We start from the raw sequence: 72089 nt of genomic DNA on the forward strand, positions 1-72089 counted from the left end.
CAATCTCTGTCCCCTCACCTCCAGGCCTGCACGCCCAGCTCCACCTGCCCCTTGGCTGACCGACTCAGTACGTACTGACAGACGGAGCCTGGGAGTGGCAGAGCGCAAATGGAGAAAAGTTAAACTCCCAGAGGACCTTCCCAACTTCCAATCTCTTCTTTCCACTTTCTCCTCCTCCCTTTTTGCTGCTAAGGCTGCCTTCTATCGCTCTAAAATCCTATCCTCTGCCTCTAATCCTAAGAAACTCTTTGAAACCTTCTCTACACTTCTTCAACCCCCAACTCCTCCTCCTGCTTCCTCTCTTCTCCCCGATGACTTCACTAACTTCTTTGACAAGAAGGTAAATGACATCAGATCCTCCTTTTCTCACCACCTGGTTAGTGCTGCTTGCACTATCCCACCCTCTGCATCCTCCCCCACCTCTCCACGTCCCATCCTATCCCTCCTCGCTCCCCTCTCCCCCAATGAGGTTCTAAACCTCATCACATCCAGTCGCCCCACCACATGCTCCCTTGACCCGGTCCCCTCCCCTCTTCTTCAGTCTATAGCACCTGAACTCCTTCCCTATCTAACCCACGTCATCAACACCTCCCTCTAGGCAGGATGCTTTCTATCTGCCTTCAAGACTGCTAGAGTCACCCCCCTTCTCAATAAACCATCACTTAACCCCTCTGACATCAAAAACTACAGACCGGTTTCCCTTCTACCCTTTCTATCCAAAACTTTCGAACATTCTGTCTTTAGCCAACTTTCTTTGTACTTCCACCAAAACAACCTTATGGACCCCAACCAGTCTGGGTTCAGGGTGGATCACTCGACAGAGACGGCCCTCCTTGCAGTGACAGAATCGCTGCACTCTGCGACAGTAAACTCTCTCTCCTCTGTCCTGATACTCCTGGACCTGTCAGCTGCGTTCGACACAGTGAAACACCAAATCCTCCTCTCTATCCTCGAGGGCCTGGGTGTCACAGGCTCTGCACTCTCAATGTTTGCAAACTACCTGACGGGTCGCTCCTACCAGGTGACATGGAGGGGATTTATGTCTGAGCCTCGCAGACTGACTACAGGCGTTCCACAGGGTTCGGTTCTGGGTCCTCTCCTTTTCTCCCTGTACATGACATCCCTGGGTTCTGTTATTCGCTCGCATGACTTCTCTTACCATTGTTATGCCGATGACACCCAGCTGATCTTGTCCTTTCCTCCCTCTGACACACAAGTAGAGACACGTATTGCTGCGTGCTTGACTGACATCTCGGAGTGGATGGCGACACACCACCTGAAGTTCAATCTGGACAACACAGAGCAGATGTTCCTCCCGGGGAAAGGTTGCCCTCACCGAGACCTGGCCATCACCATTGACAACACCGTGGTGACGCAAACTCGGACTATGAGGAATCTGGGTGTGATCCTGGATGACCAACTGTCATTTGCTGAAAATGTTGCATCGGTTGCTCGCTCCTGCAGATTTCTCCTCTATAACATCAGGAAGATTCGCCCATTCCTCACCGACGAGACGGCACAGGTGCTCATCCAGGCTCTGGTCATCTCCTGGTAGGACTACGGCAACTCCCTCCTTGCCATCAGACCTCTGGAGCTTGTACAGAAAGCTGTAGCTCGTCTGGTCTTCAACCGCCCTAAGTTCTCCCACACAATTACCCTTCTCATGTCCCTACACTGGCTCCCAGTAGCTGCTCACATCCAGTTTAAGACTCTGGTGCTAGCCGACATGGCAGTGAAAGGAACTGCTCTTTCCTATCTCCAGGCCATGGTCAAGCCCTACACCCTCGCCCGACCACTTCGCTCTGTTGCCTCAGGACGCCTGGTTGCCCCATCGCTCAGAGGCCCTTGCTGCCGACCGACCCGGTCACGGCTCTTTTCTCTCCTGGCCCCACAGTGGTGGAATGAACTCCCCACTGATGTCAGGACAGCGGAGTCGCTGCCCATCTTTCGGCGCAGGTTGAAAACTCACCTCTTTAAGAACTACTACCCTGTTACTCGTTCTTAGCACTTATTGTATTCACTCATTTAAAAAAAAAATCATTCTTGCACTTTTACTTTAGCACTGGTTTTGCTCTTACGTAGATGCTTGTTTAGATGCACTGATGACTAGTAGTTCTCCTGACTGCCTACGTTAAATGCACTTATTTTAAGTCGCTTTGGATAAAAGCGTCGGCTAAATGACTGTAATGTAATGTAAAAAAAAACTACTAGCGCCCTCTACTGGGGACTGTGGAACACGTAAAACTAGACATTAATCCTTTCTAGGGCAGCTAAACATATAGGGGTTACATATATATACACACACACACACACACACACACACACATATATATATATATAGTACACACACATATATACACATGCGCGCGCGCGCGCACACACACACACACACACACACACACACACACACACACGTATTGGAGCCTATTCCGGCAGGCGGGGAGACACCCTGGACAGGCCGCTAGGCCATCACAGGGACCACACACTCCCATTCATTCCTAGGGACAATTTAGTATGGCCAATCCACCTAACTTTCATGTCTTTGGACTGTGGGAGGAAACCCACGCAGACACGGGAAGAACATGCAGACTCCACACAGAGGACGACACAGGATGACCCACCAAGGTTAAACTACCCCGGGGCTCGAACCCAGGACCTTCTTGCTGAGAGGCGACCGCGCTAACCACTGCGCCATATATATATAATATTAGTGATTTAGCAGCTGATGAGTGCGCGATGCACGAAACAAGCTTGTACTGCTATGTATTATTTTTTCATATATATATATATATATATATATATATATAATATAAAATCCAGTGAGTCAAGTAAATTCTGTATGACACAGTACTAGCCTGTTTCAGCAATCATGATTGCTTATGGCATGAAACAGGCTTGTACTGTACAAACAAGGAGCAAAATAATGCAGTGATTCAAGTAATTTATTTTTAATTAGACAATAGACAGTTTCATACTATATATACACTACCGTTCAAAAGTTTGGGATCACCCAAACAATTTTGTGTTTTCCATGAAAAGTCACACTTATTCACCACCATATGTTGTGAAATGAATAGAAAATAGAGTCAAGACATTGACAAGGTTAGAAATAATGATTTGTATTTGAAATAAGATTTTTTTTACATCAAACTTTGCTTTCGTCAAAGAATCCTCCATTTGCAGCAATTACAGCATTGCAGACCTTTGGCATTCTAGCTGTTAATTTGTTGAGGTAATCTGGAGAAATTGCACCCCACGCTTCCAGAAGCAGCTCCCACAAGTTGGATTGGTTGGATGGGCACTTCTTTGAGCAGATTGAGTTTCTGGAGCATCACATTTGTGGGGTCAATTAAACGCTCAAAATGGCCAGAAAAAGAGAACTTTCATCTGAAACTCGACAGTCTATTCTTGTTCTTAGAAATGAAGGCTATTCCATGCGAGAAATTGCTAAGAAATTGAAGATTTCCTACACCGGTGTGTACTACTCCCTTCAGAGGACAGCACAAACAGGCTCTAACCAGAGTAGAAAAAGAAGTGGGAGGCCGCGTTGCACAACTGAGCAAGAAGATAAGTACATTAGAGTCTCTAGTTTGAGAAACAGACGCCTCACAGGTCCCCAACTGGCATCTTCATTAAATAGTACCTGTTAGAGCCTGTTTGTGCTGTCCTCTGAAGGGAGTAGTACACACCGGTGTAGGAAATCTTCAATTTCTTAGCAATTTCTCGCATGGAATAGCCTTCATTTCTAAGAACAAGAATAAACTGTCGAGTTTCAGATGAAAGTTCTCTTTTTCTGACCATTTTGAGCGTTTAATTGACCCCACAAATGTGATGCTCCAGAAACTCAATCTGCTCAAAGAAGTGCCCATCCAACCAATCCAACTTGTGGGAGCTGCTTCTGGAAGCGTGGGGTGCAATTTCTCCAGATTACCTCAACAAATTAACAGCTAGAATGCCAAAGGTCTGCAATGCTGTAATTGCTGCAAATGGAGGATTCTTTGACGAAAGCAAAGTTTGATGTAAAAAAAATCTTATTTCAAATACAAATCATTATTTCTAACCTTGTCAATGTCTTGACTCTATTTTCTATCCATTTCACAACATATGGTGGTGAATAAGTGTGACTTTTCATGGAAAACACAAAATTGTTTGGGTGATCCCAAACTTTTGAACGGTAGTGTATATATATATATATATATATATATATATATATATATATATATATATATATATATATATATATATATATATATAGCATGAAACAAGTATTTTGTTCCTTGTTTGTTGAGCGCTTTCCCTACCGTTAAGGGTTTCATCTAAAAAAAATTTTAAATCAAGTGTGAGTTGTGTTTTTTTTCCCACTCTATCTGCGTGTCTTTTTTGAGATGGTCCCTCTCCGTCTCAAAAGATTTGGTTAGGTTTTAACGGTGATCGGTAAATGTCCGACATTATTCCGGGGAATACGCACACTCGGTCTTTTCTTTCGCCAGTGGCTCATATTCATCTGAGTCGTTTGGTTGCATTAAGGTGAAATCTCCGTCTGAAGTCCGGATGTCTAATATAATAACCGCTTTACCACAGAGCCCCTGGGATTGTGTAGACAAGTTTACAGTAGCGGAAATCCCGTATGAGCGGTGCTTAGTGTTAGCATTGGTGGAACGATAAATAATAAACACTCCTTCCGCCTGGTCTGCTACTTATTACAAAACGGGCTCCACCACAGACAAGTCAGGAAGTGTTGAAAACAAACGGAAACTGCGACAGCCAAGTAGAGCGTAGTGCAGCCATAGGAACGCTTAAAGGGGTTGTGGTTATTGTCGACAAGCGAGCCGTTTTTTAGACTGAGTTGTGTTATGAGCGATCTTTCTACGATTTTATTGATTTATATATTTATCAGCGATAAAAAGAGAATGGCCTTTTCTGTCCTGGCTGCCGCCGTCGTCCTGTTTCACTTCATTAACCGTGCGGACTGCCAAATCACCCCTCCTCGACCCAAACGTAAGAAACCTTCTCAAAGCAAAATGTATTTATGGAGCCGTATATACTATTTTGGATAAACTTTGTTTGTCATCCTGAGTTTCTAAGAAACAGTCTACATGTTTCTATGTTATCTGTGTTAACGCAACTTCCAAGGCAGCTGGTAAGTAAGGTGATAGTAAAGTTAGTTTATCTAAATGCGTCATGGCTGGACGTAAACGGGGGAGATCTAATGCTGCCGCAGCTAACCGAGTGTTTTATCGCCAAGTAAGCAGAGGTGGACACCCGGCTCCATAAAGGAAAGTCCTGCCACATATTTGTTCCACCGTGCACTGCACCAGCTGCATTTAATTAGCGCAACTCTTCAGCCAGGTAATCACCATGAAGTCACCTTGTTAAGGGGATGGCTAGAACAAATACATGGTAGGACTTTCACTTTCTGAAGCTGGGGTGTCCACCTCTGCAAATTAGGTTATGTCGTTTTTACAGTAAACCAACAACTCTTCGAAATCACAAAGTCTGTTTATATTTTTTCCAGCCTGCACTGCCCACTCAACGTGTGAAACATGTGTACGAAACGCCAAGGTAAGGCTGTGAGGAAGAGGTCTAATGTCGTCTGCCTCCGTGTCGGTCATGCAAAATATGTCGAATTTGCGTTTGGTTTTACTGCTCCTATTTGATCCAGAGGGCACTTGGACATTTTATTTTATTTATTTTTTTTTGTCTTTTTCCTGCAGTGCCTGTGGTGTTTAAGCAACGACTCTTGCACAGAGTACCCAGAGGTCTCTGTGCTTCCCTCGCCGTCAGTGTGCAAGTTGTCAGAGGCCCGTTGGGGACTGTGTTGGGGTGAGTCGCCAAGATGATGATTGCACTTTTAAACTTCACAAAGCATCATTCTAAATGTGCCCTGTCTGGTTAAGCACTATCTGGCCAGAGGTGAGCTGTGATAGTTATATGAGAAATACGATTTTTCATATTTTATTTAATCAAAACAAAGGCAATTTTTGGACAAAATGGGCACAAATAAAAGATTATAAAGTCAAATTGTGTGTGTGTGTTGCCAACTTTTTCACTCCCAAATAAGGGACAACAGGTGGCGTGCAGCGGCGGTGTAGTTTAGAGTTCTGTGAATATACAGTTTATTGTTTTAAGCCATTTGTCATAATGATAGCTAATCTCTTACAGTCAAATTAAAGAGCAATACACAACTCTCATGCCTTGGCAACATACGGTAGGTTTAATAACAGTTTGTTAATTTACAGGAGTCACCTTTAACACAGTCCTTTATTTGAACCATTACCTATTAGCTTTATTAGTCCAAGTCAGAACACTTTTGACTCTTGTACTGTCGGTTAGAAAAAGTTATCCCCTTCTTGTTAATCCTACAAGTGACAAATTAGAAGTAACAATAGCCTTTGTATGCTGTAGTTTTGCAGAGGAATCAAACAGCAGAGACTCACATAAGGTGTACCCTTTGTGTACACAAACAGTGCTGGGGAATGAATGCTTCATATTCTTCTTTACTAAAAGTATGTATAAGTTGGAAATCACAACTTAGACCCTCACAAAAAAAATTAAAAAAAATTGAATGCAAAAGAGGAAAAGAGGGGTATGCCTCTGCTCACCAAGTCTACTTTTTCCATGGATATTTTTTGCTGCTCTTGACTGATTCAAGCAGTATTTTGTCCTTTTGTGCAGTCAGAGAAAAGTCCTTACATGACAAGTCACAGTTAACAGATATTTGAAGTTCGTTTTTGATCAGCTCTGTGCTGTATCTGTTTCTTGAGTCTGACCATTTAATGGTCATCAGAGAGAAAATCTTCGTTTGAGCCTGGCACACTGAGGACAAATGAGACAATCCTGAACATGCTGATCAAGTTGGCTTTCCCTGTGTTTTGGAAAACTGCCACCCACTTCTCATTGGTGGATTTTGTGGTATCCTGTCTGGTTTTCTATGTTTCCTCCCTGCTAGCACAAAACTCTTCATAGAAGAGTTGGTCCAAACTGACTGTCTGTCATTTTGAGTGCAGCCACCACAACTCCAGGTCAGCAGGAGAAGGAGGAGAGCTCCTCATGTTGGCCGATCGGTTTCAGTTTTATCATTACATTTTCGGGTGATAAATCAAGCCACTTGCCAACATATGCAATGACAGAGTCATAGAACTTCAGAAAGTCATTTTGCTGCTTTGATCTTTGTGCTGACACTTGTTTGTCCATCAGCTGCTTGGTCTGGTATCCAGAAAAGCTGTCTTGTTTCCGCTGAAGCATCTTCACTTTAAATTTCCCTATCTCCTTGTAAACATCTGTGATGCAGAACGTTGTTTCCTCCAGCTTTCTAACAAGTGTGTCAAAAACACACCCCACATTGTGGAAAAAGCACAGCTAAATCTCAACAGCTCCAGTTTTTTCTTCATCTTCAAAAATCCTCTTCAGTGCCACAGGACGGGTCTCCCCAACGGACCTGAATTATGAGGTGAAAGCTGACCAGCTCTGCAGAGGACGATTAACAGCAGGATGAAGAGACAGCCATTGCGTGTAAACATGACGCAGAATTTCATGCCACTCAATGTCAACAAAGGCATAAAATGCTCACGGTTCCTCTCTTCTGGAAGCAGATGCTGAGAAGTGGCTGTAGATCTTTAAAATGAGTGACTCGGTATCCACTGACAGCTGATCACAGCCGTGCTTGCAAGTGTTATGAGCAATGTGAGCCAGGCAATTAGCTTTCAGAATGTGACTGTTGGCACTGCTCAATAACTGGTAAACGGCATGGTGTTTTCTAAAGTTGACAGTGGCATTATCTGCTGCATATGCAGTGATGTGTTTTATATCCAGTTCATACTTTTCCAGACAGTTCATCAGAGCTTGATGTATACCATTTGCAGTTTCATCAATGTCTTCATAAAAGTCAAGTAACTTGCACTGCACTCTATCAGATGCAGAAAAATATCTCATGCACAATGGAGACATTTTTCCCCTTGTTTGAGGCATCGGTGGCAACCGAGTAAAACACAGGCTCACCTTCAGTCGGGGACAGATCATCCAGAATATCCCGCACAGTCTTTGGTCCTAAAACATTAAATGTGATCATCTCAGCGTTCATTCTTCTCAAGTGCATCTTCTTCACAACAGTTGAGTCATGAAACAACGCACCGTTGAGCTTAACAAGACAGTCTGCTGGTGCTGTCGTAGCTGAGTCCATGTTTAACAGTATGATACACGTACGAGGCTTCACTTGCAATAATTTTGTCATTTTCCACAGTAAATGCCATGAAGAATGCATCGATATTGCTTGCACCTTTAGCTAGTGTGGCTTTCTTGTGCATTTCTGTGGAAGGATGCTGAGTCAGGTCATTCTCACCTCCATGGCCAACTGAAAATTCCTTGCAACATAAAGTACAGAAGGCTTTCGATGAGTCACCGCTGACGGGCTTAACCCACGTCTTTTTTACTTCCCATTGCTTATTGTAGCTGAACAGTCTTTTCTTTTTGCAGGTTTATCCATATTTGCAGGTTAGTCCTTATTTCCACATGCCAAACTGACTGAACAGAACCAGACATTGCCCGAACTTTTTCTGTTTTTGAAGGAACTGGCGCATTTACTGGACATGTACAACTGATGTGCATGAGGGGGCTGTGATTGGATGATGACAGGTGATCGTTCTCACCCGTCGTGATCAGCACTGCTGCTACTGCTGTTCTATCTGATTTGATACAACTGTGAGAGTGCCCTCTAGTGGTTAGAGTAGCAGTCAATAAACGGGACAAGGGAGGTCACGTATGGGACAAATACATTTGGCCCAATAAAAGGGACGTCCCACTAATACGGTACAGTTGGCAACCCGGGTGTGTGTGTGTGTGTGTGTGGTGTGTGTGTGTGTGTATACATACACACAGAGTGTTGTGATGCGTCTAGTGCAGCAGTGTGTAGTTGGAGGGAAGGTGCACGTGTTCTTCCAACCCGCTTGTGTCCTTCCTGCCCTTAGCTTGCTGCCGCTGGCTAGCCTCTGTGGCGAATAGGGAAGCATCCTAGCGTGTAACCCTTCCCTTGCCAGTACATAGCCTCTCCTTCACCAAGACTCCTGCCAGGCCTCCCTGTGGCCACACATGGTAACTGGGGTCTTGCGGCCCCAGGCTAACTTGGCAGGGGATCTCGGAGCAGCAGTGGGCCCCAGAGATATGGTGTGCAGGCCCACCCTGGTGGACACACCCTGGCACCTATCAACCACTGCCCCGCTGCCTTGTGGGTGAGTCTGGAAGACATAAGGCTAAGGGAGCTTACCCCAACAGAAAAGCAAGCTGTGGCGGCACGCTTCGAGGCGGTTTCCGAAAAACTGGATTTCCGGCAGCCCCCTGCAGTTGTGTGGAGGTGCCGGTCGTCTAGGGATCCCCCTTGCCATCGGAACCATCTCCTCTACAATCAAGTCATGTGGCTTTGGGAGAAGCGCACCCCCCATGCCACTTTAAAAACCATCTCTGCGCAGGTATCTTCTGCTATCTGAGTCCTCAAAGGACCCACAAATAGAAGAAGATGGTCATCATCGGGCACGATGGACAACCAGCAAGTGTGTGTGTGGTGATTCGACATTTGCATTTTTCGCAAATAGTTGATTAGTTTTCTGTGACGATCAATTATAGATGTGTATTAAATCTACTCTGGGAAACCTGAATGACTTATGATTTCACTGTACTTTATTTACTATTCTGAATGTTTTGAGTCATACATTCCATGTCAAAACTACATAATGAGGTCATTATCAATTTTGTTTAACAGTAACGTATCAAAAGTAACAGTAGTGCTTACTGTAGAATTTTATGTTGTCTTCTTATGATGCATAAAATCGAAGGGTAATCTTCAGTACAGTTAAATTAAAGTGGCCAGCTTCTTTTTCATGTTGAAATATTGTATAGTCTGTTTAGGAAGAAAGTTGATCTTTTCCCCTAAATGGGAAAGTTGGTGGAAGTAGTTGTTCATGTTGTTCATCAACAGTGTTTGTGAAAATATTTGTGTCCTTGCCTTTCTTACCTTATTATTAAAATAGCTTGCATGACTGGCTGTCTGTCCAGCCCACGACCCTCAAAAGTAAACTGGAGTGAACGACACTGGCTGAGTTTGCTTGGCCTCTGGTTGCTGCACACTAAGCCACAAATGCAGCGGTGTCAGCTGTTCTCAAGTTGTATAAAAGTTTAAACACACAATCTCTGAAGTATGAGCTATAGGCTGGAAGTGCTGACATGTGATTTCCTAATTTATGGCATCATTTGTAGTTTTCCTAAATTGTCAGCAGGTGGCAATATTGACAAATAAGATGGAGGAACATGCTTAAGACTTTGAGGGCGGGTGTTGGTCTGCAATAAGAACAAAAAAATGAAACTATGTATTTTTGTTGTCGTTATTAAGATTGCTTTGGCTCAAAGATGAGGTTCTTAAAAAGGTTAAATAACATCAGTGTGTCTTCTAAATGTATTTCTCATCTTGATGCATCTGTCATTTTAGTGCCATATTTTCTAGAGATGAATAATGTGTAATCATTGTAGCAGATGGTAATTTCTGCTCTCTTTTTTATTCCAGTGAATTTTGAGGCCCTACTTATTGCTATGGCGGTCTTAGCTGGGACCATTATCCTCAGCATAACTGTATGTTGCTGCTGCTGCTGTTGCTGCAAGCGTCGTCGCTCAGGGTAAGATTAACAATGCAGATAACCTCCTGGTGTAACTGCCGCACTGAAACGAAAAGAGCGCTAGATCACGCTTAATGGCCATGTTCCCATTGTAAAAATGAATCTTATTACAATTACTATATATACACGTACACTCACTGGCCACTTTATTAGGTACACCTTGCTAGTACCGGGTTGGACCCCCTTTTGCCTTCAGAACTGCCTTAATCCTTCGTTGCATAGATTCAACAAGGTACTGGAAACATTCCTCAGAGAGTTTGGTCCATATTGACATGATAGCATCACGCAGTTGCTGCAGATTTGTCGGCTGCACATCCATGATGCGAATCTCCCGGTCCACCACATCCCAAAGGTGCTCTATTGCAGTGGTTCTCAACCTTTTTGGGATCCTGGACCCCCTGCGTATTTTTGATCTACCCTGAGGACCCCTCCACCTGATCTTGGGGGAGGGGGGTTGCAATTTGATAGAAACAGTAGAAACTGCATTTTAAATTGCATTATAGCATTTATTCACTCTTTGGGGCAAAAATAAGAGCTTTCAGTTGTAACTTAGATATAGTTAACAAAACAGAATTCTTATGCAGTAACTTTCAGATATATGTAACAAAACAGAATATGTATTCAGTAACTTTCAGATATATGTAACAACATAATTTTTATGCAGTAACTTTTAACAATGCAAACGGGAGCGAGATCTCTTATTAAAATACAATAAATTACGCTTGTGAAACCGATTTAATTAGAGAAAAAAGTCCTGTTACCCCTTATAGTTTAGGTAGATAAAGGTCTCAGTCACATTTGAGTAAAATAATCCTATTTCTATAAATGTCATAGGATCTTTTTTTTTAAAAGATATTTTATTTTGCAATTACACCACGGACCACTAGGGGTCCGCGGACCCCCGGTTGAGAAACACTGCTCTATTGGATTGAGATCTGGTGACTGTGGAGGCCATTTGAGTACAGTGAACTCATTGTCATGTTCAAGAAACCAGTCTGAGATGATTCGAGCTTTATGACATGGCGCGTTATCCTGTTGGAAGTAGCCATCAGAAGATGGGAACACTGTGGTCATAAAGGCATGGACATGGTCAGCAACAATACTCAGGTAGGCTGTGGCGTTGACACGATGCTCAATTGGTACTAGGGGGCCCAAAGTGTGCCAAGAAAATATCCCCCACACCATTACACCACCACCACCAGCCTGAACCGTTGATACAAGGCAGGATGGATCCATGCTTTCATGTTGTTGACGCCAAATTCTGACCCTACCATCCGAATGTCGCAGCAGAAATCGAGACTCATCAGACCAGGCAACGTTTTTCCAATCTTCTATTGTCCAATTTTGGTGAGCCTGTGCGAATTGTAGCCTCGGTTTCCTGTTCTTAGCTGACAGGAGTGGCACCCGGTGTGGTCTTCTGCTGCTGTAGCCCATCTGCCTCAAGGTTCGACGTGTTGTGCGTTCAGAGATGCTCTTCTGCATACCTCGGTTGTAATGAGTGGTTATTTGAGATACTGTTGCCTTTCTATCAGCTCGAACCAGTCTGGCCATTCTCCTCTGACCTCCGGCATCAACAAGGCATTATCGCCCACAGAACTGCCGCTCACCGGATATTTTCTCTTTTTCGGACCATTCTCTGTAAACCCTAGAGATGGTTGTGCGTGAAAATGCCAGTAGATCAGCAGTTTCTGAAATACTCAGACCAGCCCGTCTGGCACCAACAACCATGTCACGTTCAAAGTCACTTAATCACCTTTCTTCCCCATTCTGATGCTCGGTTTGAACTGCAGCAGATCGTCTTGACCATGTCTACATGCCTAAATGCATTGAGTTGCTGCCATGTGATTGGCTGATTAGAAATTTGCGTTAACGAGCAGTTGGACAGGTGTGCCTAATAAAGTGGCTGGTGAGTGTATGTATATATATATATCTATATATATAGAGAGAGATATATCTATATATAGATATATATAGATATAGATATATATACATATATAGATATATATCGAGAGAGAGAGACGTATAGATACAGGAAAAAAACTAATGAATTTCAGTACAAGCTTGTTTCATGCATCACACTCATCAGCTGCCAATGATGTATATAATATATCATTATTTGTATATAATATACAATTAATTTGTATATAATATATAATTTATATATATATATATATAAAATCTTTTTACAATTACCGTATTATTTACTTTTCAAAATGTGCAGCCTACAATATATGCAGACTCTTAATTACATACAATCCACGTTGCTACCTTAAACCAGTTGCAGACAGTAACCTCACTGTTTGTCTTTCTTTTTGAAATCATGGTGGCCCTTTTGCTGAAGCCAACATCTCAATATTTTAAAATCAGTTCCTGGTGATTATTTGAGGGGGAAAACGACATATTTGTCTGAAATTCTATTAACAAACAAGATTTTCAGGACCAAATAGTTGCATATTTTGTTGTTGTTGTTTGTCCAACCGATTTAAGATTATTTTATTTTATTACCTGTTGTTTGTGCAGCTTTAATCCAATTGAATTGTCAAGGTTCTCATTTCTGTAGAACAGCCTGTCACCATACTTTAAGGCTGTGACACACTAGGCCGACGGTCAGCCGTTGGTCAATGTCAGGCTGTCGGTGAGCGTCTGTGGCCCTAGTTTTTGCGGTGTGTCCCGCACCATTGTCAGCTTTTCGGCCGATTCAGCATGTTGAATCAGCGGCAGAGCCCGTCAGTGAGAGAGATCACTCTGATTGGCTTTTCAGCTTAGCGAATCAGTGCACGAGAAGAGATATGTAAGTTACGAAAGCAAACAACCGACGAAGTCAAGAGGCACACAAAGAAGGCTCTTCTCATTGTTCATCTTACTTGAACATTCAAGAAGCTAATATTTTCACAATTACATGGCAATCTGGAATGAAGAAACTGAAGACCAACTGATCTGTATGATTCAGGAGAGGCCAGCTCTGTACGACATTACAGAAAAACTGGATCCTGGGTCTTCCAGTTTAAAAATTTGAATGATGAATGCAGACTACCGCCACCTGCTGGTATAGAGAGTTATTTCCTCTTACGCAAGCGCAGAACGCACATGCTAGTTGGCTGTAGTCTCTGCGGTGTGCTCAAGTGCTACTTTCTGGCCCAGACGCAGGCAACGTGAGGCGATGCGACAGTCAGACTTCGTCGCCGCTAATTCTCTGATGTTGCTTTAGTGTGTCTAGGCCCTTAGAACATCAATTTCCTCTTATGTACTTTTGGCTAAACTTGGTGAGAAACATTTTTTGAGTCAGTTACAAGTCATGTGTTTATTAAATACTGATTTGAATTGCATTATTTTTAATACTACTTTCAGAACTTTATTAGTTAATGTTTTGTTAGAAGATATTCCCTCTTAAAGTGTGGCACGTAGCGGTTCACTGTGATCTTGTTTCTAAGCCTTTTTGTGTAGTGGTTATTTTACATATGTTTCAGACATATATAATGTGGAGGTTTCTCTGTGCTCCCATGTTATCATACCACTCTGTGCATGGCTCTTTGTGTCACTAGGCCGGACAGAGATGAGGAAACATTAGCGAGGAAGCGAGAAGAGATCAGCCAGAATGCTGAAGAAAGGTAATAACTTTAAACACCCTCGCCTCACTTTGACTTCAGCAGCTGGAAAGATGATGCAACATTTTCATATTGCATTTCATATTCCTGTAACACATTGGGTGGTTGCTGGGATTGAGTATGGAGTACTGGTTTTGACTTTGAACCAGTCCCCAATTTTGGAGAACTAGGCAACCTTAAAGAAATGTGAATTTCAAAGCCTGTTATAGAACCCAGAGAGCTGAGTTTCAGTCACTGTAGCAAAATGAAATGCATTGAGCATTAATTAGTCTATAAAAAGTTTTAGTTAACTGACATAGCATCTTCATAAGTTTTACTTAATGTGTCAAATCAGAATGTAGGTTGTTTATGACATCGCTGACCAAAGCCAATGCTCTAAGGTTTGGGAAGATTTCACTACATTGCAGTAAGGTAATTTCATACAAGGAGTCAGGTACTACCAATATGTCAAGGTGTTGACTGCTGCATGGTTTAAACCTGAATTTTTTTTACAATTTTTCATGTTTCTCCTTGTCCCAGTCACCATAACACCCCAGATTCAGCAAGTGCCAGTACTGTTGTTTTGCACACGAGTACAAGAACACATGAAGAGCAGACATGTAGGGTCCGCGGTGGCGTAGCGGTCTAAGCATCGGCTTGGTGTCGATGCAGTTGCCCACTGGGGACTGGGGTTCGCGCCCCGGTCTCGTCAGATCCGACTATGGCCGGACTCGATGAAGCAGCAATCATTGGCAACGCTGTCTTCGGGAGGGGGGCGGAGTCGGCTTGTGTTCGTCATGTGAATGCGTCTCTGTGTGTGTCGGAAAAACAGTGGTTCGGCTTGGATTCGCCTTGTCACGAAAGTGGGGAGGCGCTTTCCTTCGAGACTGCCGGCCGGAGAGATGCAGTTGGCGAACGCATGCAATACGAGGGTGGGTGTTTGAATTAAAATAGGGATCAATTGGCCACTAAATTGGGAGAAAAAAGGGAAAAATCAGAAATAAAATTAAAAAAAAAAAAAAGAAGAGCAGACATGTAGATATTAGTCCACAGGGTAATATTAGTCCTCCTCATGCTGATCCTCAGAGAGCGCCTGGTAAGGAGACTCATCTACCATGGCATTGAAGGGGCTGATGAGCAAAGAGAGTGAATGAAGGTGAATAAGTGGTGACATGAAGGCGATAAGTCTCCTTCATTTAGATTTGTAGTACACATGCTGCTATGGGATAATCATTTATATCCTGCTATTCATGTTAAAATTGACCATGTATAGTTGGTGTATTTAATAATAGTGAAATTAGAATTCTACAGAAAGTAGATACCATGGTGTAGTAATGTGTGTAATATTGCAGGGAGATGACTGTAGTCCAAAACTACAAATACTATGTAGAGGGAATAGCTTTTGCTTTTGAAACGATTTGGTTTCTAATCCAGTGATTACAAGAATCAGAACTGGGATTCAACAAGAACTGGATTCAATGAGTGGAAACAAAACATTTTTTTATCTTTATGCATGCTCAATATTTCAGGTAAGAAAATCAAAGCAAGTTGAATCAGTTCATCTGGACACAATGTTTATTGACCGATACGTTTCATCACTCATCTAAGTGACCTCTTCCGTCTCAACTGACTAAAGGTATCCCCACCCTTATAAACGATACAGTGGCATAACGACCGACACCAGTGATCAGTTTCGTATGCAAATTACCTTGACCATTAACTAGAGTTACAAAGGCCATGTGTACTATTCACAGAGGACTGGGGAATAGTTGCAATCACAGCATTGTAAAATGGCAACAGTTGTTGTATTAAACCAGACAGACTATCATGAGAAAGGTAGGACGTTGCTCAGCGACATACATACTTATGAGCTCCTGAAACGAGATACAGGCAGTGGTCACAAGAAAAAGGTGATTGTTTGTCTGAAGCTGTTAGAACAGGAAAATGCTTTTGACAGAATTTTCTATCACAGAATATCCCCAGGGGACGCTACACCTATGGTTTACCTAAGATACATAAACAGGATGTGCCATTACGGCCTATTCTGGCATCTATTCTTAACCCATTGGTAGGCAGTAATGAACATCACATTCAGAACACTGGATTATGTGGATAAAGTGAGGGACGTCATTATGGATAGGGATGAAACAATGGTATTTTATGATGTTAAGAGTCTCTTCGCGTGTGTTCCTTTTCATGAGGCAGTCCATATGAAATCGCAAAACAATCCCACCCTCAGCAATAGGACCACCCTTAACACTGACCAAGTGTGTCTGCTCCTGAAGCTGTGTCTTCAGTCCATGTACTTCACATACAGGTGACAATACTATAGGCAGGAGCATGAGTGTACTATGGGTTCCCCAGTCTCACCTGTAGTGCCCAACTTGTGGAAGGAGGAAGTGGAAAAGAGGGCTCTGATGTCTTATCCAGGGACACTACCTAGCCATTGGTTCAGATTTGTGGGCGACACCTGGGTTAAAATTAAATCTCAGGACATACCACATTTCACTGACCACATTAACTCTGTGGACAACCACATCAAGTTCACCAGGGAGGATGTGAAAATTGACAGCCTTCTTACACTGTGAAATTGCTATTGGTGATGGGGGACATTTGATTTTTGATGTTTACCGTAAACCAACACATACTCATCAGTACTTAAAGTTTGACTCTCATCATCCACTGGAGCACAAACTAGGAGTCATCAGGACGCTGTACCAACGAGCTGACAACGTCCCCACTGACACAGCGGCCGGGGAAAGGGAGAAATCCCACATTAAACTGGTCCTGGTTACGTGTGGTTATCCTAACTGGGCGTTTGTCAAAACCAGGAAGATGCCCAAACAGTGCACCAACCAATTGAAGAGAAAAGGAGAACAGCTGCCGAAGCATAAACCAGTAGTGATTCTGTATGTGGTGGGAGTGTCGGAACAGTTGAGACGCATATTTTCCAAACACCCCATTTCAGTTGCTTTCAAACCCCAAAATGCCAGAAATTGGCCCACCCCAAGGACCGGGTCCCCCCAGCACAAACAGTAATATACTGTACGCTGTTAAGTGCCAGGAGGATTGCTGTGACTTGTACATCAGAGACGCCAAACAGATGCTGGCCAAGAGGATGGCACAACACAGAAGAGCTAGTGCGTCAGGCCAGGACTCCACAGTCAACACCCATCTAAGGCCAGTGACCACTCTTTCAAGGATGAGGATGTGTCCACATCCTTGATAGGGAGGAACGTTGGTTTGAATGGGGAGTCAAAGACACCATCTATGTGAAGTGGGAACGACCATCCTTGAACTGGGGGGGGGGGGGCTAAGAGTACATCTGTCACCATCTTACAATGCTGTGATTGCAACTATTCCCCAGTCCTCTGTGAATAGTACACATGGCCATTGAAACTCTAGTTAATGCTCACAGTAATTTGCATATGAAGCCAATTGTTTTCAGTCGTTATGCCACTGTATTATTTATAAGGGTGGGGATACCTGCAGTCAGTTTAGACTGAAGAGGTCACTTAGATGAGTGAGGAAACGTTTCTCTCTCAATAAACATTGTGTCCTGATGAACTGATTCAACTTGCTTTGAAAATATTTTTTGAAATGATACCCAACCCCTGTGGTTGCTTCCCTTAAAGTTCATCATGCTCAACAGAGGTGTCGTTTGTCATATGTTTGGGATTCAAGCATGTGGTGCACTGTGCTGCACTTGCAGCTCCAAGAGATTTATTCCTAATGAGAGTAATTCAGTGTTCCACAGCTCATCTTCCTAAACACCAACCACATTGCTAGGCACAGAACCTGACCTTTGGTAATGAGGTTAAAAATGGAGAAGGCAACTTCATGTAGTGAACTAGTCACTGTCTAAGAAATGCCACCCACAGATTGCTGGCAGACAAGAGAATCATACTGCAATGTATATTGTTCTGTACATATACAGGAACTCTTCCTGCCCCGCATAAAAGTTCAGGCTCTTCATCGTGTCTTGTGACTGCTCCCAGGCCCTTCACCCTACAAGCAGAGCTTGGTGACATGTTGATAAATGTGGGCAGTCATACAGAAATATTGGGGGTTGCTTTTGCTTATCCACTTCAGGAATCAGGAACACTGTATTTGTAGTTTCACTTCATGTACTTCCATAAATGAAATGAAATGAAACATCATTTCCCCCAGCCCACAGCATTGTAACATAAAGACAAAAACACATATCCGAAAACTACAAGAACGCATATATCCAAACTAGAACACACATATCCAAACTAAGAACACTTATCCAAACCAAGAACACATATATCCAAACTAGAACACATATATCCAAACTAGAACACACATATCCAAACTAAGAACACATATCCAAACTAAGAACGCATATATCTAAACTAAACACATATATATCCAAACTAAGAACACTTGTATCCAAACTAGAACACGTATATCCACACCACTACTCCTATTACTTTCGGCTGCTCCCGTTAGGGGTCGCCACAGCAGATCATCCGTTTCCATCTCTTCCTGTCCTCTGCATCTTCCTCTGTTACACCAGCCCACCTGCATATCCTCCCTCACCACATCCATAAACCTCCTCTTTGGCCTTCTTCTTTTCCTCTTCCCTGGCAGCTCCATATTCAGCATCCTTCTCCCAATATACCAAGCATCTCTCCTCCACACATACATCCAAACTAAGAACACATATATATCCAAACTAAACACATATCCAAACTAAGCAACAAAACAATCACTAACTAATTTCATGAGACTTCATGTAACTTCATGAGAGAGAAATAATGAACCATGTTCCATGAGCCTTCCCCTCATGTGCAAGTGAATATAGCCTGGGCTCCAGTGCTGCACGTAATCAGCCACTGTAGTCATGGTCAGTGCAGTGACCTAAATAGAGGCAGTTTGTATTCCAAACAAGACATCTAAATGACTAAAGTAGGATCTAGGGTCTACAGTTGGAAATGGTTGTTCTACATGCTAGTGCTTGGTTGTTCTACATGCTACAATGGTTGTTCTACATGCTGGGTGCCTGTATGTAGTCTTGGAGACTATGTTCTGAGCACCCAGCCTCTACTGAGCCCCAGCTGGGGAGCAGTCTGGAAGAAACATCAACAGTTAACCACTTTTCTCTGCTCCAATGCAGTCGACCAGCCCCCTTCCTGTCTTTCACTTTAAGTTGGTTGCTAGCAAGATATCCCCACTGTCCCAGAAAAAAACGAGTACTCATGTTTGTTCTCTGCTTGATTCATGAAGTGGGTTGAGAGTCTGAATGAGAATTAGGGGAGGACAGTGAGCACCTACCTGGTGTCTCAGGGATTGGACTCAATGAGTCCCGAGTCCCTGAAACATCTCTCTGAAGACGCTCTTTCATTTCATGTTACCCAGCTATATCTAACCTGTCGCTACAGGTAAGCCCAGAAAAGACTTCATCTATCCTCTTCTTTGTCACTTGTTGAATTTATCCATGGCTATGCAGAACAGGACTGAGTCTGTTAATTTTTCATTTGCATTTGAGGAGGAAGTGGTCAAAAGGACAGATGGCACATTCCCCCAGCTACCTTGATTGCTGATAGATAACTTTCTGGCAATAAAATGCAGACAGATTTACATGACCTCTTTGTGTGGTGATGAAGGTTATTCATGGTGCTAGAGATATAACATACAGAAAAGGCCCAGCAGTCCTCCAAAGACTTTGTGAAGGGCTGATTGCAGGACTGCTGTTCTACTTTCATTTCACCACCTGAAATGAAAGGCTGTCTAGTGTTGTTTTTCATTAGCAACTGTCCTGGCTAAAGAGAAGTAAACAATGATGTATAACGCTCTTTTGAAAATAAGCCGTCAAAGTTTTTGCATCCTGGGATGTGAGAGTAGCCCTCAAAAGTCACATTTTTCATTGCTGAAAGTCCATCAAAGCTAATACAGAACCGCTCTGTGTTGCCAGAAGTGGAATCTTACTGATTCAGCTTCTGGCATCACTGGTGAGAGGGGCAAGGTGCAAAGTATAAAACACGTACAAACCAAGTTCAGCCATTTGACCCAACAATGGGATAAAAGTTGTTTCCTGTCACAATGTTCATTCTTTATTTATTCCTACAACTTAATTTGAATGTCACTACACTCGTTTGATTGACATCCTCTCTCCCTACAGGAAAGTGAAGAGCAAGGCTAAGCACGATGAGATTCGCAGAAAGTATGGTATGTCTGAACTTATCGTAACTAAATCTCTTTTCCATAACAGTATTTATTGCATTAATAGCGATCTATTCCGTTGCCTGCCAGCACGGGGATCGGCGGTTTGAGTCCCCGTGTTACCTCCGGCTTGACATCCCTACAGACACAGTTGGCCGTGTCTGCGGGTGGGAAGCCGGATTTGGGTATCTGTCCTGGTGGCTGCACTAGCACCTCCTCTGGTCAGTCGGGACGCCTGTTCAGGGGGAGGGGAAACTGGGGGGAATTGCGTGATCCTCCCATGTGCTACGTCCCCCTGGCCAGAGCCCTAGAAAGAGAGAGCTGCGTCAATGAGGGGTCAGAACGCGAGGGTCACGTGGTTCATGTGGCTGCCGAATAGTTCCAAACGAAGCTTGGCGGGTCATTTAAATGAACTGCTTAGCCGCGATTTCTGCTAAGTACTAACCAGTATTTTCAGATTTTTTCATTTATATATAGATATAGATATAGATAACCCTTAAAACTCTCCACGGCCCCTGGCAAGTATAAAGGGGGTTGTGAGGGAGGGAGGCCATAATTTGACATCTGTTTCTGAAGAGCTGTGTGGGAGATCTGCATATGTTTAAAGAGAAGGTGATTGGTTTAATCACCCCTGGTGAACCATGGCAAGGGGGAAAGTAGAATTGTATGAGTGAGGAATCATTCCTAATTCATTAACTGCATGTGAATCCCCTGTGTGTTAGCATGTCCACTAGTAAGAGTCTGGTTAAGTGCTTTTTGTTCTATATGGACAAAATGACAGACTGATGGGTGACTGTCTGCCTGTCAAGCTTCCTGCTCACAGCAGTCTACACATCCACTGGTTCCTGGCACTGAGCTGAGCCTTAGATTAGACTTTACTTTTTTTCTTTTCAAGCCTATTGCATCAAACAAAATCCTCTGACTTTCGCAAAATTTCCATCTATACAATTTATGTGGAACTAAACTGATGTATTCTTGTTAGGGCTAAGTTGAACCACTGCACAACATATCATTAGTCCTCATTTGTTAATCAAGGCTCCACTTGATTATTTTTTCCTGCTTTCTCCACATCCTCTGACTCCCGTCTCTTCTCTCCAGGTTTGATTGTTGATTCTGATCACCCATACAGCAAGTTTGAGAATGATTAAATGAAATTTCTGCTGAAGGAGTTCTCCAGGTAGTGTGCACTGCTCTGTTGCTGGCCTTATGTTTCCCATTTTATGAACCTGCAGATGTAAGGACTAAATTAAAAAAAAAAACATTGTCATTGATTTGAATCATAAAATTCAGAGGTTTACGTTTTACTTTTTCTAATTGATAAAAAAATTATTCTCTATGTCTTGATTCTGATGGAGCCTATGAAGTATTTTTATGGAGTACTAAAACTGAATGCAACTTGTTTATAGACTTAATTCACATTTCCTTTGTGTTGTAAAAATTTTGATTTTATGATACTTCCTTTTGTAATGAGTTTTCATGTTTACGATGTATAAATTGAATACAAATTAAGGCAAGATAATTCATGTATTCTGAAAAAAATCTCAATAAAATTATTCTTTAAAGATGTGGGTTTCACCGTTAACTTCAAAATATGATTAAACATGTAAGTCGAAACACTGGAGTGTTTTTCAGCAACTTGTTTGATTATGGAATAATTTTGGGGGCATTTGACAAGTCAGGAAAGTGAGGGTTTTTTCTTAGCTTTTCATGTCTTGGTCTTGAAAGTGCAGAAACCATTAGCTGTAATGCAGCTGATCAATAGAAGTATTCCTGTGTTTGGTATTACTGTGTTGGAGGCAGTATGACACCTGTACCCAAAGGATTGGTCTGAAGAAACTGAACAGTTAATCACTTTCTTTCCTCACTTCGTCAGGTCTCTAGATAAGTGGACTTATTAATGCCTTATGCTTTATTTATCCCGTGTTCATTGACAATTCTATGGAAATTTTGATTATTGTAAGAGAAGATGTACTTTATTAATCCCTGCGGGGAGATTCATCCTTTGCAGTTTACCCATCCCAAAACACACTGGAAACAATGGGCAGCTGTGCAGCCAGGAGCAGTGAGCAGCTGCTGTGCAGCGCCCGGGGACCAACTCCAGTTCTTCTTGCCATGCCTAGGTCAGGGGCACAGACAGGAGTATTAACCAAACATGCATGTCTTTGATGATGGGAGGAAACCCACGCAGACACAAGGAGAACATTTAAAATTCACACGGAAAGGACTTGGGGCAGCCTGGGATTCGAACCCAGCACCTTCTTGCTTTGAGAGCAGTGCTAACCACTGGGCCGTTGTGCTGCCCGCGAATGTCTGTCATGTCAGAGTCGCTGAGTGAACAACTTACATGATTGGGCCCAGGCCCGGCTCTAAGGGGCGCTGTTGTGAGGCATAGCCCCCCCCCCCAATTATTTTAAGATGTTTAAATCCTCTAAATAAATCAAAATCGTTATTGCATTATTTCATGTTGGTGCATTATTTACCAAATTATAATTTGTAATTCAGTTTGGGAAATATTTTTTTATGTTAGCCGGCTATCCAGTCCAAATCAATCTGTTTTGCACGTTTCCGTCACGTGTTGCGTCAGCAGGTATCTCGCGAGTTTCAGTAGGCAAGGTGTGCTCAGTCGATACACTGTTTTTGCTGCGCGCGAATTGACCAAAAGTCGAAATGAATATAAGGTTTTTCAAATTTCACAGAAGCAAATTACTAACTCAAAATGATCGAATCGAAAACGGAGGAGAGGGAACCGCACCTGAACCGAGGCTAGTCCACGGAGCGAGGAGCAACAGGGAATCGCTTCCGAAGTAGCAGAGGTATGGAACGGAGAGCAACAGCCATCATTAGCCATAGCTAACAGTGAGGAAAGTGGCAGCGTTCCCTCAAATAATCCTCATGGTAGCTCTCCAACTGGAAGCTTTGCAGCGGACGATTTGAGAGTTGATATTGCCTGCTCAGCCCACCTTTAGCATATTCCCAGTCCGTTTATTTAAGGGTCAGAAACGTTCTTTCGTAAGCCAGTGTTATAACCGCAGTGAGTGGTTGGAATACAGCGTCAAAGCTGACGCAGCATTTTGTTTCGCTTGCCGAAAGTTCGGAGTTGACTCTGTGTCACCAAAATGGGATTCTCTCACTGGAAGCATGCGATCGAGAGAGACAGAGGCCTGAACAAACACGCTGCATCAAAAGAACAGAGAATATGACAAGATGGAAAGAGGGAGAGACGAGCAAACACCGACAAAGAGGTATCGACAATGGTCAACAAAGAGCAGTTTGCGAGAAATCGTTATTATCTCTCTGCTATCATTGATATTGTTGAAATGATCATGCAGATACGTGGGTTTATGAAGCTTTACTTATAACTGGGACATAGTACAGAACATTGGACGTTGGCGCAATCATTCTACTTCTCCTGTCTAGTAGTTCACAGTAGTGTAAGATTAACACTGTTGCCACCTAAAGGCCAACTCTCGTAACATCTCCCTTCACATAAATCAAAGTGATTCTCTCAGAGATATAAAACTTAAACAGTGAGTTCTTGGAGTGGCTACTGAATAAACAATTAACAGTAACTCAGATGATAAACATTACCTTATCAAACTTTTTAGTCCTTGCAGTGTCTACTCAATAAACAATGAACAGTAAATCAGATGATAAACATTACATTCTCATGCCTCTGTTTTTTTTTGTTGTTGTTGTTTTTTTCTTTTATAAGTCCATGTTCAAGTCACATAGTCTTTGGTGTACCTCTCTGGAGGCCTGATGTTTTTCCTTTTCCTGGTTCGACGGAGACCTTGAGGCGCAGGGTCTGCAGCCTGGACTGTTTTCAGCCACTGCTGGATCATGACCCTCTGGATCGTCAGCCACTACAGCTCCACCCCAACTCCCCCAGTCATCATCCTCTTCAGGGTTTCCAGGCGGTGAAGGTCTGAGTGTTTCGTCCACTGGGCGGATGTGTTTCCTGTTTCTTCAGTATGTTTTACCATGTACCAGCACCTCATATGATCTGTCACTCTTCTGGTGAGTGTAGATTCCAAGGGACCATGCACTGTTGGGCACGTTGGGTTGTAGCAAGACTCGGACTGTCTCCCCTTGAATGATCACTGGCATGTCGTGGGCATGTGCATCATAGTGGTGCTTGGAAATAAGCCTCTTTCTGTGCTTCCTCGTGACCACATTTTGCTCTACCCGAGGTTGAAGCAGAAGATCTTTGGAGGGCAGGTGTGTGCGTGTGCATCTGGACATGAGCCGCTGAGCCGGGGAGCTGTCAAGTCCCTCCATTGGAGTGTTGCTCCATGCTAACACTGCCTTCCATGGGTCCTGTCCTGCCAGTGCCGCCTTTTTCAGTATTGTTTTAGCTATATTGACAGCTGACTATGCCTTGCCATTGCTTTGGCTGTGGTATGGTGATGTTGTTACGTGTCGGAAGTCCCAGTCATTTGAGAAGGTCTGAAAGTCAAGTCCAGAGAAGGGGGGGGGGCGTTGTCTGAGATGACAGTGTGAGGGACGCCATATCAGCTGAAGTGCTGTTTGCAGCGATCGATGATGGTAGATGCTGTGGTGTCCTCCAATTCATCCAGCTCCCAGTGGTCCGAGTAGTAGTCAACCGTTGTGAGGTAGTGTGATTGGTTCACAGTGAACAGGTCCATGCCTACCTTAGACCATAGGAGTTTGGGGAGATGATGGGGATTGAGTGATTCCTTCTGCTGTCATCCCTGAAGGTTGTTGCACGTGCTACATCTGCTCACATACTTCTTCACCTGCTCCATTATTCCTGGCCAGAATACTGTGTTCCATGCCTTCCTCAGACTGCCTTCAATGCCGGAGTGCCCTCAGTGAATCTTTGATAGGAAGTCATCGCGTAGTAGCTCTGGGATGAAAACTCTGTCACCTTTGAATATCAGTCCATTGTTAGTGGCTAGCTCCTCCTTGAATGTCCAAAACGGTCTCAGTGTTTGTTCTACTGCTCGTTTAGAGATGGGCCAGCCTTCAGAGATTTGGGCACACAGAGCCTGACATAAGGGATCTTTGAACATGGCAGCTCTGATGGACTCCAGTGTTTTTGTGGAGGTGTTGGTACAGCTGCTGTGATCCACACCTTCGAGGGCCTCTGTGGTCAGGCCCATGGCGTACACTGTGGCTGGTGTTTGCATTTGTGTGTGTGTCATAATTGGTTGAGCTGTTCTGGAGAGAAAATCCGCTACATGCAGCAGTTTGCCCGGTTTGTATTGTACCTGCAGCTGATAGTGTTGGAGCCGTAGTAGTATTCTCTGTAGCCTCTTGGGGGCCGTGAGGAGGGACTTTTTGAAGATCACCTCCAGTGGCTTGTGGTCGCTGTGCACTGTAATGCTCTCCCTGCCATGAATGTATTGATCAAACTTGTCACATGCAAAGACAATGGCTAGGCATTCCTTCTCGATTTGAGCATACCTCTGTTCAGTGGGAGTTAGAGTTCTGGAGGCAAATGCAACAGGTTGTCCATTTTGCATGAGAGCCGCACCAACGCCTGTTTCACTGGCATCACATTGAAGTGTCACCTCCTCCTTCATGTTGTAGTACTTGAGCACTGGGTGATGCGTGACCAGACCCTTCACAGTGTTGAGGGCTGTTTTGTGTTGCGGTAGCCACGCCCATTGGATGTCCTTGTCCGTCAGCCGCCTGAGTGGTTCGCACACATCAGATAGGTGGGGAAGGAATTTTACTAAGTAATTCACAAACTCTAGAAGTCTCTGTAGCGCTTTGACATCAGTAGGCGTCTGCATGTTTTGCACCGCTGTTATCTTCTCTGGGTCCGGGAGCAGGCCCTCTGTGGTGAGAAGATGACCTATGTATGGCAAGCTGGATTGCTTCAGCTTGAGTTTCTTGTTGATTAACTTCAGGTTGACCTCTCTCGCCCTTTGCAATAGGGCTGCAAGGTTTTTGTCATGGTCTGCCAATGCCATCCCCTGTGTGTCTCCACAGCCATATAGAGAAGAATGTCATCTGCTATGACACTAACACCAGTCTGTCCCTGTAGTTCTTCATGCTGTCTGTATTGGTATTCTTCAGCTGCTGGCTTGATCCCAAATGGCATTCTTAACCACCTGTATCTTCCCAGAGGTGTCCAAAATGTGGTGAGATGGCTGCTTTCTTCATCTAGTTTCTCCTGCCAGTATCCGTCCTTCGCATCTAGCACTGAGAATACCTTGGCATTCGTTATGTCTGGCAGTATCTCCTCTATGGTGGGCATCTGATAGTGAGACCTCAGCAGAGCCTTGTTGAGCACGCTCGGGTCAATGCAGGTGCCCTGGCTTCTCGATAACGACCATGTTGCTGATCCATTGTGTGGGCTCAGTGACTTTAGCAATGATTCCTTGCTTCTCCATCGACAGTATTGCTTCTGTGACTTTTTTCTTTAGCGGTATAGGAACCTGCCGCGGTAGTTGTTGTACTGGCCGTATGTCAGTGTTGACATTCAGGTGTAGCTCACCAGGTAGGCAGCCAAGCCCCTCAAACAAATCTTCATATTTGGACAGTATCTCCTCTGTCGTGAGCGCTGTGTGCGCTTCAGTAGGTGTTTGTGAAGTGTCCCCATGATGAATGACATGTCTCTGATTTACCTTGAGTAAATTCAGCTTCTGGCATCTGTCGGCTGATAGCAGAGGGATCTGAGATGATTCTGTGACCTGGAACTTGAGCTTGTGTGTCTGTCCATCATGTTCCACTTTGAGTTTGATTTCTCCTATTGGTTTTATCAGTGATCCATCATATAGCTTGAGAGTGGCTTTGCTGGGATGGAGAGCTGGGTTGCCGTCCTGTGTTATGTGTTGTACGTCTCAGTAGCTCAGTACATTGACAGTTGAGCCTGTGTCCAATTGACATTTCACTGTGTGGCTGGGGTCATATGTCACTTTTCCATGAATTGGCGGGGTCAGCTTCAGACTGACAAACAGCTTATGAGCCTTGCCTTGTATAGAGTTTACATGTGAGATGTACCACATTTCATCTGTTGATTCATCATCTGGCTCACTGTCTTCCTGCATTAGATTAACATGAGGTTTGTGATGTGCTTGTTTGCATACTTTGGCAAAATGGTTCTTCTTACCACAGGCTTTGCAGATGGCTCCGTATGCCGGGCATTTCAGTCTCTCATGTGTGGTCCCACAGTAGTGGCATGTGCCTTCTGGCTTTCTTTCTCTGTTTGCAGCGCCCGTGGATTCTGTAGGCTTGTGACGGCGAGCAGAGCTTTGCCCCTCTGAACGTCTTTCACGTGATGCATAGTTCACGGTCTCCTGCTCTCCTCTGCTCATTCTCTTGTTTTGGATCTATACTTGGTCGGTTGCCCTGCAAGTGTCTATGGCTTTCGCTAGCGTGAGGTCGGATTCCCTCAGCATGCGTGTGCGAGCGCCAACATCTTTTGTCCCGATGACAAGCCTGTCACGTATCATTTCCTCATTCAAAGCGGCAAAATCACAGGTGTGCGCTAACTTCCTCAAGTTTGCAACATATTGGTCTACTGACTCACACTGGCTCTGTTGAGTGGTATGGAATATATAGCGCTCATAAATCACATTCCTGGATGGTTCGAAGTGCTTTTCAAGTGCATCTAGAATCTTATCAGGTTTGCGTCTGTCTACATCGGTCATGTGAAGGTGCCTTTGCAGCATATGGCATTCCTTACCCATCACGGTTAGCAGAGTAGCCATCCGGATTTTGTCATCCTTTTCATTCAGTCCAGTTGCAATCATGTAGTTTTCCCATTGTGCTCTAAAAAATGTCCAGTTGTTGAATATGTCTCCTTTCATGTCCATCCGTTCCGGCACTGGAATCACCGAGAAATTAGCTTTTGCTTCTGCCATTGTAGCTAGCGCGGTCCTTCTCAGCAGCAACGTTGGCCAGTTAGCTGTCTCAATGTGGAAGTTTTCCACCCTCAAATTTATTATTTTCTTCTTCTGTTGGTTGCCGCTGAGTCCAGTTCTGACATCATGTTGAAATGATCATGCAGATATGTGGGTGTATGAAGCTTTACTTATAACTCTGGGACATAGTACAGAACATGCCTTGTCCGTTGGTGCAATCATTCTACTTCGCCTGTCTAGTAGATCACAGATGCGTAAGATGAACACACTGTTGCCACCTACAGGCCAACTCTCATAACAGATATTATAGAATTTCTAGCGTCTAACCAGTTAGCTTTTCGGGGGAGCAAAGATGTGTGTCAGTCACGAGAGGAGGACAGTTGTGGCCTGTTTCTCTCTTTGTTTGAATACACTCTAAGGAAAGATCCAGAATTACAGAAAATATTGATGCTGATATCTGAAAATGCATGATATACTTCACACACAATACCAAACGAGCTGATTCGCGTAATGAGTGATATACTGACGGAGAAAATTGTTGATGAAATTGGTGAGTCTTGGTATATTATTAAAGCAGACGGCACACGGAACCCAACTGGGGTTGAGAATATTTCTATTGTTCTGCGATTTGTAGCAGATAATTATGAGGTGAAGGAACGGCTGTTGACCATAGCCCGTGCAGATACTGGTGATGGACAGACGCTAGCAAACACGATCCTGTCTGAGTTACAGAGAGTTGAACTCGATCCATCTAAGTTACTTAGCCAAGTCTATGACGGCATGTCGGTGATGTCAGGAAAGCACGGTGGTGTGCAGCAGGTTCTGCAGGACAAATTGGACAGAGATACCAGACAGCCACTGTTACAACCACCAGCTACATTTAGTAGACACCAGCGCTATATCACATGAAAAAGAAATCGAACATTTTCTGGCAGTGTGTGGCACACTGTACAGGTTTCTTAAGAAACCCACTGTAGCGGTTCACTTCAAAGTTGAAAAACTGAAGCGATTTCTAGAACAGCGTTGGACAGGACATTTGACCACTATAACCGTTGTGCTCTGATCCTATGAGTAAATTTGTTCCTTATTGACTGAAATTGACAGCAGCTACAAACATGATTTGCGCATTAAGGCAGCGGGTTTAATTAAGGCCATTACTGACCACAGCTTTGATTTCACTGCACGAATGCTGCAAAAAATCCTTTTGTTGCTTGATCCTCCCAACAAATTCTTACAAGCACAGAACACTGATCTTCTCTCTGGTCTTGGACTCATTCGAAGTGCTGCAGAATGTGTAGCAAAACTTCGCTGTGAGAGTGAGTTCACCACCATTCTGGAACAGCGCCACGCACGCAATGCTGAAGGCCACAAAAACAGAAACGAATGCAGAACAAAAATCTACAGAGCTTCGTGGCTGAGGAAGGAGTTGGACAGAGAGGAAGTGATGATGAAGAGGGTCAAGATAGTGAACTGAAGAGGTTGTTTTTCAGCACTGTCGATATTGTATTAAAAGAAATAGACAAAAAGATCAGTGTGAGGAACATTGAACCGATCAAAGCTGTATGCACTTGACCCATGTAGTGAACATTTTCTGGATGTCATGCAGGTACAGCCAATCTTGGCTTTATCTAGAACTGATGCTCTAGTCTAGAATCTATTCGGATTCTGGAGCATCAGAGCATCACTTGCGAGCAACCTCATACTCGTGAGGTTACTTGCCAGTTTCTAAGAGGAAACATCTGCATTGATGATAACTGGACCATCTCCTGGATTCTCCGAACCTACCACACTGCTATGGAGGCAATGCCAAGTGTTGTTGTGGCATTCAAACATACAATCACTTTTGGCGTATCAACCGCCATGTGTGAAAACTCATTCTCAGCATTGAAAAACTTCTTTTTTTGGTGGAATGAGGAAGTACAGCAAAGTATACAGAGGAGAGGTTCGCAAAGAAGTGGGATGACATCGATTACTGCCGTGAGAAAAGATAATCTTGTCTCCCCGCTGGTTCTTCCAAAATGTAGTTTCCTCTTCAAATGAATGAGTCTCTTGCAAAAATATGCAGTGTGCTTTAAGACCTTTACAAAAGAAAACAAAAAAGTAGCCTTGCGTTTTACATTATGCTTAAGTCCTCTTGCATTAAACAACAGAAAAGAAATCTCTGACTTTAGAGAAAACATATAGAATAAAAAAGATATGTACAAGTTTAACCTCATAACACTTTGTTAGGAACAATGAAAAGAACCAACCTCTTTAAATGTGTCCCCCACTCAGAAGTTCCTCTGAAAAAAAAAATCCATCCCCTTCCATCGTTTGTTTAATGTCTTTGGAGGTAGTAACATTCAAAAATGATAAGGATGGTCATTGGATTGTTGTGGTTGTAAATTTAGAGGGGTCATTGCAATTTAATTCTATGGATATAATAATATTGGATTCACTCTGTTCAGTAGATCCGTTGCCCATCGATGAATCCAAAGGGTCCGCGATAGTATGCTTTCTCCCGGTCTTTCTCGCTTCTTGTATCCGAGGCCATAGCACTTCCCTAGCCTGTTTATCTGCCAGGGTTAAGTCTTAAGTAAAGCGAACTCCCGCTTTCCTGCATATTTCCAGCTCCTTCGTCATTCTCCAAATCCCATCTCTGTGTTGGCGTTTGACAAATTGGATAATGACCTCACGTGCTCTCTTCTCCTCCATTCTCCCCACCCAATGAACAGTGTCTACTATCTCATCCATCTTCTGTGCCCATTGCGGTGCAACCTTCTTGAGTAGGTTAATTACCTCGTCCTTTTTGTTTTCATGTACCGTATCTTTCATGCCTTTATTCTCAGATTCCACCGCCCGCTGTACCTTTCATGCTCGTCCAATCTTTAAGACTGTTGTTTTCTTTTTCCAGAGCTGCCACTTTCTCTTCTAAAGATGTTACTTCAATTTGGCATTCTTTGCGTTCCGCCGCAATTAAATCCAATGTTGTAGCCAGGCTGCCAATCATTGTACTATTCTCCTATTGATATTGTAACCCACTCTTGGGATGGGCAATGCTTTAGGTTCGGGAGGAGCTAAGGGCAGAGTGTAATAACCACACACACACAAATTAATCTGAACTGCACCTTTAGTGTATTGGAAAATACAAATACAATGTACAATTCAATGAAAATAATAAACTGGGCCCTTAAAATAAAGAAATAGTCCTGAAGTGTGATTGTCTACACTTCAATGAGTCAATGACTAGTCACAGTTAATTGTCAGAGTTAATTGTCAGCGTGCACTCTGGGGTTTTGTTCAAAGGATACCAGTCTGGGTGACTGGCACAGCTTGCCACACTGGATGGTAAGTAGAGTTGTACTGCAGAGGTTCAGATCCACTTCTTACTGCTACTCTGGTGGGTCGCCATCTATCAGCTCTCAAATGACTTCTCAGGATTCCGATCACAACAAAAAAACCTGACCTGTACATATAACACAGGTTCAGTTTCTTAAATTTATCTTATCTATGCTGTACAACATTCAACAATCAACATTCAAAATAATACTGAGTGTATTACATTGGTGAAAAAATAGATTCTAAAATATATTCTAAATTAATCCCAAATACTGGAATTATTTAGTTCTACAGCATGTATTTAATATACATGAGCAATTTACAAACATTTCACATCAGGATGTATAACATTCACATGTTAACAACACAATGCTACATTAACAGCCTTATTGCTAGTGTACGGCGATTAGCCAAATAGCCCGATAGGCTAGGTGCACAAGCGGTCGTCATTGAAACTTCTGGGCGTCCTGGAGTGCATAGCCATTTCCGGTCAGATTTGTTGTGAGGAGAACGGATAGCTAGCTAGCTGTATCTTTCAAGATGAGTGTCTTTGGGGCAAAGAGGAGGCGACTGGTTACTCATCAGCGACAACAGACAGCGACAACTAGTTACCACTGTTGTGTACCTAAGTGTGCTAACTCATCTCGGTATAATTCGACGATTAGCTTTCATAGATTTCCAGCTAACCCTGAGCTACGAGCCCAGTGGCTAGCTAAGATCCGTAGAGACGAGTTCACTCCTTCCGAGACTACTCGTGTCTATAGTCGGCATTTCAAGACAGGCGCCGTAGTTATGACTGGGAGAAAGAAAGTACTCAACAAAGGTAGTGTACCATCTCTTTTTGCTTGGAACGAATATTCTACTCCAGCCCCAAGACTCAATGTTTGGCAACGCCGCCCGAGATGCCCTTCCCCGGACATAGCGTTACCAGTATCTGACTCCAACTCTGACATGGAAGCACGGGTACACGATCACGACTACTGCATTACACCGGCGACCACTGTAAGGGCTGATCAGTTGGCTGAGGAAAACGAAATGTTGAAAAGGAAAGTACTGGAGCTGCAAAACTGTCTGGAAAGATTGCAGCTACAGTCCCATTTTGGTCTGCAACGTCTCGCAGGATCAGACGAGGACATTCGTTTTTACACAAGGTAAATGAACCATTTTCTGGAATATAAAATAAATTATGTGTCTACCGGTATGTACACTGCCGTGTGTTTACCGTAATAGAAAGAAGGTCTAATGTGCTTAATTTTTATTCTTAGATTTGCATCATATAAGCATTTCTTGACCTTTTGGCAACTGATAGAGCCAGCCGTAAAGACTAAGATGATAAGGGTCACCAGTGCTGCCTCTGTCAACTCCACTCAATACAAAGCAACAGTAAGTTATGTTGTGAGAATCAAATCCAGTGAAGAGAAATGATGGTTATTGTTGTATCCAATGTTGACGTAACGCATGTATGTGCATGTACTGCATGTTGAGAATGGTTTGTGGTTACACACTCATGTGGGCAATAGGCACTATATACAATATACAATAGGGCATACGCTACTGGGGCCAAAGACTGCCTCAGTGTGATCATGGGTGAATAGGCAACATCTCTCTAGTGGCACTTTTTGGTGGTTTAATTGCTTTTACTCTCATGCTATTGCTGTTGTGATTTAACTGGTCTCTGCATGATAAAAACACAAAGCCCTTTTCATTTGTTTTCACAGAAACTGGCACCTATTGACGAACTGCTGCTATCTGATGTACTTGTCTGTTCGCCTGCCTCTCAGAGATCTTGCCAAACGCTTTGACATTCACCGCACCACAGCCAGCAGGATCATTACAACATGGACAAACTTTCTTTACTTTGTCCTTGGCTCCATCCGCCTGTGGATACCACAAGATGAAGTGAAAGCTCTTTTGCCACCAGAGTTTGAGTCCTACCCTGACACACAGGTGATCCTTGACTGTACAGAGATCTACTGCCAAACTCCCTCCTCTCTCCTTCTGCAGAGTGAGGTCTTGTCAACATACAAATCTCTCACAACATTCAAGGCCTTGATAGGAATTGCCCCCCACGGCCCCATAACGTTTATCTCTGCATTGTATGCTGGCTCTATCAGCGACCGAGAGATCTTCAAGATATCCGGCATTACAAACCTCCTCACAGCAGACACAGCCATTATGGTGTACAAAGGTTTTGTGGATGAACTCTCTCATTCCCTGCAAGGTCTACCGACCCGCCTTTCTGTCGAAGAATGCCCAAAAGTGTAGGGAGGATGTCCAGCAGACGCAGTCCATTGCCCGCTTGAGAGTCCACATTGAGAGGTGATTTTGTTTTGAATACGTGTATTTATATCAATTCTATTTTACATGGGTAAATATTTGATGATGATGTGCTGTATCTCATGAATTAAATATTCTGCTCATTTCTCTTACAAGAAATGTATATTGTATATCTTATGGGTATCCTTATGTTGTTCATTTTTACTTTTTGTTCTTTGTTTCAAACCTGGACAGGTGTATCCAGAGTGTCAAAGAAAACAAGCTGTTCAGCCAGGTCATACCGCTGTCTGTGTGTGGAAGTATCGATCAGCTGTTCAATGTAGCTTGCATCCTGGTGAACTACCAGAATGGACCACTGGTGAAGGCCCGGGCAGGTAAATGTGTAACTAGTAGTTGCAGTTACTACTTATAAATTGATGGAATAATGGCACATTTGCAGACATTAGCGGGGTTAAGGTTATAATCTTAGTAATAAAGCAAATTTGACATTAAATAATTATGCATTTAATTCCAAAAGGGGAGAGACACCCTCAGGAGCGAACCCACGCTGACCTCACAAGTATCCAGGACCAGGAGTACCATCAGCCCACAGCCAGCCACACAGACCTCTGTCACCAGGACCAGGAGGACCCACAGCCACACAGACCTGTCACCAGTAGTACGTTGACCATCAGCCCACAGCCACACAGACCTCTGTCACCAGAGGTCAAAATCACATACATGTGAGCTACTGCTCCATTTATCTAATCAGATGTCAGCATATTGTCCCAGTGAACCAATTCTCCATTCAAACATATCATATCTCACCTGTATTGTATTTGTTGTATCCATTGTCCATCCATTGTATATAGTGCCCATACTCAAGTGCCTTATCCTGTTGTATAATATTGTCTATCCATAGTACGCAGCTCATAATACATAGTCCATAGTACATACTAGCCATATGCTTCACAAGCTTTTTGTCACATGGCATCTTGCCATACTCCATGTTGTCTGCCACTCTTGTTCCTGTTATTAAGGACAAAGCAGGCAAAGTAGGGAGTTTAGATAATTATCAACCGATTGCTCTCGCCAGTGTGGTATCTAAAGTGATGGAGAAATTTTTATTTGACAGATTAAGTTCTTATTGTATAACTACTTACAACCAATTGTTGTTCATCTATGCTTGCTTGTTTATTCTGTAAAGCACTTTGTGAAAAGCGCTTTATAAATAAAATTGACTTGTCCTACATCATATCTATCTATTTATTATTTCATTTTTACAAGTACATCGAAATTGGGGTGCTACTAATAGTAGTAAAAAAACACACAGAATAAGAATAATAAGAATAATAAGATAAATATAAAGATAAAATGAGACAGTTTAAAAGTGATTTCAGTGCATGTGCAGGGGTGTAGCCTCACACTATGCTGTACTCTGTATAGCTACTATAAATACATACATACATACATACATACATACATACATACATACATACATACATAGCGATCGCAGATGTAGCTGCTCTTGAAAACTACTCTGATACTGGCAACTGGTGGGTGCCAGCCTATAATTATCCAATGGTAGAGGTGGTAGTGGAGGGGCATCTGGGTGGATCAGAATCACACGGCTCACAGGCACCGGGTGTTGGTAAGAGATTGGACTCCCCTCCTGAACATCACCAAATTCTGAGCTGACCAGTGGGACTTCAGCACTAATTGACATGGTGGTGATCAGTGATGCGATGTCAGCTGGAAAGTCCTTATAAGCCTCTGCTACTATAAGGACGTTGGGATCAGTCAGCTCCCCCCGCACTGCTTTATAAAGCATGCTCCTGTGTTGAATATAATTTGGGCATTGGAATTAGAAATAATAACTTCACACTGGAAGTAAATCGATGTGTTGCATTCCAGTTTATAATGAAACATAAATACCTGACACCATTGCCAACAGTACTCTGCTTCGGCTTGGTTGATAGCACCACCATATCGCTGACCCGACCTGGCTTCACGCCCTAATAATATGAACATGTTAGTTAGTTAAATTATTTATTTAGTTAAATTATGTATGTATGTATGTATGTATGTATGTATGTATGTATGTATGTATGTACTTAAACCATTGGATGGTGCAGGTGCGCTCACAGACTCCCCATCGTCCGTGGCTTGTGCCAGCGCTGTTCCATCTCTGTACAGCTCAACACTGGAGGAACAGCTGTGAGGTTTAATTGAGAGCAGTGTGCAGTCTGAAACAGCAGTGCAACATTATGATTGCAGAGTGCTGTTCCAGCCACACATGAACACTCAGCCTCAACCATTTGGACTGGGGTAGAATCGGCAAGCACAATCTATAAACAAAAGAAAGATAATCAAGTTGAGCAGTCAGGGTAGCCTATGGTCTAAGATGGTCTAGTTCTGTTGTTTATGAAACAATAATGAGTCATCGTAACATCAATGCCTTAACTGTCTCAATCCTACAGTCAATAATTATTTTGCGCAATGAATACTGAACAGCATGACAAATAAAACCTCAAACAGCTATATACAACAACCAGTTACTGGGGTTTTCATGAAGGATAATAGAACATTCCTGTCAGTGCACCTCGCAAAAAGTTGGTCTGTCAGTGAGGAGTTTCGCCCCACAGCCATAATAACGGCATTGCACAGCCAATACAATAGCAAGACAACTTAATTATGAATGCCTGATTTCACGTTGAATTTCAACTTCTTCAAGATACAATGATATATTTGCACATATCCTAGCCACATAAAATCCCCAGAATTGACAGATAACTGAACTATCTTGCGCTCTACTCTCATAGCCTGGTCTGAGGTTGTGAGGTCTTTCATGCTTCCTCATTGATCTGTGGCAGACTGCTCAGACACTCACTCTCCCTGTCTGCTGATCTTTACTTGAAACTGGGGGGGAGACGGGCATGTTATTCCTATAATCAAATCATCAAACGTTAGATGGTTAGAAGACTGATAGTAACGTACTATAAGTGCAAGCGACCTGAATTTTCTCTTGACATTTACGTTAGCATCAGCTAGCTAGCTTCTGAGGTAACGCTAACTTACCTTCATAATTATCAATGTAGCTCGAAATATACATCTTGAACCTTTTCTCCTGCTTACTCCCCGTTGTTGCCGAGGAGGCTTGAACGATCCGGTGAACATCACTGACTGTGATTTTTGGTAAATCCCGAAGACACCTTGTGTAAAATGCCATCGCATCTCGCTGCTTCTCGCATCAAGACCGGAAATGGAAATGCACTCCGGAAATGGGAAGCGGAAGTGGTAGAATGTCGCTACGCAACTAGCCTATTGCTAGGCTAGCTTACCAAGACACGTGGGATGTGATAACCTCGTTTAAACGGCACTCTTCACAGCCCATGGCTCGTGCTGTAAAACCGATTCAGTCAATTACCCACTTGAAAAGTGTTATGTTTTTATCTCTCAATTTTTCTTTTTATTCTTACCAAGCTCACACACGTTGCGAAGCAATTATCGCTTGATAAGCTTCTCGCAGCGTCCACGCTCTGGTCTCATGTGTCACTGCCCCTCCCTTCTCTATTCACACAGACACTCTCTATCCTAGACTCGATCAATCGAGGCAGGTAAGAATGGAGCCGATAGAGGTAATCGATTTTAACGAAGTAATAAATCATAACTATAATATGAAATAAAATAAAACATGAACTTAAAACAAATTAATGTTTATAACTTATATAGTTTTTAAACAAGTTTCTTTTTCTTTAACCCATTATTTCTGGCTGGGTTACACCCTCCCCCTCTTAACTAGCATGAGTCCCTTCATGCTCTTTCTTCAAAAGACTGTTTACTCTCAAATGTATCAACTAAAACTTTATCAAATCCCTTTAGGATAGTCTGTGCAAAAGAAATGAGAGGGTTCCCTAGCTGAGGGTAGGTGAACTTTCCTGGGGGTCTTCGCTGACGTTCTGACCTGCATAGAGTGTCTTTAATTTGCTCGTTAACACCACTATCTGTCCCTTTCTCAGCAACAGGGCATGTGCTTGTAGCCGACTGGTTGTCTTTCTGAGAAACATCTGTCAAATCAGATGAATTTGGCAAAGGATTATGGGTTTCTCCTTCTTCAGTTTGAGCACTTTGCAATTCTTGCTCATCTTCTGCAACATTGGTCTGCTCTTGAGAAGAGTTAATGTCAACAGATATTAACTGTTCTTGTTCTCTCCCAGGCAGTTTTTCCTCTCTTTCTGATGAGGACAATTCAGGTGAGTTTGTTTTAGCTTTTGTTGTTTGTTGACGTTCAGCTGTTTGATTTTGTGTTTCTAGCTGATCAGTGTCTCTTTGATTTTCAACACAAAGGGTTTTTTCAGGTTCGTGTTCCATTTGATGTTTTTCCGCAGGTTCAGAGTTATCCGGGACAAAATCCGGTAAGTTCTCGATCAGGTCTGTGTTTTCTCCCTCCACAGGTGAGCTTGTTACATCAATTTCAGAAGGATCAGGTAAGTTCACTCTTAAGTTTGCTAGTTCCGGGGGGGCGCTGGTGAGCAGTAACATGTGAGGACGTCTTTAGATTGAGCTCCTGATCAGGGCGAACTTTTCATTAATATTTTAACTTTTCAGATCAAACACAGATAAATTAGGTTTAACACACACGATACTTAACCGCTAGCACACCGGACTCACAACCCTGTACTTGCATATTGATCATCTAGAAGACGCGATGGGCAAAAACAAATCCAGCAGTGACCAGGCCGCTAAAGCCTCGGGCTCTGTGAAAGCCCCGGACGAGGAGTCTACAGACCTATCTGGGGTGATGGCTGCCATCGCGAGCAGTGAGAGCAAGATCTTGGCACGGATCGATTCATTCACAGAGGATCTGAATGCAAAAATAGACGCTATAAAGGCCGGCATGGCGAAACAAGAGACCCGTCTGAAAGACGTGGAGGACGGCCTGAACACATACTCAGACAAGACCACGAATATGGAGGAGGACATCGGCCAGCTAAAATCTGAAGTCGCTATGCTACGCCAGAAGGTAGACGGTATGGAGGGGCGACAATGCCGGTGTAATGCACGCATTGTCGGGATAAAGGAGGGATTCGAGACCAGCGGAGGCCAGCAGCCTGCTATTAGCATCGCTAAACTACTGCAGGAGTTACTAGGCCTCAGCTTCACCCCGACCCTAGACTGGGCTCACCGCGGCCTGCGGCACTCGACCAACAAAGGAGAACCCTCCAGGATCATCGTGGTGAAGTTTCACTATTTCTCAGAGAGGGAGGAGGTTTTCCGCAAAGCTGCCCGTTCAGCTCCGTTGAGCCTGCACGGCAAGAGAGTGAGCATCTTCCCGGATTACACCGCGGCAGTGGCGAAGAAGAGAGCGGCCTTCTCCGAAGCTAAGCGGCTCCTCCGGGGCTGCCAGGGCGTCAAGTTCGGGATCCTGTTCCCGGCGATGCTTCGTATCACTTCATCGTCCGGCCAAGAAAAGCGGTTCGAAGACCCATCTAAGGCGATGGGTTATATCAGGGAGAATCTAAAGCCTCAGGACAATGTACAGTAAGATGTTGATAAATTCCAATATATTTGTGGCTAACTGGTATTGGCGGCAAATTGATATTAGCTGCTAAGTGCCAACAGCTAGCGGAAGTAACTAGCTAAGACACCAAGACAACAGGGTAACGTTATGGTTTAACTTTATCTATTTACTTTAACTTTTGTAATTTGAGACTCACAGATAATGTTACATTTTTCATTTAATAAGAATGTCTCATACCTGCTGCCCATTTAAAAAAGCTATTTTTCTGTTTTATTATTATCGTGTGTGTGCATGTATATGTGTGTATGGATGCTAATTATTATGAGACCCGTAACAGTGCTTTGGTGACGACTGCTAGGGCGACACCCAGGTCAGTGTCACTTACCTACAAAGGAACTGTATTATAACTGCTGTTATATGGGTGTAGATATATTTTCCTTCCTTTTCTTTTTTTTAATTTTAATTTTTACATTTTTTTCTTAATGTGGGTGTTGATATATAGTTCTTAGGTATATAAATACTTTTTGGATTTAATATAATCTTAACAAGACCACTGTTCGCCCTGGTTGGGGCTTGTTAGAGGGTTTCTATATGGTTATTTGCCAGGTTATACTAGAAATGGGGGATGCGATCTCTAGGGAATTAGTAGATCAGCATGGGTTCTCAAGGCTCTGTTTTTGTTTTGTAGCTAGTAGGCAGGGACTTTTTCTTTTCTTTTCTCTTTTCATTTTTAGAAAAAATGTTTGACACTCAGAATACAGGTTATCTTCGTTTTTTGAGCTGGAATATAAAGGGAATTCACAATCCAGTAAAGCGTAGTAGGGTTTTTGTACATTTAAAATCTTTGAGAGCTGATGTCATGTTCTTACAGGAAACCCACCTTCGGTCAAGTGAACACACAAAACTAAAAAAAGCTTGGATAGGACAAATTTTCTGTTCCAGGAATGAGAACAGAACGCGGGGCATGGCCATCTTGATCAGGAAGGGTATCCCATTCGTTCCACTACTGACTATTTCTGACCCCAGGGGAAGGTATGTGATAGTGACGGGTAACCTGTATGGTACACTTGTGGCACTGGCAAATGTATATGGACCAAACTGGGATGACCCACTTTTTTTCTCTAGTTTCATAGCAGCCCTCCCAGACTTAAATAATTACCGATTAATATTGGGGGGAGATTTTAATTGTGTATTACATCCATATTTGGACAGATCAAACCCAAGACCTAATAGTAAAGTTTCGAAGGCAGGTGCTGTTATCCATTCATTTATGGAATCCTACTCTCTTTTTGATCCCTGGAGAAGAAACAACCCAACTACTAAACAATACTCCTTTTTTTCCTCAGTGCACCATTCTTACTCAAGGATTGATTTTTTTCTCCTGGATAGTAGGGTCCTTCCTATGGTTAGGGGGAGCCAATATAATAGTATTGTTATTTAGGATCATAGTCCTGTACATCTAGATATAGGTTTCATAGACTGCCCTAAACCCCAACGCACCTGGCGATTTGATCCTCTATTACTGTCCAGGGACTCCTTTAAAATGTTTCTCTCCCAGCAGATAGATATCTTTATGGAATTCAACCATACTCCAGATATGCCACTAACTATTGTTTGGGAGGCTCTCAAAGCCTACCTTAGAGGCCAAATAATCTCATACACAGCACATGAGAGAAAGAAACATAAACAACGTCTAACAGAACTGCCCCATAGTATAGCGGAAGTGGACCGTTCATATGCCGATTCCCCAACACCTGAACTTTATAAGAAAAAAATATTATTAAAAACAGAATTCGACAATCTCTCCATTAAACAAACAGAACAAGTATTCTTTAAATCAAAACAGACATTTTATGAGCATGGAGAGAAAGCTGGAAAACTATTAGCCCATCAGGTTAGACAGTCCATAGCCGCTAACACTATTTCTGAAATTTGCACAGCAGCTGGGGTAAAGACTGCAGACCCTGACACCATCAATAACCAGTTTAAACAATTTTGTATTACCCTATATACACTACCGTTCAAAAGTTTGGGATCACCCAAACAATTGTGTGTTTTCCATGAAAAGTCACACTTATTCACCACCATATGTTGTGAAATGAATAGAAAATAGAGTCAAGACATTGACAAGGTTAGAAATAATGATTTGTATTTGAAATAAGATTTTTTTACATCAAACTTTGCTTTCGTCAAAGAATCCTCCATTTGCAGCAATTACAGCATTGCAGACCTTTGGCATTCTAGCTGTTAATTTGTTGAGGTAATCTGGAGAAATTGCACCCCACGCTTCCAGAAGCAGCTCCCACAAGTTGGATTGGTTGGATGGGCACTTCTTTGAGCAGATTGAGTTTCTGGAGCATCACATTTGTGGGGTCAATTAAACGCTCAAAATGGCCAGAAAAAGAGAACTTTCATCTGAAACTCGACAGTCTATTCTTGTTCTTAGAAATGAAGGCTATTCCATGCGAGAAATTGCTAAGAAATTGAAGATTTCCTACACCGGTGTGTACTACTCCCTTCAGAGGACAGCACAAACAGGCTCTAACCAGAGTAGAAAAAGAAGTGGGAGGCTGCGTTGCACAACTGAGCAAGAAGATAAGTACATTAGAGTCTCTAGTTTGAGAAACAGACGCCTCACAGGTCCCCAACTGGCATCTTCATTAAATAGTACCTGTTAGAGCCTGTTTGTGCTGTCCTCTGAAGGGAGTAGTACACACCGGTGTAGGAAATCTTCAATTTCTTAGCAATTTCTCGCATGGAATAGCCTTCATTTCTAAGAACAAGAATAGACTGTCGAGTTTCAGATGAAAGTTCTCTTTTTCTGGCCATTTTGAGCGTTTAATTGACCCCACAAATGTGATGCTCCAGAAACTCAATCTGCTCAAAGAAGTGCCCATCCAACCAATCCAACTTGTGGGAGCTGCTTCTGGAAGCGTGGGGTGCAATTTCTCCAGATTACCTCAACAAATTAACAGCTAGAATGCCAAAGGTCTGCAATGCTGTAATTGCTGCAAATGGAGGATTCTTTAACGAAAGCAAAGTTTGATGTAAAAAAAATCTTATTTCAAATAAAAATCATTATTTCTAACCTTGTCAATGTCTTGACTCTATTTTCTATTCATTTCACAACATATGGTGGTGAATAAGTGTGACTTTTCATGGAAAACACGAAATTGTTTGGGTGATCCCAAACTTTTGAACGGTAGTGTAGTTCAAAACTGCCCAGCGACTTGTTGCATATTTCAACTTTTTTAGACGGTCTGACCACACCAAAAATTGCCCTTGAAGACAGAGCACAGATAGACAGAGAGATATCAACAGAGGAAGTGATACAAGCAATTAAATCCATGCAGAGCAACAAAGCACCAGGTCCGGATGGTTTCACAATTGAAATGTATAAAGAATTTGCTACCAAGCTGGCACCAATACTTAACCTGATGTATCAGGAAATTTTTAACCAACAGAAATTGCCCCAAACTATGACGCAGGCAATCATATCAGTGTTACTTAAAAAAGAAAAAGATCCCCTAATGTGTGGCTCCTACCGTCCTGTAAGCTTGTTGAATTGCGACTACAAAATCCTTACAAAAATCTTGGCCACCCGTATTGAAACTGTTGTCCCAACGGTTGTTAACCCTGATCAAACTGGTTTTATACCAGGCAGGCAGTCATTCTATAACATGCGCCGCCTATTTAATGTACTATACACACCACATTCCGTAGAACAGACAGAAGTAGTGATTTCTTTAGATGCTGAGAAGGCATTTGACCGCATCGAATGGCAATATCTATTTGCTGTTCTAGAAAGGTTTGGCTTTGGTTTCACATTCCTAGCATGGGTTAAAATATTGTATTGCTCACCGACAGCCGCAGTGCGGACGAATAATATTATTTCTGATTATTTTTCACTCCATAGGGGCTGCAGACAGGGCTGCAGCCTCTCTCCTTACTTGTTCGATTTGGCAATTGAGCCACTCGCTATAGCTCTTAGGGCAGAGGATGGCATTAAAGGTATCTCAAGGGGTGGTAAATTGCATAAGGTATCACTTTATGCAGATGACCTGTTGTTATATATATCCAACCCAATAGAATCTATACCAAGACTATTACTTACCCTGGATAACTTTGGTCGCCTGTCAGGTTATAAGATAAATTATTCAAAGAGCTTGCTTTTTCTGATTAACCACACTGATAGAGACTACTCTAGCTTTCCATTCAAACTTGAACATAATGTATTTACATATTTAGGAATCAAAGTCACTCATACAATGGGGAGGTTATATAACCATAACTTTAAAACACTAATAGAACGAACAAAACAAGATTTTAAAAAGTGGTCAACGCTACCAATTTCATTAGCGGGCCGCATTAATATAGTTAAAATGACAGTCTTACCCAGATTTCTCTATCTTTTTCAAATGATTCCCATATTCCTTCCCTAAGACAACTTTTCAACAATTAGATAGATTAATTTCATCATTCATCTGGAACAATTCAAACCCCAGGATGAAGAAAATATACTTGGAGGTCCCTAAGGAGACAGGGGGATTAGGTTTGCCTAACTTTATTTGTTACTACTGGGCTGCGAACATTGTAAAACTTTTACATTGGACATTTACATATGAGAATCAACAGGGTACAGATTGGGTTCACATGGAACTCTTATCCAATCCTTTACCGATACTCACCTCTCCACTACCACATAATCGTAACATACAAATAACAAACCCAGTGGTTAAAGCTTCACTTAGGATATGGCTCCAGTTTAGGAGGCATTTTGGATTAAAGCATGCTAGCGGTCTTTTTCCAGTAGCAAATAATCAATTCTTCTTGCCATCTGTGTTAGATAACACATTTCAACTTTGGCATAGAAATGGACTGGTGTTTTTCTGTGATCTATTTAAAGATGGAACATTCGCCTCATTTGAAACACTTACCAAAGACCATAACATACCCAGATCCCATTTTTTTAGATACCTTCAAATCCGTAGTTTTGCCAAGAAAGTGTTTCCCTCATTTCCGTATCTGCCAACCAGGAGCCAATTAGATGTTATTCTAGAGAAGGATCCCTTTGGGAAAAAACGGGTCTCTATAATTTACACACTGATACAGGGATTGAAACAGATATCCTGGGACAAAACAAAAACTGCATGGGAGAGAGATTTGGGTGTAGAGCTTTCTGAAGAGGCATGGCGGGACAGCTTAACTCGTATTCATACGTCTTCATTGTGTATACGACATGGGTTAATTCAGTTTAAGGTGCTTCACCGTCTTCACTACTCAGGGGACAAGCTTGCCAGAATCTTTCCCACCACAGACCCTAGCTGTCCGAGGTGCAGTCATAGTCCAGCCTCGGTGGGACACATGTTCTGGGCATGCCCCTCCCTCAACAGTTATTGGGGACAGATATTTAATGTATTCTCACATATCTGTAAACAGACCATAAACCCCGATTTTCACACAGCCGTCTTTGGCATACCACCCCCTAACTGTAAGGTCACAACTTTGCAAGCAAATGCTCTAGCATTTGCCTCATTACTAGCACGCAGACTTATCCTATTTAACTGGAAGTCAAATAAAGCGCCATCATTTTTGCAGTGGTTGAGGGAGGTGCTGTCCTTTCTACCTTTAGAAAAGCTCCGATATAAAATATGTAAAACCCGCAAAAACTTTACTTTGACCTGGAGTCCTTTCATAGACTTTATTGAAGGGTTTCCCTTTTATTGAATGTACTTTTTATTTACCTGGTTGTAACGAAAATACTTATAGATATATGTGTACAACTTTATATTTTCTTCAAAAATATGGTTATTATGTGGAATTGGAATAAGAAATCCCTGCGTAGTCCTTTTTTTTTTTTGAGCCTTGGGGGGGAGGGGGATTCCTGCATGTTTATTTTTGTTGTTGTTGTTGTTGTTCGTGTGCTTTGTATACCTGTTCCAAAAAAACTTGAAAATTGGAAAATAAAGTTTATAGAAAAAAAAAAAGTTTGCTAGTTCCATTCTTGGTGAAGATTTTGTTTGTGTAGATGTTCCACTCCCAGTTACTGTAACTTTCTCAGGTTGCATGATACCAGAAGGAACAAGGACTCGTGTCTCTGTCTCAATGATTTCCCTAGGATAGCATGAAGGACTGCCATCCTCTTCCTCATCTGAGTACAGAGGCCTCTCCTGTTTGGATGGGATTTCGTCTCGTTCTAGGTTTGGTAGCTGGTGCTGGTCTTACAGGTTCTTCCTCTACCTCATGAAGGAACCCACAAGGGAGTAATAAGTCTCGATGCAGGGTGCGCGGAGGCCCATCCTGACCTTCAGGGCACACTGTATTGACTGGCAGGTCTCCAGCTCTCTTTTGCACAACATAAACAGTGGATTCCCACCGATCAGCGAGTTTATGCTTGCTGCGGAGACGGAGGTTACGCACCAGGACTCTGTCCCCTGTCTCTAGACTAGACTCTCTCACCCACATGTTGAACCTTCGTTTGTTCTTGTCAGCAATTTTTTTTTTGCGTTCGTTATAGCTAATTGATAGCTTGCTGTCAGGTGAGACTTGAGGTTTTTCACATATTGAGAGTGATATGGGTGAGCTGCCTTTTATGGGTAATCCAAAAGCAATGTCAATAGGCAGTCTTGGCTGGCGCCCAAACATAAGCTCATAGGGTGAAAACCCCGTTACTTCATTCCTCGTGCAGTTATATGCATGAGTGAGAGGCTTCACATACTCACGCCGTTTTGTCTTTTCTTTCCCCTTTAGAGTACCCAACATGCTCAGTAGTGTACGGTTAAACCGTTCTACTGGGTTACCCCTGGGGTGATAAGGACTTGTTCTGGTTTTCTTTATACCAACTAAGGCACACAGTTCCTTGATTATTGCAGACTCAAAGTCACGGCCTTGATCACTATGGAGACGTTCAGGAAATCAATAGTGTACAAGAAACTGTTCCCAAAGGCATCGAGCTACTGTAGTGGACTTTTGATCTCTGGTCGGTATGGCCACAGCATACTTTGTAAAATGATCAGTAATGACCAAGATATCCTTGGTGTTGTGGCTGTCTGGTTCAATAGACAGAAAGTCCATACAGATGAGTTCCATAGGACGGCTGGTTTGGATACTGACCAGAGGTGCAGCCCTTTCTGGCTGACTTTTCCTTTTAACACCTCTGGCACAGGTTTTGATCTTCGACTCAACATCTGATGACATCTTGGGCCAAAAAAACCTGGATCTGACCAATGCAAGTGTGCGCTCCATCCCCATATGACCCATCTCATCATGGAGACTGGTGAGTACAGACGTTCTTAACACACTTGGCAGGACAAGTTGATAGACTGTTTGGTCATCACATTGTTGTTTCCTGTATAACAGACCATCTTTAATTTCAAAGCGAGCGATTTCTCTGAGCATCAGGGAAAGTTCTGGCGACTCTGACCTTGAACTGACATTCACAAGCTCCCCTGATTCAAGCAGCTTGGTGACATTACTGGTGATAGGATCTGCCTGCTGTAGCCTGATTAGCTCTATGTCACTGTATTTTGGGACTGTAAATAGACCATTAAAGGACCCTTCCTCCTCTTGAAATGCAGCTGGGATAGCATCTGGATCAATTGCTCGTGACTCAATGAGGCAGGTAGATAATAGGGGCTCATTCGGTATCATAGTATGAACCTGACAGATTGCCTTGACAACCTCCTCAGGTGCCAGGTAATGAGAGGTAAACTCATGGATCTTCAAGCTTTCCTCTTGAGAGCAGCTGTCATTGGTCAACTCTCCATGTGGTCTCCTTGACAGACCATCAGCATCCTGGTTCTGCTTTCCAGCCCGATATTTGATGTCGAATGAGAAGGTGGACAGGGCAGCCAACCAGCGATAGCTGGTAGCATCAAGCTTGGCAGTGGTAAGTATGTACTTGAGTGGATTATTGTCAGTTACCACAGTGAAAGTGTTGCCGTACAAGTAGTCATTAAACTTTTCCGTTATAGCCCATTTCAAGGCTAGAAATTCCAGCTTGTGGGCTGGATACCGAGCCTCACATCTTGACAGATCTCTACTTGCATAAGCAATAACACGACTCTGCCTGTCCTGCTCCTGGTACAATGCTGCACCAAGGCCTGTCGTGCTAGCATCCGTATGGAGAGTATAGGGTAACTTAGGGTCTGCAAACCCTTGGACTGGGGATGATGTTAGTTTCCCAATGATCTCCTCAAAAGCTTTCTGACAAGCTGGTGTCCATCTTTCTCCAAATGGCTCCTTAGGGTTGAAGCATTTGGCATCTGTTTTGGCCACTCCGAGACACAATGTGTCCGAGGTAATGCACTGATGTCTGAAAGAAGCGACACTTTTCTGGTGATAGTTTCAAACCGTTCTCTCGCAAGCGATTCAGGACATTTGTCAGTCTAACTTCGTGTTCCTCTAATGTTTTAGAGAAAACGATAAGGTCATCAAGGAAAACAAGCACCTCTCATAGGTGTATGTCGCAAAAACATTTTTCCATCAAGCGTTGGAAAAGTGCTTGGTAAGTTTGTTATCACTTGCGGCATACGATTCCATTCCCAAAAACCTAGTGGACACACAAAAGCTGTCTTTGCCTTGTCACTTTCTTCCATCTCAATCTGGTAATACCCTGACTTAAGATCCATCACTGAAAACCATTGAGATCCAGTAAGTGCAGAGAATGACTCGTCGAGGTTTGGAAGTGCATAAGCATCTTTGATTGTTTGCATGTTCCGTTTTCTGTAATCCACGCACAACCGAACATCACCATTCTTCTTTTTGACAATCACAACAGGTGATGAGACTGGGGACTCCGATTCACGGATGATTCCAGCTTTCAGAAGTGTTTGCAGGTGATGCCTCACAGCATCATAATCCTGTGGGTGGATTGGACGTGGTCGATGTTTGAAAGGTGTTGGGTCCTTGAGTTTAATACAATGTTTGACTTTTGTTGCATGACCAAAGTCAAGGTCATGATGTGAGAATACGTCAGAGTAGGAATTCAGCTTTTTGGTTATTCGAGCTTTCCACTCTTCAGAAAGTGGGGAATCACCAAAGTCAAACTTGAGATTAGCATTCATGTCACACTGCTGTTGACTTGTCTGGTTAGCATTTTGTTGTTGACTTGAGCAGCTAGCTGTTTGTGGTTGACATGACTGACTAGCTTCTTGTTGCTGACTGTGAGCAGTGTTCTGGATTTGAATAATTTCTTGAGGAACACTGAGCTCTGTAATAACACAATTGGTTGGCAGGATAATATCATGACTGGTCTCATTTCTCAATACAACAGGGATCTTATAGGGTGCATATGCTGGGAGAGTGACGAGGCAGCTGTCTGTAAAGATTACACCTGGTAAGGATGTGATGGTGGGTTGTTCAAGCAATGCCCACTTCTCATTTTTCACACCACTGATGCTGACAAAGCCTTCTAACACAACTTTCTGACCAGAAGGAATGACATCTGGCTCACAGCCTCGCAGTTTGACATAGCCAAGTCAACCTTCACTGTTTTGTTTGTGCCTGAGCTGCAGGGTTCTCGGGACCTGGTGATAACCACAGTATGGATTAGCATGAAGGGAGCTATCATCACAGAACTGCTCATAGAGTGGATCCAGAGTGTTGGTTCCAATCAACACTGGTATGTTTCTGTTGGAACGGATATCTGACACCACTAGAGCGAGGGTTTCAACCTCAGGCTCAGAAGTGATGAACTCTTTTGGAAAACGCACATTTAAATGTACATAGCCACTGTATGGAACTGACTCACCATTTGCTTCTTCAATTTCCAGTAGATCACTCACTGGATGGATGGTCTGATCAGACAGGTGCAGGTCGTAGAAGGATTGAGAGACTGTAGTAACCTGTAATCCTGTGTCAAGCAATGAGTTGCAGTCAACTCCATTAACTTTAATATTTGCCGTGCTCTTGCGTCCAACAAGACCTTTAGGTAGTTTTCTGGTTCGTACATTTCTGTGCTCTTTTAGCGATGCTCTCAATTTTGTTTCATGCTCAGGGTTGGGACTTTTATTTTCATCCGTTTCCATTTGTCCCTCAATAGAAACAGTTCCTAGTAGTTTAAAGTGAAACTATTTTTGTTTGTGTTGTCTTTTTCCCAAGATTGCTGTTTTTCTTTTAGCTCTTTTCTTTTGGCCTCAACTAATGTGAGATTTGGAGGATTGCTGCAAGTGCTAGCAATATGACCGTTTTCGCCACATCTAAAGCAATACCAGGCTTTGGGTCTTTTAGCTGTAGAGACAGGTTTGCTTGGAGTTTGTGTTGTACCAACAAATTCCTCTTTTGGTTTAGCTTTTTTCTTTGCTGCTTTGCTTTTGTCAGGTTTTCCATCTTTAAGGTATGAGAGAGCTGCAATCTAGGCTTGAAGATCAACTATTTGCTTTTGGAGCTGCTTTATTGCTGAAGGTTCAGCGCTGACTGGGGCAGGTAAGTCATATCCATCATCATCAAGAAAGCCAGCAATGTGTGCCTGAGACTGAGCTTTGGGTTTAGTAAAACCCAAATGTTGTTTCATCCTGTTGGCTTTAGCTGCCTGTTTATCTTCTTCAGTGCGCAAAAGCAGCAAAAGCTCTGAGAAGGTAGGTCATGTTCTTTCTTTTGCTCTAGCTGTAGTGTAGTGATCAAGTTGTTGTTCCAGCATCCCCTACAAAACTGCTTCAGGAGCTGCTTATCTGCATCACCTACTGAGATAGCTTTCATCTTTACAGCTTTACTCAAGACTAACTGTAGCCTCTGGAGATAGCGAGATGGCTTCTCACCTTGATTCTGGTTAATACTGAGGAACTTTGCAAATAACTCAACTCCATCCTCAACTGTGGCATAAGCTGAGTCAAGTAAGTCTAAGTAAGCTCTTGGAGTAGAATGTGGACCTAATGACTTAACCATATTGACAGCTGGAGGCAGAAGACTGTCAACTATTTTCCTCACTAACTGAGTGCTAGATATAGTGGTATCAGCTAGGTAAAACTCTACACTGCTTCTCCAAGTGTCATAATCAACCTCAAAGTTGGGACAAGGTATTCGACCTGAAAAGGGTCTCAGCTTTGCTGATGAATGTAACTGTGAGGGGAGATCTGTGCTCTTGACAATATGCTCTACTACCTGTACCTCAGGTGGGCTAAGGTGATCTGGTGACAGCTTGAATCCTTGTATTGATTCCTTTGAACCTGGCGCTGCAGCTGCTTTAGAAGCAGGACTAGGCTCATCTGAGAGAAGATCGAACACAACTAATGGATGTTCTCTCGTGGTTTCAACAATTGAGGGAGAATTCACAACTGTGTCACTCTGTTGCACAACTGGAGCTGATTTCTGGGTTACTGTGACATCTTTCTCTTCACTCTGTTCGACCACAAACTCAGTGATTCTGGCTAACTCATCTCGCAAAACTTCCTCAAATGACTTACCGCTACGTTTTGCCACACCTTTAAGATCAGACAAAAATGTGTGTGTAATGCCTGTCCCCTTTCACATGAATAAAGACTGGAAAGAGCTTCAACGTGATGGACGATATCTGCATCTGCATCAGTAGGCCTATCTAAAGGCAACATCCTTTCAAGTGTTTTAACAGCTGTGCCAGAAGAAAACTTCACAATAACCTTTTTATGGAGGTCTGAACTGGAATCAATAACTTTGATTATCCTAGCAATAGACCCATATTGCTTCAAGAAGTCAAAAATTTCCTCATCTATAGTTGTATGAGACAAACCTGTAATGATAAGGGCATTTGGAACCTTGACATTTTCTGACTCAATTACATCCATCTTGATTTTCTTTTACTTCACTCAAAATTACCTGTTTCAATACCAATTTAAGATTAAAGGCACAGTAAAAATATACAATTTGCAAATCAAAACACATATAACATGTGCTATGGTACCACACTACTGCACAAAGCTCCTGGCTGGCTCGCCAAGTTGGACCCTGTAACCCACTCTTGGGATGCGCAATGCTTTAGGTTCGGGAGGAGCTAAGGGCAGAGTGTAATAACCACACACACACAAATTAATCTGAACTGCACCTTTAGTGTGCCAGAAAATACAAATATAATGTACAATTCAATGAAAATAATAAACTGGGCCCTTAAAATACAGAAATAGCCCTGAAGTGTGATTTTCTACACTTCAATGCGTCAATGACTAGTCACAGTTAATTGTCAGAGTGCACTCTGGGGTTTTGTTCAAAGGATACCCGTCTGGGTGATTGGCACAACTTGCCACACTGGATGGTAAGTAGAGTTGTCCTGCAGAGGTTCAGATCCGCTTCTTACTGCTACTCTGGTGGCTCGCCATCTATCAGCTCTCAAATGACTTCTCAGGATTCCGATCACAACAAAAAAACCTGACCTGTACATATAACACAGGTTCAGTTTCTTAAATTTATCTTATCTATGGTGTACAACATTCAACAATCAACATTCAAAATAATACTGAGTGTATTACACTGGTGAAATAATAGATTCTAAAATATATTCTAAATTAATCCCAAATACTGAAATTATTTAGTTCTACAGCATGTATTTAATATATATGAAAAAATTACAAACATTTCACATCAGGGTGTATAACATTCACATGCTAACAACACATGCTACATTAACAGCCGTATTGCTAGCGTACGGCGATTAGCCGAATAGCCTGATTGTTAGGCTAGTTTACCAAGACACGTGGGATGCGATAACCTCGTTAAAACGGCACTCTTCACAGCCCGTGGCTCGTGCTGTAAAACCGATTCAGTCAATTACCCACTCGAAAAGTGTTATGTTTTTATCTCTCAATTTTTATTTTTGTTCTCTTACCAAGCTCACACACGTTGCGAAGCAATTATCGCTTGATAAGGTGCCCGCAGCGTCCACTCTGGTCTCATGTGTCACTGTCCCTCCCTTCTCTATTCACACAGACACGCCCTCTGTCCTAGACTCGATCAATCGAACCAGGTAAGAATGGAACCGATAGAGGTAACCGATTTTAACGAGGTAATAAATCATAACTATAATATTGTAGCGAAATCGGGGGGGGGCAGCTCGGGAACCGTCGCCAGAGTCGGGACACGAACCCGTGGCTCCCACTCCGCAAGTGACAACGTTAACCAGTCAACTAAAGGGTCCGACCCGTTAGTCAAGTACCAACGTGTCTACTTATCCGTGCACGTTACACTACCCCGCCTCCTTCGGGAAGCGCGTTCCCGCGCTTTAGCATATCAGCTCCCTCACGCCTCTGGGCGCACGAGCTTCCGATGACCTCACGGTCTCATCATCCCACTTCTGACACCAATGCAGCGAAATCGGGGAGGCAGTCCGGGAACCGTCACAGCCGGGACGCGAACCCGGCGAACCCGCAAGTGACAATGTTAACCAGTCGACTAAAGGGTCCGACCCGTTAGTCAAGGACCAACGTGTCTACTTATCCATGCACGTTACAATACGAAATAAAATAAAACATGAACTTAAAATAAATTAATTTTTATAACTTATATAGTTTTTAAATAAGTTTATTTTTCTTTAACCCATTATTTCTGGCTGGGTTACAATATCTTCCAGCTTTTTTTCTTGTTTATCAAATCTGGTGCCCAGGGTGTTTATTGCAGTCAGATCGGACTCGGTTGCAGATTCCTCATTTGGCCTAACCCATTTCCGAATATGGGAGCCCTTAGATGGTGTGTTTAATGTGGAATCTTCTAGCTCGTCGACACTTCGTTTATCGAGCCCGGCATTAGCAGCCTCCATCACGTAGTCATGAAGTAGAAGCGCGTCCGGTACATCATCCTTGTTGCTAGCTTCGGTGTTCTTCGTCATAACTTCATCTTTTTTCCTAGATTTCACTTCCTTTTCTTTGTTTGGCATTTTTAGATTCGTAGTACAAAACTTCTTTTTTGGGGGGGGGTCCTTATTTAATACTGTAACGTGCACGGATAAATAGGCTCGCTAGCCCTTGGCTAATGGGTCGGACCCTTTAGTCAACTGGTTAACGTTGTCGCCCGTGGTGCGGGAGACCCGGGTTTGCGTCCCGGCTGCGGCGGATCCCGACTGCCCCCCCCGAATTCGCTATATTTGTGTCAGACGTGTGATGGCGAGACCGTGAGGCCATCAGAAGCGCGTGCGCCCAGAGGCGTGAGGGAGCTGGTATGCTGAAGCGCGGGGACGCGCTTTCCGAAGGAGGAGGGTAGTGTAACGTGCACGGATAAGTAGACACGCTAACGCGTCGGACCCTTTAGTCGACTGGTTAACGTTGCCGCCCGTGGTGCGGGAGACCCGGGTTCGCGTCCCTGCGGTTCCCGGACTGCCCCCCGAATTCGCTACAATACTATTGAGGAACTTAACCATACGTTCTGGCAAGTACACCCGCTCAGTCCGCCATCTTGCCGGAACCACCACCCTCCCATTGGAAGTGAGAAGTAAATGAGACGTGAGCGTTCTCTCATCCAATCCATACTGACTCTGCTGTCTGCGTTTGGACGACTCTGCTCGTGTCAAGCCTGATTTATCGTAGGCAAGTGTAGCCGTGTACCCTACGCTGGAGGTTACGCCGGAGCCTGACGCGCACCGCTCCAAAAATGTAACGACGTGTCGCGGCGACGTACGGCTACACAGACCGCAACAAATGTGATTGGTCCGCTTGGTAGCTTTTCCTCTTACGCATTTCTGGCTGCTACTTCTTCGTCTGCTCATTCTTTACCAAACAGTAACCATGGACCAAATCGAGAGACTAGTTGAAGTCGGTGGTCGTACACTCCATCTCCTCCGGCGTCTTCTCTCTTTTCTGCGTTGCAGGAATTTCAGTAAAAATAACTTAAACATTTACATATCCAGCTTCACATAATCCGTTCAGTTTCAGTCACCATTGTTTGAAGCGCGCGAAGAAACTTCTTCTGCTGTCTATGAGAAATAAAGCTGAGTGGCATAGAAATTCCAGCGCCCACTAGCGTTTTGGCAGTATGATTGCAGAGCGAAGCGGGCACATCAGCGCACAAGTATGAACGCTGCTGACAAGCGCGTAGGCCGCTTGCGTAGGCCAACAGCGGAGGTTCTGAAGCATATGTAGCCCGTGGAATTAGATACCACACAGGACACAATTACTTCCGGGGTTCTTGTAGCTTTAATTTTATTGTTTGAACCTTCGAATGCAGATCGTTTTACTGAGTGCATAAATTCCTGTGTCTTTCGAGCAAACAGCTCATAAATGTTCACAGATGTGGCAAGTTTAACAGAAAAGATTTTAAAAGGGAAATAATAAATACAAAATACGGTGCAAAATACGGCAGTGGACTATGTACGTTAAACAGGGTTTAACAAAGACATGTGGAACTTCCTGAAGATCGCGCAACTTCTCACTCTGTCAGTTAAACCTTTACATCCCAAATACAATGGCATGGTGTGGCTTTATTCACGCCAACATTACCTTGTCATGCCTGCAATGGCGAACAGCGGTCGACGGCTCGCGCCCAAATTCACCGAACATCAACTCCAGTAGCGTTACGGAGTAAGAGCACTGTCACACCGCAATCTTCAGGCGCTCCACACGAGAAAAAAAAAGAAAGAATACCCAAGATATACTTGGATAACTTGCACGGAGTTACAATAAAAGTCCGCCACTGCCACTTACTGGTCAAAACATGCAATGACAACCAAAACTATCAAAATACACTCACAATCTGCCTCACAATTTAAATACATCAAATGACATTTTACATGGCTTGACAGTGTAACAATTACATATATTAACAGTTAAACTATACTAAATTTAAGTGGAAAATCATTTAACATATTTAACCGATTTACCACCCGGCTACATACTCCCCTGCAAATATAGTCAACATCCTCGGTGACTACGAAACATGAACTGACTCAAATACTCCCTGCAAGGCCTTTTCAAAGAGAGCAGCACCCAGGCTTGTCAAAACCTTAGAGACCATGTCTGTGCTGACTGAGACTGCATTACAGGCTGACTTTGGCAGATGAAATGGGTTTGAATGAGATCCAGCCATTTCCCGCTTGCTTTTCCTAATGGCAGGTTTAGGTGCATAGGTTCTACGTCCTGCTCCACCAGCATCCTCTGTTAGTGCGGGCCTGTCCCTGTTTTCAATAATGGGCAAGTCACTGTCGCTAACGTTTGGATGCACATCATTAACACATTCTGTTTCTGTGCCACAATTTCTCATATCTGAATAACCTTCCTCAGGTCCTTCACCGTCACTCTCATCTGTGGGTGCTGTCACAGGTAAACTAACACTTTCTGCTGCAAGAGGCAGGTTAGGTACTTGCACAAGCCGGCGAGGGATGACTTCCTCAACAATAACAAAATCAGCCTCAGGTGACTCAGGCTCATCCTCAGCTACAGGCTGTGTAGTGGTCTGTAACCTAGTTCTAGTTCTTGGTTTGGGAACTGGTTTCGCACAAGGTCGCAACTCTGACCTATGAACTCTTTTAATGGGACCTCCCTCAAAAGGTTCAACAGTGTGTGTGGTACCCTGGATGTCAACTACCTTGTAGACTGTTGAGGTCCATGTGTCCTGAATCTTATGTCTACCTGGGGGTCTGTGACGTAGGAAAACCAACTGACCAATGTCCACAGGAGGACAATACACCTTCTCATTTTGCAGTGAGATCCTCTCAGCTGCCTTCTGCTCTGAGTACTCTCTGGCTCGCTCATGTGCCTGTCGGAGTCTCTCCTGATGAACAGACAACCAATCCTGTTTCCTGTCTGACACACACTCATGCCCTAATAAAGCATCTACTGGGAGATGTGGCTGTACCCCGAAAAGCAAATAATAAGGTGAGTACCCTGTGGTGGAATGAGGAGTGACATTATAGGCATATACTACTTCAGACAGATGCTCTGGCCAACGCTTTTTTTTCTCTGGTGGGAGTGTCCTTAACAAGTCATGGAGTGTGCGATTGTATCTTTCACACTGACCATTTCCCTGTGGCCTGTAGGGAGTTGTCCGTGTCTTTTTAACCCCATAGAGTTTGCACAGCTCTGCTATAATTTCATTCTCGAAATTTCGACCTTGGTCTGAGTGCAGTCTCTCTGGGACCCCATATTTCATGAACCACTCCCTGAGCAAAACTTTAGCTGTAGTGTCAGCCTTCTGGTCTTTGGTAGCATACGCTTGTGTGAACTTTGTAAACACATCGGTCACAACAAGGACATTTTCACGGCCATCTGAAGCTGCCTCCAACACTGTAAAATCAACAGCCACCACTTCTAGAGGTCGGGAGGCCAGGAATGCCTGAACTGGAGCATGGATTTTTGGCTGAGGCATCTTGGTCAAAATGCACCGCTCGCAGTTTTTAACCCAGCTTTCAACATCCTCGCATAGCCCTACCCAAAAACACCTCCCTCTTAGCAAGTTTACAGTGCGCTCTATGCCCTGATGTCCCATGTTGTTATGTACATTTTCTAGAACTTGGTCCCTCAAACAACTAGGCACGAGTAACTGCCACACTTCTCCATGACGTGGGTCTGTGATAACCCTGTACAACAACCCTTCTCGTTGTTGTATGCATCTCCATTGTTTCAACAATCTTTTCACTTGACTAGACAGGGCTGCTCTCTCTCTGGGACATGGCCTCCTCCCCCGATCCCAAAATGCCCTAAACTCTTTTAGGGTGGGGTCACCGGCCTGAAAACCTACCAGCTCCTCTCTGGTATAACCTGGCAGTGTGGGGGTGTTGCCCTGTTTAGTACCTGTCTCACCAGACCTCGACTCCCCAGCACGGATCTGTCTCACTTTGTAACACTCCAGACCTCTAGAGACAAGACAAGGATCCAGAGCTGTTCCTCGCTCAATCAGGTTACACACAGTGATACAGTCGTCAAAATCCGAGTCAGAGTCTGTTTCAGGCTCCCCTGCAAACTCCTGCCTAGAGAGAGCATCTGCGGCGGCATTACTGCAACCAGGATGGTACTTAACCTCGAAATCAAAAACAGACAGTTGCGCTACCCACCTCTGCTCTATAGCACCTAACTTGGCTGTCTTGAGGTGGCAGAGGGGATTGTTATCAGTCAGGACAACAAACTTTGAACCAAGCAAGTAACCCCTGAATTTTTCAGCAACTGCCCATTTTAAGGCAAGCAACTCCAACTTCATGCTACTATAATTTCGGTCATTCTTCTCAGCCTGGCGTAGTCTGCGGCTAGCATATGCTAGGACACGTCTGGTGTCACCTTGCTGCTGACACAATACAGCGCCTAATCCATGCTGACTAGCATCTGTCTCAACTACAAATGGTTGTGTGAAATCGGCAAAACCCAAAATGGGAGCAGAGGTAAGTTTTTCCTTTAACTGCTCAAAGGAAGAGTCACACTCTGGTGTCCACATATTACAAAACTGGTGACCTACTTTCCCTGTTTTTTTCACACCTGAACATTTGTTGACTAGGTCATGCAGTGGCCCGGCAATCTGTGAGAAGCCTCGAATGAATCTCCTGTAGTAACTACAGAAACCCAAGAACGACTGCAGCTCTTTGGCAGTGGTTGGGACCTTCCAGTTCTTAACAGCAGAGACCTTGGAGGGGTCAGTTCCTATACCTTCTGCTGACACCTGATGACCCAAAAACTTTACTGACTGTTGTAGAAAAGCACACTTCTGCAACTTCACCTTAAGGCCCGTCTCTGCCAGTCTCTTAAACACAGTCTCAAGTCTCTCCAAATGCTGCTCAAATGTCTCTGAAAAAACCAAGATGTCATCTAGGTAGACCAGGAGTATCTGAAAAATGAGATCATTCATAGTAACTTGCATAAGTCTCGTAAATGTAGCTGGACCGTTACAAACACCAAAAGGCATTCTCACGTACTCATACAGACCAAACGGTGTAGTAAATGCAGTCTTAGTCCGATCTCTCTCATGCATAGCTACCTGGTGGTATCCGCTCGCCAGATCTATGGTCGAAAAGAACTTTGCCCCTCTCAGCGCATCAAAACTCTCATCAATTCTCGGGAGCGGGAACGCATCACGTCTTGTCTTTGAGTTGAGTTTCCTGTAATCAACACATAGCCTCAGACTACCATCTGCCTTTCTCACTAGTACTATGGGCGAAGCATAAGCACTAGAGCTTTCTTGAATGACCCCTTTTTTAAGCAGCTTGCCAATATGTTCCCTGACTTCACTGTACTGTGTGGGTGGGATTCGTCTGTATGGCTGCGTTACAGGTATGTCATCTGTCAGATGGATCTCATGTTGTACTTTGTCAGTGTGGCCTAGATCTTCATCTTCTGTTGCAAACACAAAAGAGTACTTCTCCAGTAACAAAGTCAGCTGTGCTTGCTGTTCTGGGCTACCACAAAAATTGAGCTTGCCGAGAATTTCCTGCACATCTGTCGGTGTTTCGGGGTGTTCACTGATACTCACTTGTTCAGTGTCTGCTGAGATTCTCTGGAACTGTACCTCACAAAGCTCATCACTTTTCACACAGTCTACCTGAGTCAAAACCCCTAGCCTAGTCCGTGGCCCTAGCCAGATATCTTCATCAGACAAGTTCATGACTCGGACTGGAAAAATGTGATTGCCCGATGAAACCAAAGTAGACACAACAACCAAACCTCCAGGAACGGGGACACCCACAGACTCCAGCAACAAAAAAGAACCATCCTCACTCACGGTCCTGAGTCCCCTGGCCATAACTGTAGCAGCAGATGAAGCAGGTATATGGACTACATCCTTACCAGCTACCCTAGCGAAAGAGAGTCTGTCTTTTGCATGTACTGCATGAAGATGATTAAAAGCCTCTCTCCAGTTTGAGTCAAACCTCTCCTGCAGTGTGGTGTCAAACTCAGTGTGTACTAGCTCTCTGCATTTTTTGACAATGTTCATCCCTATTAGACCTGGAACAGAGGAAGAGTGTTCAGAATCTTTAACTATCAGAAAACCTCGCTCTGGGATAGTCAGACCCATGGCTTCTACATCAAGCTCCTCATAGCCCATATAGGGTATGTCTAATCCATTAGCTGCCGTGCTCTTTAACCACTCAAATGCCGGGTGAATGTCTTCACCTTTCACTGACAGGTGTTCCCTGAAAAAACTCTCAGAAATTGTACTGACCTGGCTACCAGTGTCAAGTAAGCAGGACACTGTAACACCTCGTAGTTTCACCTCAACAGTTTTACATTCTCCGACTGCATGCTCTAAGATCCTGCTTCTGTCTGGAGTCTCTTTTGGTGAGCCAGCTTCCTCCCCTCGAGTTGTGTGGCTCATGACAACTGAGGGTGCGAGTTTTCCTGCACTACATAAGAACTAGGTGTTGCGTCCCCTTGACCCCCTCGGGCCTGTGAGCATTTTCTTGCAATGTGACCTATGCCTCTACACTTGAAACAGATAGGCTGACCATCTGGTGTGAACTTTGGCTGGGGTCTAGGTCGTGGCTTGGGCTCTAGGAATGTCTGTTGAGTGCTGCGCTTACTCAGTTCACCTACAGCAAAGGCTAGATCAGCGAGTGTTTTGCCTAACTCTGCTAGCTGTTTTTCTTGATGGGCTACTGCTCTCCGAACATCATTTAATGCAATACCTTGGTCATTGTTTGTTTTAATAATAGAGCACTGGGTTTCCGGAACCTCTGATGTAACTTGGTTGCTCTTTATGACCCTGGGACGATGAGACCTGCTGTCCTCCATCTCCCACAGGAGGGCCTCGTTCCTCACATCTAGAAGACTGCTCTCTGGTTTGTCCCTAACCATTTTCCTGAGTTCACGCCTGAGTGCTGCTTCTCTTAAACCCTCAATAAACCGGTCTCTGAGCACAGTTTTCTCATTAGGTATTACATCTGTGGACTGTTTCACTACAGAGCTCAAAATCTGGGATAGTGCATGGGAGTAGTCACGGAGGTCTTCTCCATCAGTTTGGTTACGGTTGTAAAAGGTCTGCAAAAGCTGTGTGGAACTGCGCTTTTCCCCAAATGCATTGCTCAGGTAAGAGTATAAATCACTGGGCCCCACTGACCGACCCCTCATGCATAGTCGCACCTCTTCCAATGCAGGGCCACGCAATAGAGATAGTATATAGTCACATTGTTCTCCTGTTGTTTGCTCTCTGTATCTTAAAACCCTTTCAACCTCTTCAATAAACTCTTCGACAGATCTCCTGTCTGTACCACACTCCCCACTAAATGCTTGGATCTGGCGTTCTCTTGGAACGTAGATGTATGAACGTGTGGGTGCACTGTTATCACTTGCTCTCTGAGCCCTTGCTTCACCATTTAACCTGGTGAGCTCATCTCGCAGTCTGGCGAGCTCTAGCATGGTGGTCTGCATTTCTTTTGTAGCACCTTCACCTATACCCGTTATGCCACCTGAGGTGTGGCCATTATCATTACGTGAACTCCCTTCATCACCAGAATCACTAGACATAATGATATATTAATCTTTACTCAGTCCAGTATAAATGAGGATATTTAGTTCAAAACCTGGTTCAGGATACTACAAGGACAGTCTTTAACTTGGAGCCTTGCTGAATCTTGGTCTTTGTAGCTGAAGTTAGCGCTGGAGTCCTCTGCGCTGGTACGGCTGAGTCGTGTGAAACAGGAAGCACCAGAACCTCTTAGAGGCCCTCACGTCGTCTCTCGCTGGTCACCACCTCCACAGCAGGATGGCTTCAGACTCAACACCAACGGACGTCACCAGCAATCTTCACCACTGCCGTATTTTTTTTTAAGTAAAAATAAGCCACTCTGTTGCCAATTTAAAAAAAAATGTTTTAGCTACACCCCACTCCTGGTACCAAAATTATGTAGCCCGTGGAATTAGATACCACACAGGACACAATTACTTCCGGGGTTCTTGTAGCTTTAATTTTATTGTTTGAACCTTCGAATGCAGATCGTTTTACTGAGTGCATACATTCCTGTGTCTTTCGAGCGAACAGCTCATAAATGTTCACAGATGTGGCAAGTTTAACAGAAAAGATTTTAAAAGGGAAATAATAAATACAAAATACGGTGCAAAATACGGCAGTGGACTATGTACGTTAAACAGGGTTTAACAAAGACATGTGGAACTTCCTGAAGATCGCGCAACTTCTCACTGTCAGTTACCTTTAAACAGAATTAAAATGCATATAAAACCTTTACATCCCAAATACAATGGCATGGTGTGGCTTTATTCACGCCAACATTACCTTGTCATGCCTGCAATGGCGAACAGCGGTCGACGGCTCGCGCCCAAATTCACCGAACATCAACTCCAGTAGCGTTACGGAGTCAGAGCACTGTCACACCGCAATCTTCAGGCGCTCCACACAAGAAAAAAAAGAAAGAATACCCAAGATGCACTTGGATAACTTGCACGGAGTTACAATAAAAGTCCGCCACTGCCACTTACTGGTCAAAACATGCAATGACAACCAAAACTATCAAAATACACTCACAATCTGCCTCACAATTTAAATACATCAAATGACATTTTACATGGCTTGAAAGTGTAACAATTACATATATTAACAGTTAAACTATACTAAATTTAAGTGGAAAATCATTTAACATATTTAACAGATTTACCACCCGGCTACACATACATTTACCTTTAGACGCGCGAGTGACGGATGTCAAAAACGCTTTTTAAACGCGCGCTCGTTAGTCTTTGATATATTAACTACATACATTTCAAATTTCCTTGGAAAAAATAATCTAAAAAAATGGAATGAGTCTGTTTGTCCTTAGATTTTCTCGGCAACCGTGCATCCGATCGACTTCACACTTGGCAGGTGCACCATGGGTGTGGATAGTATTTGCTAGTAATATTTGATTTGCTAATGTCCCTTACGGCTTTCCGTAGCGCCACAACAAAGTCACGTGATGTACGTAACAACGTCAGTGGGAATCCGGTCGGTGAATAAACACCCAGCACGAGAGAAGTCGTCCTTGCTTTATTAATGTTATAAGTTAACATAGCCAGAGGGCACAGAACATTACATGGTGTCAGAGTAGCGGAGTTTAAATACCCACTATGGATTCGTACGGCGTTCCAGCTCCACGGATGGACTGGGAATCGGCGAACTTACCTGAAGCATGGAGACGATTTCGACAAACAACGGAGCTAATGTTCAAGGGCCCCCTGCGCGGGAAGAACGAAGAGGAGAAATGCAGCTACCTCCTGCTCTGGATAGGGGAAAAAGGGCGCGATGTGCACAACACTTGGACACTCAGCGGAGAACAAGCCAAGAAGCTAGAAACGTACTACGATAAGTACACTGAGTACATCACCCCCAAAGCAAACCCGATTTATGCCAGGTATAAATTTCATTAAAAGATGCAGGGAGAGAGTGAATCCTTCGAACAATTTGTAACTGAGCTAAAGCTCCTAGTCAAAGACTGTGGCTACCCAAATGCCGACGAGATGGTCAGGGACCGCATCGTGTTTGCCACCAACTCACCCAGAGTAAGAGAAAAGCTACTTAGCCAGGGAGCTGAGCTAACGCTAGAAAAAGCCATAGATGTAGCCCGCTCACACGAGCTAGCAAAGCAACAGCTAAAGTTTATGGGCCAGGGCAGCACACATGAAACGGTGCACACAATAGGCAGAAAGACTTACAAACCGAACGCACCCAAAGCAGCTAACGCTAACTTCAGACAAAGGGAAGTTAACGTTAGCACCGCCGCTAGGGCGTGTAGCTATTGTGGAGGGCTACACGGCGCTAAAGCCACTTGCCCAGCTAAGGGTAAACAATGCATTAAATGCAAGAAGCTCAATCATTTTGCTAAAGTATGCAAGTCTAGCTCCCAGGGACAGACAAAGTACTACCGCGGCACAGTACATGCCGTCGGAGAGAACCCAGAAGAGTACACCACTGACAGAGAGCAGGAAGAACTGTACTTCGACAACATTACAGTGGAGAGCACCGCTGTGGGAGAACAGACAGAGCTGTACATAGACTGCATCTCAATAGAGAACAACGGAAAAAGCAACGAGCAGGCTTACGTAGAGGTTGGAATTGGCACACCTCCACAGAAGGTAAAGTTTAAACTAGACACTGGGGCACAGGCCAATACTATTCCCACCAACCTGTTCCAGGCGCTGTTCAAAAATGTGACACTGAAACCAGCAATACACAGACTCACTGAATATGGAGGAGGCGCGCTGAGCGTGAAAGGCACATGCAAACTCAAATGTAAGTACAGAGACAATGCAATGATGCTGGACTTTTACGTCACTGACACAAACGCCCCACCAGTCATGGCAATGAAAACATGCTGTGACCTAAACTTGGTAAAAATAGTGATGGCTGTGAGCGAGGAAAACAATGTCACATCACAGAGCATAATGGATGAGTATGCAGATGTTTTCCAGGGAATAGGAGAGTTCCCAGGCGAGTGCACCTTCCGCGTCACACCAGATGCAACGCCGGTCGTCTGCCCGCCACGCAGAATCCCCATCGCCCTACGCAGCAAACTGAGGGACGAGCTTGACAGCATGGAGAAAGGCGGCATAATCTGTAAGGTAACAGAACCCACAGAATGGGTGAACGCACTCGTCATTGTTGAGAAGCCAAAGACAGGCAAACTTAGAGTGTGTTTAGACCCCAGAGCTCTTAACAAAGTGATACAACGACCTCACTACCCCCTCCCCACGCTGGAGGACGCCACCACAAAGCTCGCTGGAGCTGAGTACTTTAGTGTGTTAGACGCGCGGTCAGGCTATTGGGCCATCAAACTGAGCACTGAATCCTCAATGTTGACGACATTTAACACAGTGTTTGGCAGGTATCGTTTCCTCAGACTGCCATTCGGAATCGTGTCCGCTCAAGACGAGTTCCAGAGACGCGTGGATGAAACATATGAAGGATTGGACGGTGTGACGGCCATAGTGGACGACATACAAGTGTTCGGCAAGACTAAAGAGGAACATGACCAGCGTCTCAGAGCGATGCTGAAGCGCACAAGGGAGCGAGGGGTGAGGCTCAACCCCGACAAGTGTCACATATGCGTGTCCGAGGTACGCTACTTCGGCCACACGCTCTCACACGAAGGCATCAAACCAGACCCACACAAGGTGAAGGCGGTCAAGGACATGCAACCCCCACAGAACAAAGCAGAGCTGGAGACAGTCCTCGGCATGATCAACTACCTCGCCAGATTCGCTCCACACCTCTCACAGATAAACTCACCCCTCAGACAGCTTCTGAAACAGGACAGTGAGTTTGTGTGGGATGCAGTCCACGACAAGGCGTTCCAAGAGATGAAGAATCTCATTACACAGCACCCAGGTCCAGTACTCTCATATTTCGACCCGCAGAAAGAGATGCGACTCCAAGTGGATGCATCCAAAAGTGGCCTTGGGGCTGTCATGCTCCAAGATGGCAAACCAATTGCCTATGCGTCCAAGGCACTCAACAGCACTGAAGAAAACTACGCACAGATAGAGAAGGAGCTCTACGCTGTGGTCTTCGGCTGCAAGAGGTTCCACGAGTACATGTACGGACGAAAAGTGATTGTGGAGTCAGACCACAAGCCTCTGGAGGCAATACTAAAAAAGCCACTGGCAGCAACACCACCCCGGCTGCAACGGATGATCCTGGCGCTCCAAAAATACGACATCCAAATCATCCACCGCCCCGGTAAGGACATACCGGTGGCCGACACACTGTCATGCAAGTCAATAGAACACCACGACAGTGACCTACAGGAAGGGATGGAGGCCCAAGTGCACACAGTCCTCAGCAACATCCCTGTGAGCGACACAAGACTCACAGAAATCAAGCAGGAAACAGCGCAAGATCCACAGCTCACCGCACTCAGACGAGCCACACTCACTGGCTGGCCAGACACAAAGAAAAAGTGCCCGCCCAGCATCCAGGAATACTGGAACCACAGAGCAGAAATCTCAGAAATGGACGGTATCCTGTTCAAAGGTGAGAGAATCATTGTCCCCCAAAAGCTTCGCAAGGACATGATACAGCGCATCCATGCCAGTCACCTTGGCGTGGAAAAAGCAAATGCCGAGCAAGAGACTTACTGTTCTGGCCTGGCATGGGGAAACAGATCGAGGATGCGGTAGCAGACTACAGCATATGCCAAGAACGGCGCAGCGCAAATGCAAAGGAACCAATGATGTCACACGCCATACCCGAGCGGCCGTGGCAAGTGATAGGCACAGACCTATTCACATGGAACTCACAGGACTTCATAGTCACTGTGGACTACTACTCTAGATTCTTCGAGCTAGAGAGACTTTACAGCTGCACCTCATCTTCCGTCATCATGAAGCTGAAAGCAGCAATGGCTCGACACGGAATCCCCGAGACTATCATCAGCGACAACGGTCCGTGCTACAGCTCTGGTGAGTTCCGCAACTTCTCACAGACATGGGGTTTCTCACACACCACCACAAGCCCCCACTACCCACAGAGCAACGGCCTCTCCGAAAAGACTGTCCAGACGGCCAAACGCATCCTGGACAAAGCCAAAGCTGAGAACAAAGACCCCTACATGAGCTTACTGGAGTATCGCAACACACCGGTGGACAACCTGAAATCACCGGCACAGCTACTGATGAGTCGGAGGCTGCGGTCCATTCTCCCATCAACAGCAAAACACCCGCAGCCACAGATCGCCAGTCAGGAGGATGTTCACAAAAGGAGAGAGGTATGTCAACAGCGCCAGCAGGCATACTACAACCGAACAGCCAAACCTCTGCCCCACCTGCCAGCAGGCACACCAATCCGCTTCCGGCAGGAGGATGGATCCTGGAGACCTGCAACTGTGGAAAGACCAGCGAACACAGACAGGAGCTACCACATCCAAACCAAAGAAGGTCAGATCTACCAACGCAACCGTCAACACCTGCGACAAAGCAGAGTGAACACTCACACTACACACACACACACTTCACAGCAGACTGTTACCAGCGCTAACAACAACACACAAGCCCATCAGCAAGAGCATGCTGAACCTCCAGACACGAACAATCAGCGACAACCAGACACACAGCCTGGTTACACCACGAGGTCAGGTCGCACGATCAAACCAAGACAAATCCTTGACTTATGAATGTTAAAAAAGAGAGAATTTTACACCAACCTGTACTATACCTGCTATGTTTTGAAAAGAAATATTTACAGCGTTCACTTACCTTGTGTACCTACCTGCTGTTTGCAGTTACCAGTAATGAAATGAAAAAAAAAAGAAATGTTATTACGGTGTCACATTTAGACAGTGAAGGAAATGTTTTACACTACTTTGTTGCAGTCCAGTTATATAAGAGTTCCACTTTCATATTCTTTCTTATTAAGATTGTATTCGCTTATAAACGTGCTCAACGTGGTCTGTATCTCTGCAGAGAAAGCAGCACTTTTCAGAAAAAGGGAGATGTAATATTTGCTAGTAATATTTGATTTGCTAATGTCCCTTACGGCTTTCCGTAGCGCCACAACAAAGTCACGTGATGTACGTAACAACGTCAGTGGGAATCCGGTCGGTGAATAAACACCCAGCACGAGAGAAGTCGTCCTTGCTTTATTAATGTTATAAGTTAACATAGCCAGAGGGCACAGACCATTACAGATAGTTCCATGCTAGTTTATATTGCCACCCTTCCCTTAAAATCCAGAATCGTCCTGTATTTTAGAGGGACATCATGCGTTCCTTGCTGAACCGACACCGAGTGTCATTTGTTCCGTATTCTCCAGGCAGCCCGAAGTCCGACAACCGGAGAGGTACCTCCGTATTTCTCTATTCTCTGGTCATTAGTTTCCCCGGGGTACCAGGGGCACATGGCCTAAGTCCTAAAATTGTACATTTATTTTTAAATCAAATAATATAATTGTAAGAAAAAAGAGTACGTTTGTACAAAAGTATACATTATGTTCGTTGAATTTATGGTGTGTGTTATTTTTGTTTGCCAATAAAGCGCTTAACTGAAACCAGTGGCGGATCTAGAGATTTTTTCCTGGGGTGGCAAAGGGGTGGCAAGACTGTGTCCCAGAGGGGGCAGCTGCCACCCCGTAGATCCGCGCCTGTGAGGGGAAGGGGGATTCTAAATTGGCGACTTCTGTTTGAGATGAGTTTGGTGCGGGTCTCATTGACCTTCGCCATGCATGTACATAAAATATACTTTAAAAACATAATATCTGATTTATAAATAGGGTGGCAACAGGGGTGGCAAGACTGTGTCCCAGAGGTGGCAGCTGCCACCCCTTGCCACCCCGTAGATCCACGCCTGACTGAAACATATACGTGTGTTTTCTAGAGACATAGTATTACTGGGATCAGGTCTGCTTACTGCAGGCAGTTGCCAAGCCTACTGTATATTTCCCTTTACATGGACCTTTCCAGCCTGGCACATTCTGAGCTAATACCACACTGCATGTGTGTGCTTCCATACAATCAGGGAAATTGTTTAAAAAAAAGGGGGGGGAACCTTTTCCACTGAAGTGGGGGTTATGGGGCCTGGGTAGGTGGTCGCTGGAGCCGAGATGGGGTAGGGTTAAGTGTCCCTGTTTTTCTGAGCTAAAGGTGGTGGCCACCTGGATACTGCTTTTGTTTTGTTTTATTTTTAATTTATTTAAAATCTATTTAAAATGTTGACATTTTTATTTAGTTTTTTATTGTTTTTAATTATTTATTTTACTTGTTTTATATTTTGTATTTTTTATATGTTTTCTTTTTTTCTTTTTCTTATATTTATACTTATATTTATTTAGTTAGTTAGTTATTTAACTGTCTTTTCTTGTCTCTCCTGTGTGCATGTGTAGTCTGCTCTCCTGTCAGGTCTACATGGTGATACTGGTTGTGTGGCTCAGGTCCTGGGCTGTTCCGGTGGCGTTTGAACACTACTTGACATCCTCCTCATCGTATCCTTCATATATTTTATTATTCCATTATAACTCTGTTATCCTCTTTCAGTGTTGTATTGTGTAAATTGTGTAAACACAACACCCATTGCACGTTGTCCGTTTTGGGCGAGAGATCCCTCCTCTGCTGCTCTCCCTGAAGTTTCCTCCCATTTTTTTCTGTTAAATGGGTTTTTTTTTTTTTTTTTTTGTTTTAAGGGAGTTGTTCCTTATCCAATGTGAAGGTCTAAGGACAGGATGTTGTATTGCTGTAAAGTCCACTGAGGCAAATTTGTAATTTGTGATGGCAACCCTACTGACGGGCTGCCCGAATGTGTCTCTGTGTAGGCATAGCCTATACCTTAATTTGGAATCCATAGGTCTACCGCCTGCATTTCTTTTATGATTTTTTGACACTGTGGATACTCTTAATTCATGTAGCCTGCAAGAGGAGGTGGGTGTGGGTGCCTTTAATCTATGTATTAAACTAAAAAAGCCTCGTCTGTTTGCCTTTCTGTCCCATGTTTTGATGCTTATTGTCCTTTCTAAGGTTATATTGTTTTACAAAATGCACTGAAGTAAAAGTCATGTTATTGATATCTTTTCTCTTGTCTTTTGTCATATTTGGCATTAAGATAATCCAAAAGTAACTGAAAGTAAGCAGATTACATGACTTTAATATTTTGATACTTAGAGTAAGTTACTGAATACATTTTTCAACAGGTAATTTGTAATTGTAATGGAATACATTGATGACATAACCCTCCCAACCCTGATCATGTCTGTGTGGACAAGGACGGAGGAAAAGAGTGACCAGGAGTAGATCAAACAAATTACTGTAAAATAATAATGTATGTTCATGTTGTTTATCCTACTATGCTATTCCCTAAAGAAATCTAATATAATTTGAGTAAATGTTCTTTTGTTGGCCTAATAGTCAATTCAGAGTATTGAAGACTGCATTGGCAGTGTTAGAGGTCCTTGATTTGCAGTTAGAACAGCCCAGGTTATTATGGTATGGACTCAAACGTAGCACAGTTGTCAGCTAAACACATTCATCCTGTAAACTATATACTCCATCATAGTATAACAAACATAATGATCACGGATGGATAGACTCGCTAGCCCTTGGCTAACGGGTCGGACCCTTTAGTCAGATGGTTAACGTAGTGGTGCGGGAGACCCGGATTAGCCTTCCCGGCTGCCCCCTGATTGGCTACATTGGTGTTAGAAGTGGGATGGTGAGACCGTGAGGCCACCGGAAGCACGTGCGCCCAGAGGCGTGAGGGAGCTCATATGTTTAAGTGCGGGGACGCGCTTCCCGAAGGAGGGGGGTAGTGTAACGATCACGGATGACTAGATTCGCTAGCCCTTGGATAGCGGGTCGGACCCTTTAGTCGACTGGTTAACGTTGTCCCCCGCGGTGCGAGAGACCCCGGTTCGCGTCCCAGCTGCGGCGGTTCCCGGCTGCCCCCTGAATTCGCTACATTATGTTTCAACATTAGTAATGCTGTTTACACCAAATTCCTCCCCTACCTATTTCAACCATCCATCCATCCATTATCTGAACCGCTTATCCTTCTCTCGGGCTCGCGGGGATGCTGCAGCCTATTCCAGCAGTCATTGGGCGGCAGGCGGGGAGACACCCTGGACAGGCCGCCAGGCCATTACAGCCCCCCCCCCCCCCCACACACACACACACACACACATTCATACTTAGGGACAATTTAGTATGGCCAATTCACCCGACTTACATGTCTTTGGACTACTACTACTACTGCTTTCGGCTGCTCCCGTTAGGGGTCGCCACAGAGGATCATCCGTTTCCATTTCTTCCTGTCTTCTCCATCTTCCTCTGTCATACCAGCCACCTGCATGTCCTCCCTCGCCACATCCATAAACCTCCTCTTTGGCCTTCCTCTTTTCCCCTTATTCAGCATCCTTCTCCCAATATACCCAGCATCTCTCCTCCACACATGTCCAAGCCGTCTCAATCTGGCCTCTCTTGCTTTGTCTCCAAACCGTCCAACCTGAGCGGTCCCTCTAATGTAATCATTCCTAATTCTGTCCTGCTTTGTCACTCCCAATGAAAATCTTAGCATCTTCAGCTCTGCCACCTCCAGCTCCGCCTCCTGTCTTTTCATCAGTGCCACTGTCTCCAAACCATATAACATAGCTGGTCTCACAACCATCTTGTAAACCTTCCCTTCAACTCTTGCTGGTACCCTTCTGTCACAAATCACTCCTTACACTCTTCTCCGCCCACTCCACCCTGCCTGCACTCTCTTCTTCACCTCTCTTCTGCACTCCCCGTTACTTAGTTGACCCCAAGTATTTAAACTCATCCAGCTTCGTCACCTCCACTCCTTGCATCCTCACCCTTCCGCTGTCCTCCTTCTCATTCACGCATAGGTATTCCGTCTTGCTCCTACTGACTTTCATTCTCTCCAGTGCATACCTCCACCTCTCCAGGCTCTCCTCCACCTGCACCCTACTCTCGCTACAGATCACAATGTCATCTGCGAACATCATCGTCCATGGAGACTTCTGCCTGATCTTGTTATGACTTACATGTTTTTGGACTGTGGGAGGAAGCCGGAGCCCTTGGAGGAAACCCACGCATACACGGGGAGAACATGCAAACACCACACCTGAGGACGACCCGGGATGACCCACCAAGGTTGGACTACCCCGGGGCTCGAACCCTGATCCTTCTTGCTGTGGGACGACCGCGCTAACCACCGTGCCGCCTACCTATTTCATGTAACTAAAAATAGCAACATCAGACATTTTTTGGCTCTTCTTTAGGTGGCAGGTGTTTGTTGTGTTATGGTTTCATGATGTTGGAGAACAATTAGATGCAAAATAGGATGTAGGCTCTACAGGATTGCCCCCCCCCCCCCCAGGGCAACTATCATGTTTTTCCTAAATGATGTACATATGTTTAGGCATTCTATTATCTCAAATGGCCTGAAAAATAATGCATATAGCTGCCGAAACCCGCCCGGGGGAGCATGTTCCGCCCCTGGTCCCGACCAGGGCGTGTTCCTGTGTAACGCAGCAACACATTATTTTAGAAACGAAGTCTAGATTCTCAGTCAAACTGAATGTGATACGAGTATCACATTCATCAGTTTAAATGCTGGGAGATCAGCCAGACAACTGCCAAGATGAGCTTGTGAGTTTGCTCCATTTCGATTCGTCGTTCCCGTGTTTTTCTTTTCAGAAGACAGTGATGAACATTTCTGACCGATGAGGGAACAGTTTGTTGGCGCGTGGCGTTTGTTTTGGTCCGTTTTTAAATGTTGCCGTGTAAAAACAAACCGAACCAGGGTGCGAGCGCAACATTGTAGCAAATTAGTCCCTGATTCCGAACAAAGCAAACGGACTGTATGCGTGAACACGTCTTAAGGAAAACGGGACATCCGCAGATAGAGACATGAAATATAAGTGGGAGTTAACAGATAATTAGAATAGTTATAATTACTTTAATTACAAATATTACTGGGACCACAACAGAGAATTGCAGATGAACGTGTAATATCCAGGAATTCACATTATAGACACACTACCACTGACTATCCCTGCAACAAACTGACCACAACGACGAACACTGAACATACACGGTCCACACATATACTAGGTTTTGACCTATATATTGTTCAGTAGAGGACTATGATGCAAAAATAAATAAATAAAAATAAAATAAAAAATAGCTTCTAATCTGAAGTATTTTAAAGTAATGAAAAGCTAAGAAGAAGGTTAAGATGCTTAATAGTCCAATTCAGTGTTTTCCTCGGCTACTCTTTGAAACCATATGCGGTACACCTGAGTCTACATTGTCAAAGTTGTCCTCTTGAGTTCATTTATTTTAGTTTATCTTCAGCGGTGGGACTTCCAGATTTTGAATCTCTTAACAGGTGTCTTAACACCCACTGTACTACACTTTGGGGCCGGTTTAAGATATCTAAAGAGATACGTC

General features: G+C 43.9%; 1 protein-coding gene across 1 annotated transcript; it reads left to right on the plus strand.

The window, feature by feature from the left end:
* The first annotated feature begins 4737 nt into the window (after positions 1-4737).
* Positions 4738-21992, plus strand: LOC130118077 (pituitary tumor-transforming gene 1 protein-interacting protein). Its single transcript, XM_056286393.1, has 7 exons — positions 4738-4998; positions 5516-5562; positions 5715-5823; positions 10550-10658; positions 14201-14266; positions 20388-20434; positions 21527-21992. Exons 1-7 carry the CDS (start codon positions 4854-4856, stop codon positions 21574-21576), a joined length of 573 nt encoding a protein of 190 aa, XP_056142368.1. The 5' UTR covers positions 4738-4853; the 3' UTR covers positions 21577-21992.
* Positions 21993-72089: the final 50097 nt, after the last annotated feature.

This window comes from Lampris incognitus, chromosome 9, assembly GCF_029633865.1.
Source record: "Lampris incognitus isolate fLamInc1 chromosome 9, fLamInc1.hap2, whole genome shotgun sequence".
Lineage (NCBI taxonomy): Eukaryota > Metazoa > Chordata > Actinopteri > Lampriformes > Lampridae > Lampris > Lampris incognitus.

Coding starts and splice junctions, on each gene's coding strand:
- LOC130118077 (XM_056286393.1), top strand. CDS start 4,854: ATGAGCGATCTTTCTACGATTTTATTGATTTATATATTTATCAGCGAT. Junction 4,999..5,515: donor CACCCCTCCTCGACCCAAAC/GTAAGAAACCTT, acceptor TATTTTTTCCAG/CCTGCACTGCCCACTCAACG. Junction 5,563..5,714: donor CATGTGTACGAAACGCCAAG/GTAAGGCTGTGA, acceptor TTTTTCCTGCAG/TGCCTGTGGTGTTTAAGCAA.